The sequence below is a fragment of the Bubalus bubalis genome, chromosome 12, assembly GCF_019923935.1.
Source record: "Bubalus bubalis isolate 160015118507 breed Murrah chromosome 12, NDDB_SH_1, whole genome shotgun sequence".
Lineage (NCBI taxonomy): Eukaryota > Metazoa > Chordata > Mammalia > Artiodactyla > Bovidae > Bubalus > Bubalus bubalis.
In genome coordinates, this window is record NC_059168.1 from 93,006,407 (window position 1) to 93,078,495 (window position 72,089).

The window sequence follows — 72,089 nt, forward strand, 5'->3', positions numbered from 1 at the left end:
GGATTTGATCCCACTTCTACCTGGCTTCAAAAATCATATTCTTCCCACTGTATTACATCCCTTCATTAACTATATCCTCAGATAAGACAGTACTTGCTGTCTAAGAACATTCATTAATACCGGGAAGTAAATCAGGAAGTTTGAGGATGGGTGGAAGATTTGTGGTTTCAAGATAAGTGCCTAGATGATCATGTCAACGATACTGATAATAAAATTATAATAACAATCATCTTTTAGCCACATATCTATATAAATATAGATCTTATATTTATAAAAATAATCATCTTATAGCCACATATCTATGTAAATAACATGGACCAGCTGCTGTGATGTACTTTATATCATATCATATCTAAAAGGACCACAAAAAGGCATCATTCTCACTTAACAGTTGGAAAGTTGAACTTACAAGTGTAAATAATTTGCCATAAATCATTCAGCAAGAAAATGATGGACAGATCATTCGGTTCCATATTTATCTGATTTCAAGCACGTGTTCCCAGTCACCATGCTACAATGACTCCAGAAAAGTCAACTGACAGAAAGGAAACATCTGGATACATATTCCTCAGTAAAGAGAAAAATGTGAGATCTGTTATTTCCCCCGAAGCTTTTGAGTGGATATACTGCATCAGTCCTTAAATAAATAATCAGAAGTGAATAGAGAGACTAGAAGACCAGCTACTGAATTTGTAAAGACAACTGCTTATAAAATGAATTTCTCAGGGTCCCAGTACAAAAGCAGATCAAATTCTGATCAGTATTTTTCATAGACTACCTGATTTCTATCAATAAGTCAAAGGTTAAGACAATTATGGTAAACATCTATTGGAAGTAACATCCTGTAGCCAATAAAATGAATTCGTTAAACTTATAATATGATTTTTGAAGGAACTTAACAGAAAGCTTCCCAGGTGGCACAGTGGTAAAGAATTCATCTGCCAGTGCAGGAGACACAGGACACTTGGGTTCGATTCCTGGGTTGGGAAGATCCCCTGGAGTAGGAAATGATAACCCACTCCAGTATTCTTGCCTGGAAAATTCCATGGACAGAGGAGTCTGGCAGGGTACAGTCCATGGGGTCACAAAGAGTCAGACATGACCGAGTGAGCACACACACATGTTTACTACTATTTGCAAAAAAAAAAAATACTGATTATATTATTATTATTAAACCTGTAAGGTTGTGCTCTCAGCTTGCATGCATGCCAGATATCCATTGTGAAAAAGAGAACAATTTATTAAAGGGGAAGGTATAAATGCCAAGGAATTATGGTTGTTATGTCTAACTAAGTTATTGAGATGACACAACAAAATTATAAAGTGCTAAGCACAGTATAATCATCTTCCAGATTTTGTACCAGACCATTCATTCATTCACACACACACACGCGGGCGCGCGCGCACACACACACACACACACACACACACACTACTGAGTGAAATCTACAAATACCACCCTTACCTAACTCAGGAGTGATGAATTCAGCTACTCTGAGCTCAAAGGTATGACATGACTGAAGTGACTTAGCATGCAGCATGCAAGGGTATGAACTAATTTTTCATTTTCTGTCCAAAATACTTTGATCTGGAAAAAGGAAAAAGTCACGCACTCAGTCTTGAAGTGGGAGGAGGTACATTCTTCTTTTCACCAGATCCAAGGCAATGACAAAGGTATCCATTTTTAGCAGCTAGGTTGGGACCCAGGAGAACAAAGGTGCCAATTTCTCGCAAGGAACAATTTGGGAGTAATAAATGCACTTCCCTTAACCATTCCCAGTAGATGTATCTTCTCCAGATACTACAGATAGTCGATTCCTTTGGGTATACAAATGAGGACTCATTATTTCAGATTCATTTTAAGAATGTTTGCATCTAGGAATTCATTTAACCCTCTCAATCATTTTTGAGGTAGATAGTAGCTTTCCCATTTTATTGCAATGCATACGTTCTTGGTCGCTCAGTCATTTCTGACTCTGTGTGGCCCCCTGGGCTGTAGTCCACCAGGCTTCTCTGTCCATGAGATTTTCCAGACAAGAATACTGGAGTGGGTTTCCATTTCCTCCTCTAAGGGATCTTTCCGACCCAGGGATCAAACCTGCATCTCTTACGTCTCCTGCATTGGCAGGCGGATTCTTTACCACTGAGCCACATGGGTAGCCCTTTATTGAAATGAGAGTGGCTCAAAAGAAAATGGTCAAATGAGGATTCAAACACAAACAAGCTAACTTCACATCTAAAGCCCTGTTCCATTGCACCATAATGCCTCTCTTCTCACAGTGGGCTCTGAATAGTGTGAATTTCTTCCTTCCACATTCAGTCTGAAACTGGGAGGAAAGTTGCTATTAATATTTGTCTCTGAGGAATAAAGACATTTAACAAAGAATCATTCGTTTCTTCTCAGAAATATAATTTTTCCTTCTTATAGAAATAATTGTACACCCGTGGAGGATTCATGTTGATGTATGGCAAAACCAATACAATATTGTAAAGTAATTAGCCTCCAATTAAAATAAATAAATTTAAATTTTAAAAAAGGTATAAATTATAGACTCTTGACTCTTTTAGAAGAGTCAAGTTCACAGGAGAAGCTGCAACAAGATGTAATGATGGTTCTCAGGGGCTGAGGTTCAAGTGAAACGAGAAGACATAAATCAATAGACATAAAATTTCAGTTAAGCAACATGAATAAGTTGTAGAGATCTGCTATAAAATATTGTATCTGTACAACAATATTATACTGTATATGTTAAAACACGTTAAGAGAATAAGTCTCATGCTAACTGTTCTTATCACAATAAAATAAACATTAAAAATTAAAAAAAGAAAAAGAAATAATTGACTCCATACAGGGATTTTTGGGTGGTCAGTTGTGACAAATAACAGTAGTTGGCACATAATTAGGGCTTAAAATATATTCTTTAGCCATAAGTATTAGTGTGAGAAGCCATCAGTGTCAGAATCTACTCCATTCAGACTGGCAAAAATAAAAAAAAGAAAAAGAGATACAGAATCAAGTGGAAGAGATAGCATTTTACTCAATATTTTCCAACAGTGTTTGTTTACTCATTGATAAAAATATCGTATAACTACTATGTGTCAAGGGTTTTGTGAGGGACTCTGAATAAAGATTTGAAAACACATTTCTTTTCTCTAAAAGAGCTCCCGATCTAGTGAGCAGGAGAGACAAAATAGTGCGTGTCAAGTGTTGTAACAAAAGCAAGTGATGAGAGTTATGGGAGCACAGAGGAAGAGTGCCAAATCCAAATTCAAGAAGTTAAGTAAGGTAAGTTTTAGGAAGTTACAGATAAGCAGAGACCTAAGACAAAAAACAAGCAAAAGATGACATGAAAGTGTGAAGACAGAGCACTTGAGAGAGAGAAAAATAGAGGAACAGGAAAAGGCATGGAAAAGAGAAAAGGCAAGAAATTCAGAAAACTATTCAGGAAAATTGAAAGGCTGAAATGTACACCTCATCAGGGGAAGAAGTTCAGGATGTGGCAAGAGAAATTAGCAGGAATGAATGGTGCAGAACCTTGGAAGTCATGTTGAATTATTTGCACTTTTCTACTCTTTGCCCTGTACTGAAAAAAGCTTTCCTTAGGATTATAATTAGGAAAATGTCGAATTGTGGTATAGTTTTATAAGATAATAAGTAGTTATAGCTTAGTTTCTGTCAACAAGTGAGGGGTAAAAGTCACTGTGGTATACTCCCATTGGAATATTATGTAACTGTTAAACTGATGTTTATGAAAATTTTATATGTCATTTTTGAAATAACATAATAGAAAATTTGTATATAGGCATATTTACAACTATTTGCAAAGATGCAGATTATTATCTTCTTAAAACCTAGAATCATTGTGCTCCTAAATGTTAAATAAAGTATTTTGTTGTTGAGAGCAGAGACATAAATGTATTTAAAAAATACTTCTGGCCATAATATTTATATAACCCTGCCTTTCCTTTATAAGTATTACAAGTATTAGTTTTGTGAACTGTTGCTGAGTCATGGGAAAGGGAGAGTCCAGGAAGAAAAATCCATGGGTTGAGAAACTTTAAGAAGCAGATAGGGACTTCCCTGGTGGTCCAGTGGTTAAGAATCTACCTGCCAATACAGGGGACACAGGTTCAATCCCCTGGTCCAGGAAGACTTAACATGCCACGGGGCCATTAAGTCTGAGAGTCACAACTACTGAAGCCCAAGGGCTCTAGAGCCCATGCTCTGCAACAAGAGAAGCCGCTGCAATGAGAAGCCCAAGCACTGCAACTAGAGAGTAGCCCTTGCTCACCACAACTAGAGAAAGCCCATATGCAGCAGTGAGGACCCAGAAGGGCCAAAATTAAATAAATAAAAAATTTAAAAAAAAAAGAAGAGAAATACAGGTTGAATAAAAGGCTGTCAAAGATCATCTCAAGCTGTAAACACCACTTTGTCCTGTGTACCTCACTCCTAGCGATCACTAGTGGCACAACAAACGATCATCTTCTTCAAAAAGTCAATTTTAAAGAATCTGAAGCTGTTCAATTTTGAGTCAACTTTTCTGGGTCGTGTGTGTCAACATCCTTTCCCATTTCCAAGTTTGTTTCCTTTGTGGGTTATTTTTCATCTATTTTCTTTCCTTCTTCCCCTCCTTCCTTCTTTTTTTCCTTCCTTGAGAAGTGTTTTTATTTGATGTAACCAAACCTAAGTTTGTCAAGAAAGCAACAAAACCTCTAAAGAAAAAACTGCCTCTTGCCAGTTTGCATTGCATGATGACCACCAGAGAGATAAAACACAAAATCATTTCCTTTGGGTTACCTGGTGGGTATAGCCCAATAAAAGCCTTTTGAGTGGGATAGAGTTCTAAATTCTCAGACACCACTTGGTCATTTGGCTACCTGGACCTCACTGGAACCAGTAATTTTTTAAAAATAACTCTCTAGAGTTTATCTTACACCAAAATGTGAATAAAGCTGGGAAATAGAACCTGAAACAGAAAGAAGACTGAGGGTGCCTGAGATTCTTCCTCCATTGGTTCATTCTATAAGATTCCAACACAAACATCCTTCCCATTGGACAGATTTCCTAGAGAAACCAAGGGGGAAATTGGGCAATTAACCCAAGTCTGATGGACATCTTTAAACTGTAAACTACAAGTTCATTTCCCCATCCCCTAGGGTTCCTTCCTTGGCTAGTTATACTCCTCAGTTCATTGATGTGGGGCTGGTAGACAGGAGTGAGAGTCTGAACTTGTAGCTTTTCTTTTTGATGCTCAAGAAATGTTGATGACTTTGGAAGCTGATATTCAGGTCCCCTAAAGACAATCTCAGGACATATTTATCCACCTCACACTGGGTCACAAATGCACTTAAGGTCAGTATTGGGGACAGAATGGATATTTTTTTTTTCTTAGCAATATGTAAGTTAAAATATGGGTATGGATGAGGAAAAATCAGAAAGCTGATTTGGGCATGGAAAAGAGAAAGAGAAAATAAGAGAGAGTATGGAGAAGGAATAGAGACTTGGAGTGTCAAGGAATGAAGATGCAGAGGCAGAGAGAGTAAGAACTGAGAGAGAATGTAGAAGAAAATGAAAGAAAAATAAAGTGAAGGTGGGAACAGGAAGAGAGAAAAAAGCAAAAGGAGAAAAGTGAATCAAGAGATAGAACAGAGATTCAGAGAAGCAGAGTCTTTCAGGAGGAATTCTACTTGCTTTGGGTCCTGACAGAGTCCAGTTGCTGAATGCAGGAGAAGGGATGTTTTTGAGTCGCCATTGTGACCAATGGCAAATGCTTCCAATGAGATAGTAACCTCATGCCCTTACATACTAGGTGGGAGTTTGTTCTGTGAAGCTATTGTTTTTTGTGGTATACAAGGTGAAAGTTAGGGAAGGACTCAGGGATTTTGTTTCACTTTGGTACCCAAATAACCAAAGTATTTGAGTATGTTTGAAATCCTCCCATTATTGGTATAACTGTTTCTTATTTCCACTCTAAGAAATTGCCACAAATTTAGTAACTTAATTTAGTAACTTATTTATTGTCTTACAGCTCTGAAGGTCTTTGACTTGTTGGCATTTCTCCTGAAGACTCTAAAGGAGAATTGTCTCCATGCCTTTTCCAGCTTCCAGAAGACACTTGCCTTCGTTGCTTGTAGCCCCTTCCTCCATCTTCTATGCCAGGAGCATAATGTCTTTAAATCTCTCTCTGACAAACTTCTGCTTTCCACTTCTACATTTAAAGACACCTGTGGGCCCACAAGATAATCCAGGGTAATCTTGTATTAAATCAGATGATTAGCAGCCTCAATTCCACCTGTAGCTTAATTCCTCTCTTGCCATATCCACAGGTTCTGGGTATTAGAACATGGACATCTTTGCAGGTTACTATTTCTGCTTACAATCACCAACTAGAAAGTGTATTAAAAGGCAGGGCCATCTAATAAGGAGATGAAAGTTTAGGATACAGCTAAAATTTCACTTATTTTGGCATCTTTTGATAATAGTCCTTATTTTTTAATGAGATGTTATTATGTTGCATAGAAAGGAAAGGGAATGTATTAAAAATGATATACTTTGTATATATAGGGCTTCCCTTATAGCTCAGTTGGTAAATAATCCACCTGCAATGCAGGAGACCCCGTTCAATTCCTGGGTTGGGAAGATCTTCTGGAGAAGGGATAGGCTACGCACTCCAGTATTTTTGGGCTTCCCTTGTCTGCCTGAAATGCGGGGGACCTGGGTTTGATCCCTGGGTTGGGGAGGTCCCCTGGAGAAGGGAAAGGCTACCCACTCCAGTTTTCTGGCCTGGAGAATTCCATGGACTGTACTTTGTATACTTTGTATATATGATGTTACACCATCCCTTAGCCTTCTATCTAGAAAATAAACCATAAATAAATTTGCATTAAATATTAGCTGGGAGTCCGATTGGTCTTTGATTTCTTAACATAACATAGGATCCCAGAGAACATACAACCACCAAAGGGGAGGAAGTCTAAAAGACATAAAATGGAAATCTGTCTTTCCAGGAAAGATGGAACAGAGATGTCAGCAAGGTTGAGGATGATGGGGATGAGGAAGAAGAGATTGGAAATGTAGGAGACACACACAGATTTCTTAGGGTCTCTAAACCATATTAAGGTTGTTTCACTTCATCTTAAGATCCATGGGAATCGTTTGAGAATTTTTAAACAGGGGAAGTCATTTAGGTTTTCAAAAAAGGAACATAAGTTTTTAAAAGAATCTCTCTTTGACTGCAGGAGGGAGAATGGATTAACATAATCCAGAGTTTCTTAAGGACCCTCTCTGAATTGAAAAAAATACAAAATATGTGTATATGATGAGTGCTGTTTAGCAAATACAATATTTTTTTTATCCTTTCATATGAAAAGTATAACTCCCATACAAAATTTAACAGTGGTTGTTGAAGTCAACTCTTCTAAAGGTTGCTGTGCAATGGTTGATGATCCTCACCACAGAGCACTCATGGGGCAGTAAAATGGCTGTGTCATCATGTACTCACCCTCAGTGACACAGATACACGAATGCTATTTTGCTAGTGAATCAAGAAAAGATGGCTCTCTTTAACGTCCCTCGCTGATAATTTTTTCTAATTCCCTTATGTGTCAACATATAGGGAGTATATAAGAAATACATTGTTTCCCACTTCCCAAAATCAGATACATATTTTTTACAAGACTGATAAAACTATTTCAGAGACCTTCATATTCTCAACCATTCTTCATCCGCAGCAGACAGGAGAGGAGCATGAGGAGGGAGAACCAGAGCAGCGCGTCCGAGTTCCTCCTCCTGGGGCTCCCCATCCGGCCAGAGCAGCAGGGCGTGTTCTTCGCCCTGTTCCTGGGCGTGTACCTGACCACGGTGCTGGGCAACCTGCTCATCCTCCTGCTCATCAGGCTGGACCCTCGCCTCCACACCCCCATGTACTTCTTCCTCAGCCACTTGGCCCTCACTGACGTCTCCTTCTCATCTGTCACCGTCCCTAACATGCTAATGAGCATGCAAACCCAGGATCAATCTATCCCCTATGCAGGGTGCATAGCACAGATGTATTTTTTCATATTTTTTACTGATCTGGACAGCTTCCTTATTACCTCCATGGCATATGACCGCTATGTTGCTGTATGTCGCCCCCTTCACTACACCACCATCATGAGGCAGGAGCTGTGTGCCTTCCTAGTGGCCGGATCCTGGATCCTGTCTGGTGCCAGCTCCCTTTCTCACACTCTCCTCCTGACCCAATTATCCTTCTGTGCTGACAACACCATCCCCCATTTCTTCTGTGACCTTGGTGCTCTGCTCAAATTGTCCTGCTCAGACATCTTCCTCAATGAGTTGGTCATGTTCACAGTAGGCGTGGTGGTCATTACTCTGCCATTCACATGTATCCTGGTATCTTATGGGTACATCGGGGCCACCGTCCTAAGGGTCCCTTCAACCAAGGGGATCTGCAAAGCATTGTCCACGTGTGGCTCCCATCTCTCTGTAGTGACTCTGTTCTATGGGTCAATATTTGGGCAGTACCTCTTCCCAACACTGAGTGATTTCATTGACAAGGACATCATTGTGGCTCTCATGTACACGGTGGTCACACCCATGTTGAACCCCTTTATCTACAGCCTTAGGAACAAGGACATAAAAGGGGCCCTGGGGAAACTCTGCAGTAGAGCAATGTTTTTCTTACAGTGACACCCAACTTTTATTTAAATCAGAACCTCATTTTGATTCATCTCTTGTATTTGATTTTTCCATTTGAATATAATTCAAAGCTTTAATGTCGCCAAACCCTAAGAAAAATGATGGCATGTTGTATTTACTTGACAAATGTTCATTGACCAGAATTCCATTCCCTTATTAGCAGTACTCTTCTGGTGTGGAGAAAAAGGAAACCTCTGCACTGTTGGTAGAAATGTAAGTTGGTTCAGTAACTATGGCAAACAGGATGGAGGTTTCCCAGAATTTCCATATGATTTAGCAATCCAACTCCTGGGCATATATCCAAACAAAACTGTAATTCAAAAAGATATATGCACCCCTATTATGTTCATAGCAACACTATTCACAATAGCCAAGACATAGAAACAATCTAAATGTCCACCAATGTTTAGATGAAGGGATAAAGAAGATATGGTATATATATATATACACACAATGGAGTACTACTCAGCCCTAAAAAAGAATGAAATAACACCAGTAACAGCAACATGGATGGACCTAGAGATTATCAATTGTACTTACATGAAGTAACTCAGAAAAAGAAAGACAAATACATATGCTACCTCTTATACATGGAATCTAAAATATAATACAAATGAACTTATTTATGAAACAGAAACAGACTCACGGACATAGAGAACAGACTTTTGGTTGCCAAGGAGAAGAGAAATGGGGGGAGGGATGGACCGGAGGGTTAGCAGATGTAAACTACTATATATAGAATGGATAAACAGCCATGTCCTATTATATAGCACAGAGAACTATGTTCAGTACCCTACGATAAATCATATAGTAAAGAATATTTTTTAAATGTGTACCTATGCATAACTGAATTACTTTGCTGTACAGCAGGGATTAACATGACATTGTAAATCAACTATACTTCAATAAAAAAATTAAAAAAAAACCCAGTGCTCTCCTTTGGAAACAACTTTTGATCAGAAAATGCTATATTAATTTTATTACTTATTTCTACAACTTGGGGACATTAACAATACAAAAATATACAGGTCATTTAGTTATCTTTTATTTGAGGAGAATTTTGGAAACCGATATATTTTAGGCCCATAGTCTCAGGCTTTCACACCCCGAGAATCTAAAGAATTACCTATATTATTATACCGCACTCTTATGGAGACAATGCAGGATTTTCTTTTTGTCTTTATGGGTCTATTAAATCATAGAATCCAAACTGTCACTTAAATAAAAGGAAATGCATAACTTTCTGCATGTGGTATAAAATGTTACAAAAACAACTCTGAGGATAGGAGAACCTGGAGGAGATCCAGACTGGCCAGGAAGTTCCCCTTTGCCAGCACAGTGTGGTTGACATTGATTAGCCCCCAAACACAGTCAGCAATGAAAGCATACTTAGTGCTGGCCTCCTTTGTATACATAATGAAATGCACTAGATTATTCCAATGCATAATCTCTGAAAACGTCATTCATTTTTGTTAATATCACTGCAGATTCAGCACTCTCTATCCTTCCTGGACTTCTTGCTTTCCCAAATAAAGAATGAAAGCAAGTCTTTTCAAACTTTAACATGCCTAAGAGTTCCTGGAAAGCTTGTTAAAACAGAGATTCCTGAACTATCTCCATGAATTCCAATCCTGTAGTTGTGGGACGAGATCCAAGAATTTGCATTTCTAACAAGCCCCCACACGATGTGGACACTGCAGATTTATGAACAACGATTTGAAGATCAGTGAAAAACTGAACTAGGGAAGTGGTGGGATGCAGGCTTATAACACCTTCCAAGAATTCTTTTTTTTTTTAATTTAATTTAATTTTATTTTATTTGGGTAGAGTGAAACAAGAGAACACTTGGATTATTTGGGGAATAGAGGAATCAGTGGTTCATGGTGATATTTTCAGATTAATTCTAGCTACAGTAAATTCCTTTTTCAATTTCTAATAGAAGAGGATCTTTCCTGAGCTATCAGATTCTCTTCTCTCTTTCACACTCACTACAGACATATCAGACACTGCTGACTGTATATTCAATGAAAAAAACCCAAAGCTTTGAAAAAAACTGCATCCTGTGTTCATTGGTAGCTTCTTGTTTACATTAAGCTACGTGAAATTTCAGTGTGACTTGCAACTTTGCTAATGTCACTCAAAAACATTTTAATATTTTATTTTTTAATTTATTTTTCATTTGGAGGAAAACTGCTTTACAAGGTTGTATTGGTTTCTGCTGTACAACAATGCTAATCAGCCATAATTATACATGTATCCCTTCCCTCTCCCCCATTTTACTATTTTAAACTAACAGTTATTTCACATATGCTGCCAAAAACTGTACATCTGTTATAAAGAATTAGTTGATTTCAGAGCATCTGTACCTCCACAAAGGGACCTTTGAGTTCTTTTTTAATAATTAATTATTTTTGGCTATGCTGGGTCTTCATCGCTTTGCATGGGCTTTCTCTGGTTGCAGCAATCAGGGGCTATGCTGTAGTTGTGGTGTGCAGGTTTCTCATTGCGGTAACTTCTCTTGTTGCAAAGTACAGGCTCTACGCACATGGGCTTCAGCAGTTGTGGCTCAGGTGCTTAGTGTCTCAGGAGCTTAGTTGCTCCAGGGCAGGTGGAATCTTCCCGGACTAGGGATCAAACCAGTGTCTCCTGTACTGGCAGGCAGATTCTTATCCACTGGACCACCAGGGAAGTCCCATTTGAGTTCTTGACAGGACACTAAAAATGTTTTGTTGTATAATGCTATTCATGTTTAAAGGCCCTCATCTACCTTGCCATGTTTCTTGACACAGCACAAAGGATAGGACTTGTCTTGAATCCAATATTACAGGCATTGAGGCTACTTTACCCATCTTTTCCCTTTCTCTTTGTGTGTATGTGTCTGCCCTATGTAAAATGCAATATGTTTATCCAATTTTGTACATAAATATAAGACTAATTAGTATGCAACCAGCATCTGGAGTGACATTTAAGGCTAAGGTGATGTCCCCAACTCTAGTCTGTTTTGAGGTGTGAAGATGGAAGTCAGAAATTTTGGTAAAAGCTTAATATTTGATACACATGTAGTATATTTTGATAGCAACTTTCTTTTATTATTCATTTATTTCATTTTTTAAGCTCTGATTTAGGTAATCCCTTAGGTAAATGAGGCTTCCCTGGTGGCTCAGAGGTTAAAGTGTCTGCCTGCAATGCGGGAGACCTGGGTTCGATCCCTGGGTTGGGAAGATCCCATGGAGAAGGAAATGGCAACCCACTCCAGTATTCTTGCCTGGAGAATCCTATGGACGGAGGAGCCTGGTGGGCTATAGTCCACGGGGTCACAGAGTCGGACACGACTGAGCGACTTCACTTTCACTTTTAGGTGAATTAAGACAATCTGGCTTTGTTGTCTCTCTTTCCATGGGGTTCAACCTAGACTTCCATTCTTCATGTATTTTTATGAATATTTTCTTTTTTTTTTTTAATTTAAATTTATTTATTTTAATTAGAGGCTAATTACTTTACAATATTGTATTGGTTTTGCCATACATCAACATGAATCTGCCACGGGTGTACACGTGTTCCCAATCCTGAACCCCGCCTCCCACCTCCCTCCCCATACCATCCCTCTGGGTCACCCCAGTGCAGCAGCCCCAAGCTTCCTGTATCCTGCATTGAACCTGGACTGGCGATTCATTTCTTATATGGATATTTTCAAAGTTCATGCTTCTCTTTTCAAAGGAGTAAGCCACAGGCACTGGGGAACTAAGACAATGGAGCTCTTTAAAATAGATGCTTTGGAGATATGAAAGTAACCTTGATCAGACAACTGACACAAGACATTTCAAGTGTAATATAATTGTTAATAAAGTTTCACAATGAATCACTGTGTTAATTCAATAAGAGATAAACTAAAACTTAAAAATTTTAAGTGGATTGATGTACTGATGCTGTGTACATTCTATGTATTGATATGTATAGAGGCAGAAATGTAGATATTACAATACAATAAAGCTAAATTATTATAGAAAAGGAAAGCTATAAAATACCATGTAAAATAAGTCCCATTTATGTAAACATAAAACTTTATGAATAAAAACCATTTTAGAAGGATAAAAAATGAATAACAGAAGTGTGAAGTACTTTGTATCCTTTGTTTTCATGTCTGTGTTACTATATTTGGATTTCCATCATAAAGCAGATTTAATTTTAAAAGCAGCAAATCAAAAAAGAATTTCCACTTAGGAGAAAAATCCCTCTTCACTTCCCAAGCTGTGACTTAAATAGGAGAAGCAGTAAGCTGGAATAAATACTCAGAAAATATATGATGGCTTGAATTGCATTTGTTTCTAGTTATTCTCTTGTCCTAGTGATTCTTTACATAAATAGTGAATTCTAGTTATTATTAATGATAGCTCTTGTGTATTAAATTGAGCAATTAACATCACTAGTAGAACTTAAGTTTCTAGTCTTATTTCCTGAGAAACTATTAGTTCTTTTTTAAACAGCTTTATTGAGGTATATTTGACATATAAACATTGTATGTATTTAAAATGTACAGCTTGATATTTTGGTAGGTGTATGTTGGAAATCATCACCATAGTCAAGTTAATTAATGTATTTGTCACCTCCATATAATGGCCATTTTATTTTTGTATGTTTGGTGAGAAGACTTAATTCAAGAGCCACCTTAATAGTACATGACAAGCACACAATACAGTGTCATTCACTATAGTCGTCTTGCCGAATATTTGATCTCAAAAAACTCATTTATCTTGCATAACTGGAACTTTGTACATTATGCTAGGTGAAATAAGTCAGACACAGAAAGACAAATACTGTATGAGTTCACTTACTTGTGGCATCTAACACGGTCAAATCATAGAAGCAGAGAATAGAATGGTGGTTGCCAGAGGCCCAGTGAAAGAATGGAAATGCCTTCTTTGTTAAACACCTAATTTTTTAATGTCTTGATAACTTTCCCTTAAATCAGTCTGAAAATAGTGGAGTCATTCAAATGATGGAGTTCAGTTCAGTTCAGTCACTCAGTCGTGTCCAACTCTTTGCGACCCCATGAATCGCAGCACGCCAGGCCTCCCTGTCCATCACCAACTCCCGGAGTTCACTCAGACTCACGTCCATCGAGTCAGTGATAACATCCAGCCATCTTATCCTCTGTTGTCTCCTTCTCCTCTTGCCCCCAATCCCTCCCAGCATCAGAGTCTTTTCCAATGAGTCAACTCTTCGCATGAGGTGGCCAAAGGACTGGAGTTTCAGCTTTAGCATCATTCCTTCCAAAGAAATCCCAGGGCTGATCTCCTTCAGAACGGACTGGTTGGATCTCCTTGCAGTCCAAGGGACTCTCAAGAGTCTTTTCCAACACCACAGTTCAAAAGCATCAACTCTTCCGCGCTCAGCCTTCTTCACAGTCCAACTCTCACATCCATACATGACCACAGGAAAAACCATAGCCTTGACTAGATGGACCTTTGTTGGCAAAGTAATGTCTCTGCTTTTGAATATGCTATCTAGGTTGGTCATAACTTTCCTTCCAAGGAGTAAGCGTCTTTTAATTTCATAGCTGCAGTCACCATCTGCAGTGATTTTGGAGCCCAGAAAAATAAAGTCTGACACTGTTTCCACTGTTTCCACTGTTTCCCCATATATTTCCCATTGAGAGAGTCATTTCCTAGGCAGGTTGATAGAAAATCTAGGGGTCCCCAAGGAGAGAGGGGTCTCCAAATGGAGGAAATAGCCTGCAAGTATCAGACATTTTTATCTCTCTTAAGCGGCAGGAGGAAACAAACTAACAATATTTTTTTCCTTCTCTACACAAATTTAAAGGGAGGTTTCTCTTAAAATACTGTGTTGCCATAATGACACCAGGTTTCGCCTGAAGTTAGCTATTCTTGAGCCTAGAGATAACCAATGCCTTTTTCTTATGGAAATGTTTGTCTTGAGCTATGCTAATGTACTATGCCTTTACCCCAAACTCTGTCTCCAAGTCGGTTCGCCTCTTGGCCCAGAACCTACTTGACAAACCAATATGTTATACTCAGATATTGTTCCCCTAATCTATGTAGATGAAACTATTTGTATGGTGGTCTGCCCTTCTTTAAGATTCAAGTTAATCATTTTATGGCCCAGGATAAACCATTTGGTGCCAAGATTATCCCAAAATACACCTTATGGGCGAGGGGCCTGGTGCTATTCTGAATTTTAAGACATTCCTTTCTTTCATTAACAGACTGCTAGTGACTATATAACATCCAGCTAAAGACTAGCAGGGGGGTACTCTTTCTGCCCCCTTCTGATGCCTATGTCAGAAGCTTTCTCTATCTCCTTTATACTTTAATAAAACTTTATTACACAAAAGCTCTGAGCGATCAAGCCTCGTCTCTGGCCCCAGATTGAATTCTTCTCCTCCGGGGGCCAAGAATCCCAGTGTATTCACGTGATTCAACAACAACCTTTCACCATGAAGTGATGGAGATGCTGCTGCTGCTGCTGCTAAGTCGCTTCAGTCGTGTCTGACTCTGTGCGACCCCATAGACGGCAGCCCACAAGGCTCCCCCGTCCCTGGGATTCTCCAGGCAAGAACACTGGAGTGGGTTGCCATTTCCTTCTCCAGAAGTGATGGAGAGCAGGGGTTAATTCAGATACCAGGATTGGCCATCACTGTCATGGTAAAAAGATGGTTTTCCCACTGCCAAAGAGTTTACTCAAAGCCTCATTCATATCTTTATTCCTCAAGCTGTATATGAAAGGGTTCAGCATGGGAATAATCACCATATAGAGAATGGCAGCCCTGCTCTCCCTCTCTGCAGAGTGAGTTGATGGAGGAAGTAAATACACACCCATAAGAGACCCATAGAAGAGCAGGACCACTGTGAGGTGAGAACCACATGTCGAGAAGGCCTTCCACCGCCCTCCAGGAGATGAGATGCCAAACACGGCCCAGGAAATGCGGACATAGGAGAGGACAATCAGCAGGAGGGGAGCAGTGAGGAACATCAGGCCCATGGTGATGATCATCAGCTCGTTAATGCGGGTATCTGAGCAGGCAAGCTTCAGGAGAGCACTGGGATCACAGTAGAAGTGGGGAATGGCCTTGTGGGCACAGAAGGCCACACGGGTCAGCAATAGTGTGTGTGTCAGTGCAGGACAGTTGGTTAGCGCCCAGCATATGCTCAACATTAATGCACAGAGTTGGGGACTCATAGCTGTGCTGTAATGAAGTGGCTGACAGATGGCCACATAGCGGTCATATGCCATCACTGCCAGAAGTAAGTTGTCAAGGCCACCAAACACGAGGAGAAAATACAGCTGTGCAAAGCACCCAGAATAGGAGATGCTCTGACTCTGAGTATGCATGTTGACCAGCATTTTGGGGATGGAGGCAGAAGTGAAGCAGGCGTCTGTTATTGATAGGTTGGCCAGAAAGAAGTACATGGGAGTATGGAGGTGAGGGTCAGAGGTGATGGCCAGGATGATGAGCAGGTTTCCCATCACAGTGACCAGGTACATGCCCAGGAAGATGACGAACAGGAGAGTTTGCTCCTCTGGCTGCTCAGAGATCCCTAGAAGGAGGAAGTCTGAAAGGGTGGTTTGATTCACTCTGCTTGGTTTTCCCATCCTTTGTAGTTTTGCTATCTGTGCAGATAAAACACTTCCACGTGTCAATATTTAAGTATTAGATCAATTCACAGATAATATCTGTGTAGCCCAAACTGTTCCAGGAAAAAAAGAAGAAGTGGTCCTTGCCCATGAGAATCTCTGGATGCCATTATGATGTGAGAGAAAACACACATGGGACTTTAGAGAACAGGCAAACCAATACCCATGCAAACTATACCATGCCTTCATAGCTGTATATAATAGGGTCCTTAGGAAAGTGATCAGTTTGACCAGAGAAGTCCATGTTGGAAATTGGAGGAGATAAGAATTGAGCATATCCTTAAAGGCAAGATTGGAAAAGTCACTTTTGCTCACCAAGTAAAAAGGAAATGCATGATCTTCCTTGCTGCCCCTCCCCCAACACCCACCCCTTGACATACACCATAGACAAGATAGTCTATTTCTACTTGCCTCCTCAATCCCTAGAACTTGACCTCGCCTATTTAGCTCCACTCCCTGTACTCTTACCTTACTGGAAGCACGGATATATGGGCTGAGGCCAGGGAGTGTCTGTGATGTTCCATTCTCTGTATCCACAATAGACAAACAGGACAGGGCTGCCAACCCTTGATCCTCATCACTCTCTCTCCTTTTTCCCTGAACTCTTCCCCTATTGCACATCTAGACATTTGAAAACTGGTATTTCTCTCCCCCTAGTCTCTTGGACATGAACATGATCAGTACCTGTTTGTAGATGCTTGCTATGTTCCAGAGAAATTGATGGCACTGTTTTGTTCTTTCAAGTCTGGTAGGTATTATTCTCCTTCACGATTCTGCAAATGGTGCGATTGAGTCTTAGAAATATTTGATGTACTCAAGATCAGAAAGCTAATGAATGTGATTCAACAGCAGGTGTGTCTGACTCCAGTGTCTGTGCCTTCCATCGACACTTGTACTCTAACTCTCTGATGTTTCTTTTCAGCAAAGGGAAGGTAGAAGGAATCAGTGTCTGGTTCTCTGGGCTTGAAAATGGCCACTCTGATCTTCAGTTCTCCTAGGACTTAGAGCAAGCTTGTATAAGATGTCATTTCACGTCCTCCCTAACCTTATTAGATTTTGCCACTGTATTAGTACTCCATTTGTTCTTGGTTTATAGAGAGGCTTCTAATCTTAGGCAGACATTTAGATCAGCCACCCTACAAACTTTTGCCTGGTCCTTGGGCTGGGAAGAGAGGTGTTTGTACAAGTGTGTGTGTTTGTCCCCTACCCTTCCAGATTCTCTCACCTATCAGAACATGGATTGGTTTCAAGCATATTCAGATTCTTCAGTTCCCTCTTGTGGGTGGGAAGTTCACAATAAGGAACTCCTTGAGACCTTTCTGACCTTGTAAATCTGGGGTCTATTGAGTCCAGGGGTCATCAGGAATACCTGGAGTGTATAATGCATTTTTCAGACCTGGCAAGACAGGAGCCTTTCTTAGGGTTTTAAAGATCCCTAGAACATCATCCCCAAAGTGCTCATTAGAGCCAACCTCAGTGTTCCTTTTCAGCCTATTCTCTAGCCATCTCTGCTGGGGTCCTGGGAGAATAGAGGGCATCTCTTTCACAGGGGTTAAGCTCTCAGATGGGGAACTTGGGGGTGAGATTCTGAGGCCTTTAGCTGCGATGCTATGCACTCCAGCTTGACCAGCAGTCCTCCTGGGAACTCTTGCCTCTGCCCTGGACCATTTAATGCCTGTTCCAGGTTCTAGGTTAAACTGGATTGAGGGAGACATTAAGAGCTTAAAATATAATGATCCTGCTGGTGATTTCTCTAAATGGACTGTAGCCTGCCAGGCTCCTTTGACCATGGGATTATCCAGGCAAGAACACTGTAGTGGGTTGCCATGCCCTCCTCCAGGGGATCTTCCTGACCCAGGGATGGAACCCACATCTCTTATGTCTCCTGCATTGGGAGGCGGGTTCTTTACCACTAATGATACCTAGGTATTACCTCTCTAAACAGAGTAATGTTAAGAAGCAACTCCCCCAAGTCCTAACCTTTCAGTTACATAAGGCAGCCTATGTAGAACACATAAGTCATAATATCTGATACATAACCACAGCAAAAATGTAACTTCTTCAGTATTGTCATTAATACTAGTAGTACTGGGACTTCCCTGGTGATTCAGTGGTTAAAACTTCACCTTCCAGTGCAGAAGGCATGGGTTTCTCCCTGGATGGGGAGTTAAAATCCCACAAGCCTCGGGGTCAAAAAACCGAAGCATGAAACAGAAACAATATTGTAAAAAAATTCTATAAAGATTTTAAAAATGGTCCATATAAAATATCTTTTAAAAAATACTGTAGTCCTTACTGCACACTTTCATTAAATGATCTCAAGTAATACAAGTTTATTAGGATAAAGAAACTATAGTCATCCCTATTTTACAAATGAAAAAACTGAGGCCCAGTGAAGATAATGACTTGACCAACTAAATGGAGAGGATGGAATTCCAATCTAGGTCTCCATAACTCTAGAGCCCACTTTTTTTTTTTTTTTTTTTGAGACAGATAGCGCAGGGTGTAGTGTTGGCAGACTGGAAAGGAGAGAGAAGTAGAAAATCAGAACTTGGATGGAGACCTAGAGATGGAGAGTATACACAGGAAAAGGAAAGAAGGAAGAAAGGATGGAGTGGCTTCAGTCCATGCTCTTAACCGCCATAGTTTGTCCCAGTATCATTGTTGATTTTAATCATTAGCAATATCATTGGTACAGAATAATCTCATTTTCTATGTGAAAATCTCATTTTCTCTGTGTATGCCTTTGGTTACTAGCAAGATCAACTATTTTTTTTATTTGATTTTTAACCATAGTAATTATTCTTCAAATTATCCTGTTAATATATTTGTCTTTTTCCTACTGGGGTGTTTGTGCTTTTAAAATGGATATTAAATGCAATAAAACAAAATTAAAACATTTTATTTGGGGTGTTTCTTATGTCCTTGCCATTGAATATTTATAGAAGTTTTTAAAAATTAATTAATTTATTTTAATTGGAGGCTAATTACTTTACAATATTGTGGTGGTTTTTGCCATACATTGACATTAATCAGCCATGGGTGTACATGTGTCCCCCATCCTGAACTCCCCTCCCAGCTCCCTCCCCATCCTATACCTCTGGGTTGGCCCAGTTTCATGCATCAAACTTGGATTGTTCATCTATTTTTACAGAAGGTTTTAAAATTATTTTTTAGTCAAAATTGACAGATATTTAGCTTTGTATTTTTCCCCATTACTTTTATACTAAAAAGTCCTTTCCATCCTGTAGATCAAGGAAATTCCATTTAGTTCTTTCTTCTAGTTTTAAACACTATACTAAGTTTTTCATTTACTTGCAATTTATGTTGCTGTGGGGTGAGAAAAAAGTATCTAGCTTTACTTTTAATTTTTCACATGTAGCTAGTCTGATTGAGGGCATGAGAAGCAGGTGACAGAGGATGAGATTGGATGGCATCATCGATTCAATGGACATTAGTTTGAGCAAACTCAGGCTGCAGTTTATGGGGTCACAAAGAGTCAGCAGACATGACTGACTGACTAACAGCAGCAACAGTTTTATCAGTACCACTTTTTAGTAACTCACACATTCTCCATTTGTTTGTTAGGTCTGAACACACACACACACACACACATGTATATATATATGGCCTTTCCAGATATGTATGGCCTTTCCATATATATCTAGGCTACTCACAGCACAGCAGTGGGCTTCAGAAGTGGGGCATTTTGAGAGCAAACCATCTAAGAAGTCATGATGGAAGCTGCAAGGTCTTCGTAAAACCTAGCTTTGGAAATCTGAGAATCTTGCTTTCACTGTCTTCTATAGAGCAATCAATCACTAAGGCCAGCCCAGTGACTAAGGGAAAGAAGTTAAGCTCCATCCCTCCATAGGAAGAATAGGAAAGAATTTGGGACCCTCTTTCACTTAGCACAGCCTGCTCTCTTGACTCAAATTATTTATATTCTTTCCAGATTCAGAATAGACTTGTTCCTTCCAAAAAGCCTCAGAATCCACATGGACTACAGACTTGTCTAACTCAATGAAACTATGAGCCATGCAGTATAGGGCCACCCATGATGGACAGCCACCCAAGACGGATGGTCATGGTGGAGAGTTCTGACAAAACATGGCCCACAGGAGAAGGGAATGGAAAGACACTTCAGTATTCTTGCCTTGAGAATCCCATGAACAGAAAGAAAAGGCAAAAAGATAGGAACTGAAAGATGAACTCCCCAGGCTGGTAGATGCCCAATATGCTACTGGAGAACAGGGGAGAAATAACTCCGGAAGGAATGAAGAGATGGAGCCAAAGCAAAAACAATGCCTTGTTTCACATATGACTGGTGATGGAAGTAAAGTCCTATGCTGTAAACAACAATATTGCATAGGAACCTAGAATGTTAGATCCATGAATCAAGGTAAACTGGAAGTGGTCAAGCAGGAGATGGCAAGAGTGAACATTGACATTTAGTAAAGTGAACTAAATCAACTGGAAAGGGTGAATTTAATTCAGATAACCACTATATCTACTACTGTGGGAAAGAATCCTTTAGAATAAATGGAGTAGCCCTCATAGTCAACAAAAGAGTCCAAAATACAGTAGTTGGGTGTAACCTCAAAAACGACAGAATGATCTCTGTTCATTTCCAAGGCAAACCATTCAATATCACAGTAATCCACACCTATGACCCAACCAGTAATGCTGAAGAAGCTGAGGTTGAACAGTTCTATGAAGACCTACAAGACCTTCTAGAACTAACACACAAAAAAGATGTCCTTTTCATCATAGTGGACTGGAATGCAAAAATAGGAAGTCAAGAGATATCTGGAGTAACAGGCAAATTTGGCCTTGAGTACAAAAGGAAGCAGGGCAAAGGTTAACAGAGTGTTGCCAAGAGAATGCACTGGTCATAGCAAACACCCTCTTCCTACACACAAGAGAAGACTCTACACATGGACATCACCAGATGGTCAATATTGAAATCAGATTGATTACATTCTCTGCAGCCATAGATGGAGAAGCTCTACACAGTCAGTAAAAACAAGATCGGGAGATGACTGTGGCTCAGATCATGAACTCCTTATGCCAAATTCAGACTTAAATTGAAGAAAGGGGGGAAAATCACTAGACCATTCAGGTATGACCTAAATCAAATCCCTTATGACTATACAGTAGAAGTGAGAAATAGATTCAAGGGATTAGATCTGATAGACAGAGTGCCTGAAGAACTGTGGACAGAGGTTCATGACATTGTACAGGAGGCAGTGATCAAGACCATTCCCAAGAAAAAGAAATGCAAAAAGCCAAAATGGTTGTCTGAGGAGGCCTTACAAATAGCTGAGAAAAGAAGAGAAGTGAAAAGCAAAGGAGAAAAGGAAAGATATACCCATTTGAATGCAGAGTTCCAAAGAATAGCAAGGACAGATAAGAAAGCCTTCCTCAGGGATCAGTGTAAAGAAGTAGAGGAAAACAATAGAATGGGAAAGTTTAGAGATATCTTCAAGAAAATTAGAGATACCAAGGGAACATTTCATGCAAAGATGGGCACAATAAAGGACAGAAATAGTATGGACCTAACAAAAGCAGAAGACATTAAGAAGAGGTAGCAAGAATACACAGAAGAACTATACAAAAAAGATCTTCATGACTGTGATAACCACAATGGTGTGATCACTCACCTATAGCCAGATGTCCTGGAATGCAAAGTCAAGTGGGCCTTAGGAAGCATTCCTATGAACAAAGCTAGTGGAAGTGATGGAATTCCAGTTGAGTGATTTCAAATCCTAAAAAATGATGCTGTGAAAGTGCTGGACTCAATATGCCAGAAAATTTGGAAAATTCAGCAGTGGCCACAGGACTGGAAAAGGTCAGTTTTCATTCCAATCCCAAAGAAAGGCAATGCCAAAGAACGCTCAGACTACTGCACAATTGCACGCATCTCACACATTAGCAAAGAAATACTCAAAATTTTCCAAGCCAGACTTCAACAGTACGTGAACCATGAACTTCCAGATGTACAAGCTGGTTTTAGAAAAGGCAGAGGAACCAGAGATCAGATTGCCAACATCTGTTGGATCATGGAAAAAGCAAGAGAATTCCAGAAAAACATCTACTTCTGCTTTATTGACTATGCCAAAGACTTTGACTATGTGGATCACAACAAACTGTGGAAAATTCTTCAAGAGATGGGAATACCAGACCATCTCATCTGCCTTCTGAGAAATCTGTATGCAAAGCAAGAAGCCACAGTGAGAACTGGACATGGAACAACAGACTGGCTCCAAATCAGGAAAGGAATACATCAAGGCTATATACTGTCACCCTGCTTATTTAACTTATATGCAGAGCATATCATGAGAAATGCCAAATGGATGAAGCACAAGCTGGAATCAAGATTTCTGGGAGAAATATCAATAACCTAAGATATGCAGATGACACCACCCTTATGGCAGAAAGCAAAGAAGAACTAAAGAGCCTCTTCATGAAAGTGGAAGAGGAGAGGGAAAAAGTTGGCTTAAAACTCAACATTCATAAAATGAATCTCATAGCATCCAGACACATCACTTCATGGCAAATAGGTGGGGAAACAATGGAAACAGTGAGAGACTATTTTCTTGGGTTCCATAATCACTGCAGATGGTGACTGCAGCTATGAAATTAAAAGATGCTTGTTCCTTGGAAGAAAAGCTATGACCAACCTAGACAGCATATTAAAAATCAGAGACATTACTTTGCCAACAAAGACCCATCTAGTCAAAGCTATGGTTTTTCTAGTAATCATGTATGGATCTGAGAGTTGGACTATAAAGAAAGCTGACACCAAAGAATTGACGCTTTTGAACTGTGGTGTTGGAGGAGACTCTTGAGAGTCCCTTGGACTGCAAGGGGATCAAACCAGTCAATCCTAAAGGAAATCAGTTCTGAATATTCATTGGAAGGACTGATGCTGAAGCTGAAACTCCAATACTTTGGCCATCTGATGTGAAGAACGGACTCATTGGAAAAGACCCTGATGCTGGGAAAGATTGAAGGCAGGAGGAGAAGGGGACAACAGGGCTGAGATGGTTGGATGGCATCACTGACTCTATGGACATGAGTTTGGACAAGCTTCAGGAGTTGGTGATGGACATGAACACCTGGCGTGCTGCAATCCATGGGGTCGCAAAAAGTCAGACATGACTGAGCAACTGAACTGAACCGAAAAAGCCTCAGAATCTCATTCCATTGCAACATGAGGTCAAGGTCCAAGATCTTGTCATCTAAATGAGGTCCAAGCGGAAAAATGTCTCCTTAGATGCACCCCTCTATGTATTGTTCCTTTTAGTCTGAAGACCTTGGATTTTATTTCCTCTACACATATACCCAGTACAAGAGTGATGCAGACATGGCATAACTACAATGGAAATCATCTGGAAGTGGGAGAGTAGACAGGGAAGCAAGCAGGAAACTCAAACCTGTGTTTCATTCATTCTCATTGCTGCTGACATTCATTCATGGAAATTACCATAATTCACCTAGTCTATTGTTGATAGCTATTTAGGTGATTTTCAGTTTGGTATTTTATAAATAGTGATGGTACAAACATTTTTATCCAGACCTCTTGAGGAATGTGTATACATATTTTGGCTGGATATATGTTTAATAGTAGAATTTGGGAATCCTAGGTTTTGCATGGTTCAGCTTTAGTTTTTCAGAGTGATTGTTCTATGGTGTTGACAGTAGTTATGAGATTCTGGTTGCTCCAGTCTCACTAACTTTTGGTACAGTCTTTTTCATTTTATTCTGATAAATGTGTAGTAGTAACACATTGTAGGTTAAATTTAAGCTGTCCTGATGACTAATGAGGTTGAAAATATTTTCATGTGTTTTAAAAAATATTTGATATTACATTCTGATATATTTTTAAATGTATTTTGTAGTTTCTTTCTGTTTGTTGATTTGAAAAGAGTCTTATATATATACTGGTATACAATATTTTGTGAAATGCATGCATGACACATGTCTCCTTCTTGCTTGTGTGTTGACTTTTCACTCTCTTACTGGTGCCTTTTGAAAAATAGAAGTTCTTTATTTTATTTTAATTTTTTTAGAAGTTCTTAATTTTAATATGGTCCCACTTATTTATTTACTTTCAGTTAGTCTGTTTGTGTCCTATTTAAGAGATAGCTGCATACTTCTTGATTAGGAAGATATTTGTGTTTTCATCTAAAATTTTGTTGTTTTGTCTTTTATTTATATATGAATTTAGTTGGAACTGATTTTTTATACAACATGAGGTCAGGATCAAATTAATTTTTTCATTTGAATATCTTATTAACTGATAATTTTGTGAAAAGCATATAAAATTTAAGTGTTAACTACAATGAATTTTGTACTGGAACTGCCTGGAAGCCCTGTGTTTATAGAAGGAGCTGTCAATTTTGAGTTTCACTGTAGGATTATCTGGCTGGGAAAACTTTCGGGGGAAGGCCAATGCCATTATCCTTAGTTCTTTCCTGCTCAGCTACTTGAATGTCAAAGAAATTCTTACACTATTCTGTATTCACGATATAGGTCTTTAGGTTTCAGGATTCATCATTTGGTGTTATATAGACATTACTTTGCCAATAAAGTTCTGTCAGTCAAGGCTATGGTTTTTCCAGTGGTCATATACGGATGTGAGAGTTAGGACTGTGAAGAAAGCTGAGTGCCGAAGAACTGATGCTTTTGAACTGTGGTGTTGGAGAAGACTCTTGAGAGTCCCTTGGACTGCAAGGAGATCCAACCAGTCCATCCTAAAGGAGATCAGTCCTGGGTGTTCATTGGAAGGACTGATGTTGAAGCTGAAACTCCTGTACTTTGGCCACCTCATGTGAAGAGTTAACTCATTGGAAAAGACTCTGATACTGGAAGGGATTGGGGGCAGGAGGAGAAGGAGATGACAGAGGATGAGATGGCTGGATGGCATCACTGCCTCGATGGACGTGAGTCTGAGTGAACTCCGGGAGTTGGTGATGGACAGGGAGGCCTGGCGTGCTACAATTCATGGGGTCACAAAGAGTCAGACACGACTGAGCGACTGAACTGAACTGAACTGATAGTCATGCATATATTTTTCTGGGCTTTATTTTTCTGGGCTCCAAAATCACTGCAGATGGTGATTGCAGCCATGAAATTAAAAGACACTTACTCCTTGGAAGGAGCGTTATTAAAAAGCAGAGACATTACTTTGTCAACAAAGGTCCATCTAGTCAAGGCTATGACTTTTCCAGTGGTCATGTATGGATGTGAGAGTTGGACTATAAAGAAAGCTGAGCACCGAAAAACTGATGCTTTTTTTTTTTTTTTTTTTGGTTTACTGGTGAGAAAATTTATAAAATCTCCCTAAAAAAATTTTTTTTCTACTAATACAATTTTTTTTAATTTTTTTTAAATTTAATTTTATTTTTAAGCCTGAAACACTGTATTAGTTTTTTGAACTATGATGTTGGAGAAGACTCTTGAGAGTCCCTTGGACTGCAAGGAGATCCAACCAGTCCATCCTAAAGGAGATCAGTCCTGGGTGTTCATTGGAAGGACTGATATTGAAGCTGAAACTCCAGTACTTTGGCAATCTCATGTGAAGAGCTGACTCATTGGAAAAGACTCTGATGCTGGGAAAGATTGAGGGCAGGAGGAGAAGGGGACAACAGAGGATGAGATGGTTGGATGGTATCACCGACTCGATGGATATGGGTTTGGGTGGACTCCAAGAGTTGGTGATGGACAGGGAAGCCTGGCATGCTACAGTTCATGGGGTCGCAAAGAGTCAGACACACTGAGTGACTGAACTGAACTGATAGTCATGTAAGGGCTTCCCACGTGGTGCTAGTGGTAAAAAACCCACCTGCCAATGCAGGATAGGTGGGTTCACTCCCTGGATCAAGAAGATCATTTGGGGAAGGAAATGGCAACCCACTCCAGTATCCTTGCCTGGGGAATCCTATGGACAGAGGAGCCTGGCAGGCTATGTCTATAGGGTTGCAAAGAGTTGGTCACGACTGAAGGACTTAGCGCGCACGCACGTGTGCACACGTGCGCACACACACATATACACAGAGTCATGCAAAAGGCTTCCCTGGTGGTGTTAGTGGTAAAGAACCCATCTCCCAATGCCTGGTGCCTCAGACGGTAAAGAATCTGCCTGCAATGTGGGAGACCTGGGTTCGATTTCTGGGTTGGGAAGATCCCCTGGAGGTGGGCATGGCAACCCACTCCAGTATTCTTGCCTGAAAATCCCTATGGACAGAAGAGCCTAGTGGGCTGCAGTCCATGGGGTCACAAAGAGTAGGACACAACTTAGCAACTAAGCACAGCACAGCCAATGCAGGAGACACAAGAGAGTTAGGTTTATCCCTGGGTGAGGAAGATCCCCTGGAGGAGGGCATGGCAACTCACTCCAGATTCTTGCCTGGAGAATCCCCATGGACAGAGGAGCCTGGAGGGCTACAGTCCACAGGGTTGCACAGAGTTGGACATGACTGAACTTAGCACGCATGCACATAGTCATGTAATTCTCGTTTTTATATATTATTCACTAATTTGAATTTTATGTGACAACTCCTAGTCACAACTTCTCCAGAAAGTAAAACTACCAACTTCTGCTGGGATAGAAGACAGTATTCCAGTACTGAGGAGTGAAAACTAGAATCTAGAGATTCCATTTCTGAAATAGCTATTACCTCTGAGTTTATTTCATATACCCAGAGCTCCCAGTTTCTGTTTTTTTGTGGATTCTTCAGTATTGACAAAATTGATTATTTTATTTCATCTACCACCAGCTTAGTATCTAGCTTCTTCATGTCTGTTAACCCACTCACCACTGTCAAAGATAAATTACACATGTGGAGTTAAAGAAGCAAGGAAGACTTTATTCAAGAATACTGTAATTGGAGAGACAGACTGAAGTCAATTCTGCTGAAACAAAAGGAAAGGGGATTTATAAAAGCTGGGATTAGCTAGTGGAAAAGTATCAGAGGGTGTTGTAAAGAAAGTAGGTCAGAGATATAGGCCATCTATTAATATGTTTGCTAATTGGCATCTATTGAAGTTAGGTTCCTACCCTTTCAAAGAGACTGGGAGACAGGGGTGTTATCTTTATTGATAATTACATTTCAAAGGGATAGCTCCCAGAACCTTGAGAAAGACATTCCTAAGGTATAAGAACAGTATAACAGATAAGAGCCTGGGAGATTTACAGCCCAAAAGGGCAAAGAAAGAATTTTAAAACACAATTTTTCTAAAGTTAGATGTTCTAAAAAATGGGAGGTCAGCAGTCTATAGTCAGGAAAAAGCTGTCTAACATTTAGTCAAGTTGAGGAAAGAAAGAGCATTTTGATCACCACTCACTCATCCCTTTGCTTTCCAACTTCTGAAATTTTACTACTGTTTGCTTTCCACTCTTCTCTGCCTTCATGGGTTTTATGTCTTTTTTTAAAAAGTCACTTAATAACATATATGAAACAAGTTGCCAGTCCAGGTTTGATGCATGATACTGGATGCTTGGGGCTGGTGCACTGAGATGACCCAGAGGGATGGTACTGGGAGGGAAGAGGGAGGGGGTTTCAGGATGGGGAACACGTGTATACCTGTGGCGGATTCATGTTGATGTATGGCAAAACCAACACAATATGGTAAAGTAATTAACCTCCAATTAAAATAAATAAATTTATATTTAAAAAAAAATTTTTTTAAGTCACTTCACTTTTAGTGGGTTTGAGGGGACAGTAAAATTGAATGCATGGCTCTAATATAACATCTTTAACCAGAAGTTCAAGAATTCTTTAAGTATGTCATATGCCACTAAACTGCACATGTGAATACAGGCAGTTTCTGGATTTCTTTAAAGGAGGAGCTTAGGGGCAGGAATCTTGTTGCAAGGGGGCAGCTAGGAGACTTCTTTACATAGAAAGTGGCATTTTTGTCATGGACTGCGATTACAAATCAATGCAAATAACACCAATCCTTAATGCTACCATTTAACAAGAGAAAGCAGTAAAGCTTCCAAGTTGTTTTAATGAAGCCAACACTGTACTAATTTAATCTATTATATGAGATACAGAGGAGAAACTGGGCAATTATGACTGTTCTAACAAGGCTCTGGGGAACTCTTTCCCATGAAGCCCTGTCTACATATGGCCAATGTAGAGCCCTGTTCAGCCTCTTCTTGGTATAGTCTGATGCATCCTCTCCATTTCTGAGTCCCTTGTTCAGGTTTAAAAATATAAAATATTTCCAAATTTCTGTAGACCTGAGTGGGGTCAGTGTACCATGTGCCGCTGCTGCTGCTAAGTCACTTCAGTTGTGTCCAACTCTGTGTGACCCCATAGACAGCAGCCCACCAGGCTCCCTCGTCCCTGGGATTCTCCAGGCAAGAGTACTGGAGTGGGGTGCCATTGCCTTCTCCAGTACCATGTGCCCCAGACAGTCTTAAATACTCTTCATTCTGGGCTTCTCTGTTCCAGTTGGCAAAGGTGACTGTGATTGCTCTAAATTCCCCTTCACACCTAGCCATGGCTTGCCTTTGCAATCTTTTGCCGATTTCTTGGGCTCCTTACTGGGAATTCTGGTATTTCTTTCTCTCCCTTCCTCACCCTAAACTTGTTTATAACATCAGTTTAGCAATCTGACTTATGTTTCTGGATATTTGCCAATTGTATTTATTATTCTTGATCCTAAATTCTGATTCCACATAATCCCATCACGAAGGTTGTCAGAAAGAATCTGAGCTCTTTCCTCCTTCCTTCCAAATTAAAGATAACCACAGTGCCTTCTCGGAGAAGGCAATGGCAACCCACTCCAGTACTCTTGCCTGGAAAATCCCATGGATGGAGGAGCCTGGTAGGCTGCAGTCCATGGGGTCGCTAGGAGTCGGACACGACTGAGTGACTTCACTTTCACTTTTCACTTTCATGCATTGGAGAAGGAAATGGCAACCCACTCCAATTGCACAGAGTTGGACACGACTGAAGCGACTTAGCAGCAGCAGCATAGTGCCTTCTTCCTGGTAACTGGTATAGCAGTAAGAAGAGAAATGAGACAAACAGTTGCAGACTAGTAAGCCCTGCCTTTGGAAAAATCCTCTCCATCAAGGCAAAGCCATCTTTTACCTGTTGGCAGACACAGTAGGTGAAGAAGCAGTAGAAATAAGTAAAGGGGTGTCACTCTGGGGTGACAAAGCCAGAGGTTGGCCCAAGGATCTGGAGCTGCTCATTTTAGTCTCTAAGAGCAGTAGAGTTTTTTGAGGTTATAGTCAGGATGAAGACTGAGAAACTCTTTTAGGGAAAGAAGAACCAGAGAATAGGACAACAGAATCAAAGGATAAGGCCCTTGATAGAAAAAACAAAAAGACAAAGGTAAAAAACAGGGTTGACAATGGAGAGTTTTAGGCCCTTTGTTGAGGATTTTGAAATTTTTCTGATGTTAAATGGTCAGTGCTATTAATGAAGAGAGCACTAAGGGAATAACCTGATTCAGGCTTACACGCTGACAGATATAGTGAAACAAATGCAACTCCATCCTAAGATAACTTACAGTTCCCTTGAGAAGCTTTGTGGGGATGGGTAGACTTTCTCACTAAAGGCAAGGTCTGCAGTCAGGAAAGCATAAAACTGTCTAATCATTCAATCTGTATCACTCTCCTCTCAATGAGATACACCATCATTTGAGTCTTAAGAATCTGTCACTTTCCAGAACATGGTTATTAGAATGTGCCCAGTCAGGGGAGTCCAATCTTTGTGAGGCATTGTATTCTCCATGGAAAGACGGAGTAGGAAAAAAATAACTTAGTTTGTGGTTTTATGATATCTTGGGAAAGGTTATATAGTTCTGAGATACATTCCTAAATTAGTACAGGGCTCAGGAATAAATAAATATGCAATAGTGTTCAGATATTCTTCATGTTCATGAAGTATTAACTTCAAAATATGAATAATGTTTCAGTAAATCTTTTTGTCCATCTATAGGTAAGTTTTTCTTTAGTGTGGAGTTTGAATAGAAGTTAAGAATAGGAACATATTTAGATCTGCAAGATACTGATAACAAAAAAAAATAATTAAAAAGATAACTGGCTTAACAGAAAGGGCACTAGTCAGAGAGGCTGAATATCCTGGTTGTCATACCATGTCTTCCTCTAAAGCACAGTGTAAATTATTTCAATAACTTTATTTTTGAACTTTAGCCTATTCATGTGTGAATCAAATGGAGGAGTTAAGCAAAATTATTTATTCTTAGTGTCTGAAAAAGTGAAAGTGTTAATCACTCAGTTGTGTCCAACTTTTTGTGACCCATGGATTGTAGCCCGCCAGGCTCCTCTGTCCATGGAATTCTTCAGACAAGAATGCTGGAGTGGATTGTCCTTTCTTTCTCCAGTGGACCTTCTGGACCCTGGTATGGAACCCGGGTCTCTTGCATTGCAGGGAGATTCTTACCATCTGAGCCATGAGGGAAGCCCTTCTTAGTCTCTGATGAGCATTAAAATACTTGAGAATTTAGCTTTTGTTTTTAAATAATACCCAGTATTTAAACTGGGTAACCAGACTATATCCTAAAAATTTTAACTCATAAGTCTGAGGAGTCTGTATTTTTTAAAAGCGTCTCATCTGGTTATGATTGTGACCAATGTTTGGGGATCTCTAGACCATATGATCTTGTATGTGTGTGTGTGCTCAGTCACTCATTCATCTCCATCTCTTTGTGACCCCACAGACTGCAGCTCAGCAGGCTCCTCTGTCTATGGGACTTTCCTGACAAGAATACTGAATTGGAGACCATTTCCTCCTCCAGGGGATATTCTTGACCCAGGGATTGACTCTGCATCTCCTTTGACTCCTGTATTGGCAGGTGGATTCTCTACCACTGAATCACCCAGGAATGCCATATGATCCTGTAGGTTCTATCTAGTTCTTAAATTTCATTATTCTTCTATGAAAAATAAGTATATAAGATAGAAAAACTACAAGGTGAGGTTAAAGATTCTAAAATAAAAATACTTCTGGGTCATCCCAGTGCACCCATGGTGGATTCATGTTGATGTATGGCAAAACCAATACAATATTGTAAGGTAATTAGCCTCCAATTAAAATAAATAAATTTAAATTTAAAAATTAAAAAATAATAAAAAATAAAATAGAAATACTTAGAGATAAAATATAAATATAAAGTATAAAGATAAAATATAAAATAAAATATAAATAAAAAACCACTTTCTATCTATATTGATTTATTATTCAGTCTCTGGCATCTAGTGCATGGGTTTGAATTCTAGCTCCAATATTTGCAAATTGTTGGTGCAAATGATTCAAGTAATCTTAGCCTCAGTTTTCTTCAACACATGGCCTTAAGCATAACAATCTCTCCTTCCTTGTTTTGTTTAAGGGCTAAAGCAGACAGTCTGTATGAAGTGCTTAGTTGAGCACCTGACATGTAACAAGTGGACGCAAATGTTAGCTGCAGGATGACCCTATGCCAATGATGAAAACGGAAAGGCAGATGAAAAATGCACTCCATAGTTTCTATTTCAGAAGAAAAGATAAGAAAATAATGCCCTTCACTCTAAAATGAGATATTGTGAGGGCTTTAAGAACAATTTTTTTATGGAATTCAGGAGCTATCAACAGAGTATAAGATTTAGCTCACCGCCACCTACGCGTGTATCCACGTTACTAAAAATGATGACACTGATACAGGGCCGCAGAAGTAGACCAAAACTTTGTAAGACTGAAGCTGAATATGCCCAGAGACTCCCTAAAAGAATCATATCTGTATAAAAGATTGACCAGAGGGAAGAGAGAGGAAAGAAAAAAAGCTATGATATTCATAAGGAGGAAAGAAAGAAGTATGGTCAGATTGGAGGTGAAGTCCAGATTGGGGATGAAAATGAAATAAAAGGGAGATTTAGGAGTTGGAAAATTTGACAGACAGCACAGGCAGAGTTCTAGAAGAAATCTAGCATTCTAACTCTCCTTCCTACCTTCCAGGTGCAGCAGAGTCATGGAAAACCAAACCAGCATTTCTGAATTTTTCCTGCGAGGAATACCTGGCTCGCCAGAGCAACAGCAGTTATTCTTTGGAATTTTCCTGTGTATGTATCTTGTCACCTTGACGGGGAATGTGCTCATCATCCTGGCCATCAGCTCTGACCCACACCTCCACACCCCCATGTACTTCTTTTTGGCCAACCTGTCTTTTGTTGACATGGGTTTAACATCCTCCACAGTAACCAAGATGCTGGTAAATGTACAGACACAACTTCATACCATCTCCTATGTTGGCTGCCTCACACAGATGTACTTCTTTCTGATGTTCGGTGATCTGGACAGCTTCTTCCTGGCTGTGATGGCATATGATCGCTACGTGGCCATTTGCCGCCCTCTCCACTACTGCACGGTTATGAGTCTGCGAGTCTCTTCCCTGCTGCTTGCACTGTGTTGGATCCTCACCCACATTGTTGCCTTGACTCACACCCTCCTCATGGCTCGTCTGTCCTTCTGTGTTGTTGGGGAAATAGCTCACTTTTTCTGTGACATAATTCCCGTCCTGAAGCTGTCCTGTTCTGACACCCGCATCAATGAGTTGATGGTCTTTGCCTTAGGAGGCACTGTGCTCATGGTCCCCTTCATATGCATTGTCATCTCCTACATTCACATTGTATCTGCCGTTCTGAGGGTCCGAACGCCGGGTGGGGGTGGCAAGGCCTTTTCCACCTGCAGTTCCCATCTCTGTGTCATCTGTGTCTTCTATGGGACACTCTTCAGTGCCTATCTGTGTCCTCCATCCATTGCCTCTGAAGACAAGGACATTGCAGCAGCTGCAGTGTACACTCTAGTGACCCCCATGCTGAACCCCTTCATCTACAGCCTACGAAACAAGGACATGAAGGTGGCCCTTAAGAGGCTCCTCAGTCATAGGAGAATTACTGCTTCTTAGCTCTAGTGATAGTAACTTTCAGTGAAAAGACGTAGACTTGGAGTCAAACTTGGCTTCAGTTTTGATCTGCCACACAATAGTCATAAAAGTTACCTAACCTTGCTGAACCTTAGACTTCTCATCAATAAAATGGAAATGTAATCTCTATTTAATAATGTGACTTGGAGGATTAACTAAGATAAACTACAAAATGTGTGTAGTATACTGGCTCATAGTAGGATGTTTTTAATAAATGATGGCTATTATTATTAGCATCTTTCTCAATCTTCATCCCTCGTTCACTGAAAAGGTATAAAAATCTTTTCTTTGAGATCCATTCATTAAACAAATATACACCAGACACCTACTATGTGGGGGGAGGCTTAATAAGTTCTGGGAATAGAACCCTGAACAAGACATTGACCTTGCTTTCATGACATTTTCATTCCAGGTTGTTAATTTGTCAATCATAAAATTGGTGGTCATCTCTATGTTTATAGCACTAAGTGGAGGTTTGGACAAAAGAAATAAAGAGTAGAAGTCCATTCTAGGAGATGTAAAATAGGTAAAGACTTCCCTGACAGAAGACTGATATTTCAATGTTTAGGTTTCCATGATGGTTACTTTATATTCCATGGTTTGCCAAAATTTCAACCAGGAAAGATGATTGAGTTCCATGGGCTGCCTCTTCACCCTACTTAAGGGCCAAAATGTTCAATGCCAAGCATCTTTTGTGTGACCTGAAGGAGTGAACACTGCAAACTTTTCCTTATTTACTTTCAGGTTTGTTGTCAGATCTAAAAGGGGCACCAAAGCTTAAACAATTGCAGAGATAGGGAAAAAAAACCAACCTTTTTATGGGCACCTAAGTTTTCTTCTGCCTTTAAGAATCTTAAACACATTAAAAATATTATTGTTAAAAATAAAGACCATAAAATTTTGACTCCTCACATCCCCCCTGGTGTGACCAGGAGTCTACTGGCTACCTAAAACCCCTCCCCAAAGCAGTTTGTTTCTCATACTCAGTCTGTCTTAAAATGTCTCACAATACCTATATGTGTAAATTAATTTTCATTACTGAGCATCCTTCATGGAATTAAACTCTCCCAGCCTTCAGCAGTGGAAGGCACAAATGTGAATCATTTCAAGCAGCATGCCTCATCTTAGTACTTGACGATTCCATTTGTTTGCTGATTGGAGGTGGGGCTTCTGTTCCCTTGAGATCTCCTTTCTGGATAGTCTCTCTAGGGTCCTTGACTCGGTGAGAGGGGCTTTCTTTTTTTCCCTTTTTAGTAATGAAGCATGATTGCTCTACAATGTTGTGTTACTTTCTGCTATATAATGAAGTGTATCAGCTATATGTATACATATATTCCTTCCCTCTTGGACCTTCCTCCCACCCCTCTAGTTCATCACAGAGCACCAAGCTGAGCTCCCTGTGCTACACAGCCTGTTCTCACTAGCTACCTATTTTACACATGGTAGTGTATATATATGGGAGAAGGCAATGGCACCCCACTCCAGTACTCTTGCCCGGAAAATCCCATGGATGGAGGAACCTGGTAGGCTGCAGTCCGTGGGGTCGCTAAGAGTCAGACATGACTGAGCGACTTTACTTTCACTTTCCACTTTCATGCATTGGAGAAGGAAAAGACAACCCACTCCAGTGTTCTTGCCTGGAGAATCCCATGGACGGAGAAGCCTGGTAGGCTGCAGTCCATGGGGCCGCACAGAGTCAGACACGACCGAAGCGACTTGGCAGCAGTGTATATATGTCAATCCTAATCTCTGAATTCATTCATTGCAGCACAATTTACAATAGCCAGGATACAGAAACAACCTTAATGTTCAATGACAGGTTTATGGGTAAAGAAGATGTAGTACATATATACAATGGAATACTACTCAGCCATAAAATGGAACAAAATTGGTTCATTTGTAGAGATGCAGATGGACACAGTCTGTCATGTCATATGGAATGAAGTAAGTCAGAAAGAGAAAAACAAATTCATATATTAATGCATATTTGTGGAATCTAGAAAAATGGTATTTTCAGGTCAGGAACAGAAATGCAGACACAGAGGATGGATATGAAGAGGACCTTCTCAAATAATCAGATGTGGAGCTATTGAAGCCGCAGAGTCCTTCTGTTCCATCTTCTTATCGTTGACTCTCATTTCATTTTCTTGACATCTATTATTTTGCAGACTATGGGGAACTGATAGTCTAGTCTCACTGAACTATTAACCTCTAGTGTTCTTTCTGTCCTTCGAATTGGCAAGAAAATATCTTCGCCCCTCTTGATTGGCTCTTTTAGGAAAGGCATCTCTGGCAGGGTTCTAAAGCTCATGTTGACATATCACATGGACATGACAGGGGCTGGGATGTGAGATTACTGAACACAGTATCCAACCAACCTTGCCATCCAAGACCCTTTTGATACTCTGAACCTGTTGCTCACACTGGCCCCCATCAGTTCACCTTCTCTACTCATTCTGACCCTCAGGTAATCTTAATCCAGTAACGGTGCAGTGCACATAGGAACCCTGTTGGGTGGCTGGATTTACGTTTATCCTACAGGTCCCAAACAGACTAGATGAGACTGGGTTCCCCACAACCAGAATAGTTATCGCTGTATTTAAATTTCCAAACTTATTTATCTCCTGGTACATCCTATCATCCAGACCCCAATCTCTAAATTCAACCTTCAATCATTTTAGGTCCCCAATTCAAATAAAGTTAATGTGATATTGACATTAAAACAATTCACATTGGATTACAAGTCACTTCTAACTCTGATTTTGGTAGTGTCATCTGAGAAAGAAGTGCTTTTGATTGGGATCTGTTCATGGCTGGGTGATGAAGAGTTTCTGGTCACCCCTTCACTATTCAAGGTACTTGCCTTCCTCTTGCTTGGAGCCCTTTTATAAAAAAGCAGATAGTCAGAAACTTATTCTCTCTCCCACTTAAGACCATTACAGTGTAGACAGCCCTGGCATGGCTGAGGGAAAATGCTTCAAACAAAGTTCATACTTTCAAAGAGATTTTCAGAAATTTTATATACATAACCAAATCAATATGGTGCATACCAGATTGCTTTGGACTGTTCACAACCAAGGAAGGCCAATCTAGCATAGCAGGTGGTGATAAAACTCTTCCCAACAAGCAAGTGCCTTTGACATTTTTTGAGAAAAATCCACTAAGAGCACTGTCACCCACCCATGACCAAAAATGTGAAGAACAGCAATGACCTCTTTAGGGAATGAGCCAGAGACAACCAGGTAGATGATCAGGGATCCAAAATAGAACTCTAGTGCCAACAGGGATGCTGAGCCAGGCACTCATGTGTGTGTCCAGGCCAAATATGCTGTGTGTCCACAGCATATTTTCTCTAGGACAGCACAAAAGGCTTCAGCTCTGTTCAGGTTTGGGTTCTGGAACTGGAGGATACTAAACCTGCAGACACAGTAACTCCATGTCTGCAGCTTAATTGTTCAGGGTTGGGGTAGGGGACAATTTTGTCTTTCCACAAAGTCAACTGGGATGTTGAATAACAGCTTCATCAACTCCAGGGGCTTCCCTAATGCCTCAGCTGGGAAAGAATCTGCCTGAAATTCAGGAGATACAGGAGATGCAGGTCCAATTCCTGGGTTGGAAAGACCCCCTGGAGAAGGAAATGGCAACCCACTCCAGTATTCTTGCCTGAAAAGTCCCATGGACAGAGGAGCCTGGTGGGCTACAGTCCATAGGCTACTCACAAAGAGTCAGACATGACTGAACATGAGCACATCAGCTCCAGGTCAAGGATCATTCTCTGAGTGAACATTAAACAAGTAGAGAGTAAGATACTCTTCTGATCTCTTTCCTCATCTACTCAGCCACCAACTTATCCATTGCTTCTTAGTCATTTGGTTCTAGCCTCATCAGCCGAGATGTGTAACTGTGTCCTTAGGAGTGCAGATTACCTTTGTATTGGGAATATAATCTCTATTCCATGATTCCAAGTCGGCATAATTCAGGAATATTTATGCAAATTTTCCTCCAAAATTCACCTCTGATGAATCAGTAGGGAAAGCTAATATTGATTATTTTTGGTCAATTGTAATGCTGACCAAATTTAGTATTTAATTTTTTAATCAAAAATACATTAAATGTTTTATAATATTTTAATTTACACAAGAGAAATTGATATTTAGAGGAGTTAAGTGAGTTGTCTGAGGCCGTACCCTATGGCAGATACAACTTACATGAGCTCTGTCTTTCCCAAATGCTCTTCTCTTACAGCTATGTGGTGCTGAGCCTCAGAAGCAGATTTGATCATGGTTGTCCTCAAATGACTGCAGCCTGAACAAAGAAAACTATGTGATCCTTCACTGGATGTCAAAGAAAATAGATTACTTGGCTTATACCACAAACCTAGGTTCACTAAACTGAGTACAAATGAGTTTCTGGGAGACATATTTTGACATTGAATGTGACATGCTCCAAATTCAGTGTGGGCAACAGAAGACTCCAGTCCCAGTCTGGACTGAGCAGGTGTCTTCCTGAAACTCACACATGCAGTCAGAAAAATCCATAGACTTAGTTTCAGTGTTTCTAAATCAAGAACAAGCTTTGAGTCCTAAAGTGGAGGGCCTGAACTCATATCTGTAGATTGTTTCCTGGAGCAATAAAGGCTACTATACAGTTTCTTCTCCTGATCCACCATTATTACCACCACCAAGAAAAACTGAAAAGAACACTGAAGGGAAAGTGAGGAAATGAAAGGAAATACATTACAAATCCCAAGCTTTCTACGCTGTGGGAGCCTTGTTAGACAGTGTCTTCCAGCAGGCTATAAGAACCCCATTTCTTTCCATCCTCTAGGAACCACCATTCTGGTCTCTGCTTCTATGAATTTTACTATTTTAGATTCCATATACAAATGAGATCATGAAATATTGGTCTCTTTTTGAATTTGACTTATTTCACTTGGCGTAAAGTACAAAGTTCCAGTTATGCAGATGTATAAGTTCTTGGGAGGTCCAAAGTGTGGCATGAGGACTATAGTTAAACATACTATATTGTATGGCTTTTCTGGTGACTCAGATGGTAAAGAATCTGCGTTCAATGCAGGAGACCTGGGTTTGACCCTTGGGTTGGGGAGATCCCCTGGAGAAGAGAATGACAACCCACTCCAGTATTGTTGCCTGAGAATTTCATGGACAGAGGAACCTGATGGGCTACAGCCCATGGGGTCACAAAGAGTTGGACATGACTGTTTAACTAACACACACATACTGTATGCTTGACATTTACTAGTAGAGTGGATAATAAATTACATCTTCTCAACAAACACACACACAAATGGATTAAACTGATAACTTAATGAATGATGATGAATATGTGAACTTGATTGTAGTGGTTATTTCACAATGTATATACATCAAAATATCAAATATAAACATTAAATATTTACAATGTGTATATGAAAATTTTAGCTCAACAGATATGTTTTTGAAAGAACTAATAAATTCCTGAGAAATAAGACTAGAGACATAAGTATTACCAGCTGTGTAATTTCTCAATCTAATACACAAGATCAAAAATCAAGAATATCTACTCAGAATCCATAATTTATACTAATAAATTGTAAGGGAACAATAACAGTAAAAGAATGCAATCAAGTGGTTATTCACTGAGTATTCATTTCTTGCCAGGCTCAAATGTAGCGATGTAGGCTCTGGGGTTTGTGTGAACACCTGTGGCTGTTACAAAGATGAGCAAACACCGAGACAAGACTTTCACCCTGTGCAAGAGTCTCTCCAGGGCCCCCTTCATGTCCCTGTTCCTTAGGCTATGAATGAAGGGGTTCAGCAGTGGAGTGACCACTGTGTACATCACAGAGGCAATGGTGATCTTGTCCCTGGAGGTGCTAGATGAGGGGAAAATACACAGCCCCAAAATTGTTCCATAATACGGAGACACCACAGAGAAGTGAGAGCCACATGTGGACAATGCTTTGCAGATCCCCTTTGTGGAGGGGACCTTCAGGATGGTGGCCCCGATGCATCCATAAGAGATCAGGATGCATACTAGTGGGAGGACAATGACGGCCACTCCTACTGTGAAAATGGCCAGCTCATTGAGGGATGTGTCTGAGCAGGAGAGCTTCAGCAGGGCACCAAGGTCACAGAAGAAATGGGGGATGCTGTGGTCAGCACAAAGGGAGAGCCGGTCAGGAGGAGGGTGTGACACAGGGCATTGGCACAGGAGAGAATCCAGGACACAGTTACTAGTAAGGTGCACAGCCCCTGTCCCATGACAGTGCTGTAGTGGAGAGGGTGGCAGATGGCCACGTACCGATCACAGGCCATCGAGGTGAGCAGGAAATCATCCAGACCAGTAAAAAATAGGAAAAAATACATCTGTGTTACACATCCAGCATAGGGGATGGATTGATCCTGAGTCTGCATGTTCATGAGCATCTTAGGGATGGTGACAGATGAGAAGGAGATGTCAGTGAGAGCCAAGTGGCTGAGGAAGAAGTACATGGGGGTGTGGAGGCAAGGGTCCAGCCTGATGAGCAGAAGGATGAGCAGGTTGCCCAGCACCGTGGTCAGCACGTGCCCAGGAACAGGGCGAAGAACACGCCCTGATGCTCTGGCTGGAGGGGGAGCCCCAGAAGGAGGAACTCAGACATGCTGCTCTGGTTCTCCCTCGTCATGCTCCTCTCCTGTCTGCTGGGAATGAAAGGACAGTGAAAGAAGCACGTTTTGATTGCAGCAGGCACATATAAATGAGTCCTTTCTCTTGGTTAATATGTTAGTGTCTGTCTGCATTGCCTTGTCCCTGCAGAAACCCCTAAGATGAATGGTATTACCATGTATAATGAGGGAATTTACCAACCAACAAGAGTTTGATACAAAGGAGATACTGGCCCAGTGGCATTTTTCCATCACCCCAGTAAACAGAAAGTGTCACACTGTCTTAGAAGAGAAATAGTAAGTTAAAGACCTCCCTAATTTCTCTTCTATTTCTGTACATATAATCATAGGGTTTAGACCTTCAGGCTGTGACATATTGACGTATTGAAATCTGACTTCAAAGTCCTTTCATATGTCAAGTATAAGGAGGATGTTTCATCAATGAATTCTCAAAGGAAAGTGGGTCAAAAATACACAGCCAAGGAATTTCCTGGCAGTCCAGCGCTTAAGACTTCACCTTGCAAGTCAGGGCGTGTGGGTTCAATCCCCGGTCCATGTATAAAGATATCACATGCCTTATGACTAAAAACCAAAACATGAAACAAAACGATGTGGTAACAAATTCAGCAAAGAATTTAAAAGATGATCCACAGGAAAAAAATTTTTTTAAATAAATAAGTAAATATAGTCAGTTCCATTATGTATAAAGGTTGAAGAAAGAAGCTTAACTGTCGACTGAGCTCAGAGTATCTTAGAGCTCAATCTTGCAATATCACTGCTCTATGAAGTAAAAATATTACTGGCAGTTACAGTACTTTATAGCAGTTTCACTTCAGTTCAGTTCAGTTGCTCAGTAGTGTCTGACTCTTTGCAACCCCATGAACCGCAACACGCCAGGCCTCCCTGACTATCACGAACTCCTGGAGTCCACCCAAACTCATGTCCATTGAGTCAGTGATGCCATCCAACCATCTATCCTCTGTCGTCCCCTTCTCTTCCTGCCCTCTATCTTTCCCAGCATTAGGGTCTTTTCAAATGAGTCAACTCTTCGCATCAGGTGGCCAAAGTATTGGCGTTTCAGCTTCAACATGAGTCCTTCTTGTGAACACCCAGGATCTCCTTTAGGATGGACTGGCTGGATCGCCTTGCAGGCCAACGGACTCTCAAGAGTCTTCTCCAACACCACAGTTCAAAAGCATCAATTCTTCTGTGCTCAGCTTTCTTTACAGTCCAACTCTCACACCCATACATGACTACTGGAAAAACCATAGCCTTGACTAGACAGACCTTTGTTGACAAAGTAATGTCTTTGCTTTTTAATATGCTGTCTAAGTTGGTCATAACTTTCCTTCCAAGGAATAAGCGTCCTTTAATTTCATGGCTGAAATCACCATCTGCAGTGATTTTGGAGCCCCCCCCACAAAAAATAAAGTCGGCCACTGTTTCCCCATCTATTTGCCATGAAGTGATGGGACCGGATGCCATGATCTTAGTTCTCTGAATTTTAAGTTTTAAGCCAACTTTTTCACTCTTCTCTTTCACTTTGATACTAATACTCAAATTTATCATCCTCCAATATCCTCCTGATTCAACAAAATCCTCTTGTTGAAGAGTTCCCTAATCCAAAATAAAAACAGTTGTTGCCAAGAGGTGTCAAAGAGATATGCCCTGATATGCTTTCTCCCTTCATCTTTAAGAACTAGTGATAAAGGTATCATAAGCAAAAGCACAGAGAAGTGCTGAGCACCTGTATACACACACACACACACACACACAAATACACACCTGCTATTGGTGTAGGAGACCCAGTTCTTCTCTGAACTTTATGCTCAAGTAATTGAGCTACCTTGGGTAAGAACTGGTTTCGCAGACTCTTTGTAGGACACCTGGAGACCAGATTTATCCACTTCTGTGGTCCTGAACCACTCACCAGCATCAGAGAAAAAAGAGCTAGACCCTCAATTCACCAACATCAGAAATGGAGATATAAAGACTGCTCTGTCCACCAGGGAGGGGACCCAACTGGACAGGGCTCAAAGCTCTACGTTAGAGACATGCATTAAACATGTATTTATTGCTCAGTTTTCTTGTTTCTCCCTCCAGGACACATGCCCTAGGGCAGTGGTTCCTAAACTTTGATGTTCCCTAGAATGTGCTGAGGAGCTTATTAAAGATGCAGATCCCAGTGCCATCTCCAGTTACACTCATTCTTGAACTCTATGGCCAGGGAATTCTGACACACATTGTCCTAAGGACCGACACTGAGAAAGCAGTGTCCTTAGGAAGAACGTCATGATGATGCCCTGTGGGTGTGAGCCCAAAGGAGATGTGGAAAGATCCCCTTATTGACCCTTCTTACAAGCTTAAAGTTTCCGCTAGTTAAGTCAAAGCTTGGGATGTGAGGATGGAGTTTTCTCCCAAGCCACGATGCCTTCTTAGTTTGTTGCCTTCTAAGTAAATCTCCTTCATGGTAGAGATCCAAATACAATATGAGAAAGTCAAAGTATTTCCCTTGCCTTTTTATTCATTTTTTAAACTTCTAAAATGGTTTTTATTCATAAAACTTTATATTTACATTTGTTGTTGTTCTATCAAAGTGTTAGTTGCTCAGTCATGTCTGACTCTTGGCAACCCCATGGACAGTAGCCCACCAGGCTCCTCTGTCAGTGGAATTCTCCAGGCAAGAATATTGGAGTTGTTGTTCAACTCCATTTGTTGTTTTCAGTTGCTAAGCTCTGTCCACCTCTTGCAACCCCATGAACTTCACCATGCCAGGCTTCCCTGTTTTTTGCTATCTTCCAGAGTTTGCTAATACTCATGTTCATTGAGTCAGTAATGCCATCCAACCATCTCATCCTCTGTCATCCCCTTCTTTTCCTGCCCTCAATCTTTCCCAGCATCAGGGTCTGTTCCAGTGAGTTGACTCTTCATATCAGGTGGCCAAAGTATTGGAGTTCAGCTTCAGCATCAGTCCTTCCAATGAATATTCAGGGTTGATTTCCTTTAGGATTGACAGGAGCAATCTCCTTGCAGTCCAAGGGCCTCCCAGGAGTCTTCTCCAGCCCCACATTTTGAAAGTATCAATATTCGGAACTCAGTCTTCTTTATGGCCCAATGCTCACATCCATCCATTACCACTGGAAAACCAATGCTTTGACTAAATTACATTTTTTAGAATAGTGATGTCTCTGTTTTTTAATGTTCTATGTAGATTTGTCATAGCTGTTCTTCCAAAGTCAAGTGTCTTTAATTTTCATGACTACAGTCACCAAATGAAGTGATTTTTGAACCTAAGTAAATAAAATCTGGCACTGTTTCCACTTTTCCCCCATCTATTTGTCATGAGCAATGGGACAGGATGCCATGATCTTTGTTTTGTGAATGTTGCATTTTAAGCCAGCTTTTTCATTCTCCTTTTCTACCCTCATCAAGAGGCTCTTTAGTTCCTCTTTGCTTTCTGCCATTAAAGTGATGGCATCTGCATATGTGAGGTTGTTGATATTTCTCCCAGCAATCTTGATTCCAGCTGGTGATTCATCCAGTCTGGCATTTTATATGATGCATTCTGTATATAAATTAAATAAGCAGGGTGACAATATACAGCCTTTATGTACTCCTTTCCCAATTTGGAAACCATCAGTTCTTCTATGTCCCATGCTAACTTTTGCTTCTTGACCTGCACACAGGTTTCTCAGGAGACAGGTAAGGTGTTCTGGTATTTCCTTCTCTTGAAGAATTTCCCACAGTTTGTTGTGATCTACATAGTCAAAGTCTTTAGCATACTCAGTGAAAGAGAAGATGTTTTTCTGTAATTCTCTTGATGTTTCTATTATCCAACAGATGTTGGTGATTTGATCTCTGGTTCCTCTGACTTTTCTAAATCTAGCTTGGACTTCTGGAAGTTCTTGGTTCACATACTGCTGAAGCCTAGTTTGAATGGCTCCGAGTATAATCTTGCTAGCATGTGAAATGAGTGCAGCTGTACTATAGTTTTAACATTCTTTGGCCTTGCCCTTCTTTGGGATTGAAATGAAAACTTCCATTTTTTAGTCCTGGGGCCACTGGCGATTTTTCCAAATTTGCTGGCATACTGAATGCAGCAGTTTAAAAGCATCATCTTTTAGGACATATTTACATAAATGCAATTTATTTTGCATGGTATCTTAGAGCTTTCTTTTCCTAAAATATATTTATTGCAATAATATTTGCAAGTCTACTTCTATGCTTATCAGTGCATAGGATATATATAACATCAATACATTAATCTTATAAATTTTCAAATTTTTAGTTCTCTCTTGCTGAATTAACTGAGTGATTTTTAACAAAGGTTCTCTAATTCTTCAATAAGGTAAAACTTTTAAAAATATTATAGTACACCCTGAAGTCTTCTCCTGTGTCAGTTGTCTGATCAAGATTACTTTATTATCTCCAAAGCATCCATTTTAACAGGCTGCATTGTCTTAGTTCCCCCATGCCTGTGGCTTGCTCCTTTGAAGAGAGAACAACCGAACTTTGAAAATGTCCCTGAAAATACATGAAAAATGGAAGTCTAGGTGGAAGCCCATGGAAAGAGAGACAATAAAGCCAGGCTCTTTTCATCCACCTAAGGAATCATCTAAATCAGAGCTTATGGAATGAAATAAATAATAATGAGGAAAGTTGCATCATAATATTTTATACATGTATCAAATATCCAAGTCTTTCAAAATATTGTGACCCATCTTTACACCCCAAACAGACTAGAGTTGTGGACATCACCACAGCCTTGCATGTCACTCCAGCTACTGGTACATACTAATTAGTCTTCTGTTTCTGTATAACGTTGGTAAACATATTACATCTTGCATAGTGCAGTCACACACACACAAAGGGACAAGATGAAAAAACAGGGGTAAAAATCTGACCCCAAAAAAGGACATATATGTAGTATGTCGATAAGAGAGATAAAATGAATAGTATAAACTAATCTAAAAGAAGGCCAAAAAGAGGGAAAAGAAAGCAAAAAATCTTTCTCCAAATCTATTTGTACTAAGTGAGCTTTGCAAGGTAGCAGGATTACAAAGTTGATGAATAAAGAACAAAAATCAATGATACTTTATATCCTAGCAGTGAGCACTGACAATTGAAGTTTTAATATACTAACTAAAACAGTTTAAAAAGCAAAATATGCTTATGGATGAATTTACCAAAATACTTGTATGTTAAAAACCACAAACTCATTCATGGTAAATTTAAAGAGGATGCAAATGAATACAGATACACTTTACACATAGACTGGATAACTCAATATCATTATGGAGCCAGGTCTCTCCTCCAATTGATATAGGGTCAGTGCAATCAAAGGCAGTATATCAGTAGCCTGTTTGCAGAAACTGATTCTTAATATTACACGGAAGCAAAAGGGAAGACAAGAAAATCTTAACATGAAAAGGAAACTGTCATACTTAGTTTACCTAATTTCAAATTTTTTATGCCCCATAGCAAGCAAAATAAAAATAATTGCATGAGAATAGGAATACTGATGAATAAAACAGTGAATATTTTGAAATAGATCAATACACAAAAGGTCAATTAATAGTTTTCAATGCACCAAGGCAATTTAATGTGGCAAGCATAGTGTTTAAAGAAATGGTTCCAGCATGCTTCAGTATCAATATGTCTTAAGTGCACATGGACTCTTGTGCTGCTCTGCATACAAAACATAACTGAAAATGGGTCAAATGTGTAAAAAATATAACTATAAAACTATTTTGAAGAAAACTTTGGACAAAATTTTGGTAAATGTAGGGTAGGCAGTATATTCTTAAATAGGACGCAAAAGTCATGAACACTAAAAGGAAAAGAGCATAATCTTGATTTCAAAAAAACAAAATGCATTTGCTGTTCCAAATAATGGATTCATTTTGATATTTGGCAAAACTAATACAATTATGTAAAGTTTAAAAATAAAATAAAATAAAATAAAACTTTTTAATAAAAATTTATTGGGCTACAGTTGCATAATAATGCTGTGTTATTTTCTGACCTCAAAAAAATGAATCTGCCATATGTATGTATATCTATAGCCCTGTTTTTTTAATTCCCTTCCCCTTTAGGCCACCACAGAGCTTTGAGCAGAGTTCCCTGTGCTGTACAGTAGATTCTCATTAGTATTTATTTTATGCACAGTAGTAAATGTCCATTGACAGAGGAATAGATACAGAAGAGGTGGCACATATATACAATGGAATATTATACAGTCAAAAATGTAACAAAATTGTGCCATATGCCGGGATGTGGGTGGGTCTACAAGTGTCTGGGTCTGACATACAGAGTAAAGAGAAAATTAAATATTGTATGTTAATGTCTATACATGGAATCTAGAAAACTGGTAATGAGGAACTGATTAGACAGGCAAGAATAGAGATGCAGACATAGAGAATGAATTTCTGGACACAGTTGAAGGAGGAGTTGCTGTTATTCAGTCACATGTCTGACTTTCTGCAAGGCCATGGACTGCAGGATACCAGACTCCCCTCTCCTTCACATGGTATGCTCACAGGGAAGGAGAGGGTGGAAAAAACTGATAGTACCACTGACATATGTACACAACCATGTGTAATTAGATTGCTAATGAGAAACTGCTACATAGCACGGGAAAGTCAGTGTGGTACTCTGTGATGACAGAGAGGGCTGCAAAACATGGGGAGGGTAGGGAGAGAGGATCAAGAGGGAGAGAATATATGTGCTTATACCTGTTTCACGCTATGGTATAGCAAAAAAAAGTATTGCAGAGCAATTATCCTCCAAAAAAAAAAAATAACAAATTAAATAAATTTTTAAAAAAGAAATAAATTCCCAGGATATAAGGGGAGAGACTAAGTACTACCAGCTATATATTCTCAGCCTTATAGACAAGATCAAAAATCAAGAACATAAACTCAAAATTCACAGTTTATGCTAATGAACTGTTAGGAAATAGACAATAATTGTAAAGGAATGCAATTCAACTATCAAACATTTACTGAATATTTATTCAATGCTGGGATCAAATCTAGGGATATAGGATCTGAGGTTCTATGAACACACGTGTCTGTTACAAAGACAAGCAAACATCATTGAGACAAGACTTTCACCCTGTGCAAGAGTCTCTCCAGGGCCCCCTTCATGTCCCTGTTCCTTAGGCTATAAATGAAGGGGTTCAGCAGTGGAGTGACCACTGTATACATCACAGAGGCAATGGTGCTCTCGTCCCTGGAGGTGCTAGATGAGGGAAAAATATACAGCCCAATAATTGTTCCATAATACAGAGACACCACAGAGAGGTGGGAGCCACATGTGGACAATGCTTTGCAGATCCCCTTGGTGGAGGGGACCTTCAGAATGGTGGCCCTGATGCATCCATAAGAGATCAGGATGCATACTAGTGGGAGGATGATGTCGGCCACTCCTGCTATGAAAATGGCCAGCTCATTGAGGGATGTGTCTGAGCAGGAGAGCTTCAGCAGGGCACCAAGATCACAGAAGAAATGGGGGATGCTGAGGTCAGCACAAAAGGACAGCTGGGTCAGGAGGAGGGTGTGACACAGGGCATTGGCACAGGAGAGAATCCAGGACACAGTTACTAGTAAGGTGCACAGCTCCTGTCCCATGACAGGAGGGTGGAGAGGGTAGCAGATGGCCACGTACCGATCATAGGCCATCGAGGTGAGCAGGAAATCATCCAGACCAGTAAAAAATAGGAAAAAATACGTCTGCATTATACACTCTGCATAGGGGATGGATTGATCCTGAGTTTGCATGTTTATCAGCATCTTAGGGACAGTGACAGATGAAAAGGAGACGTCAGTGAGGGCCAAGTGGCTGAGGAAGAAGTACATGGGGGTGTGCAGGCGAGGGTCCAGCCTGATGAGCAGGAGGATGAGCAGGTTGCCCAGCACTGTGGTCAGGTACACGCCCAGGAACAGGGCGAAGAACATGCCCTGCTGCTCTGGCCGGATGGGGAGTCCCAGGAGGAGGAACTCTGACACGCTGCTCTGATTCTCCCTCGTCATGCTCCTCTCCTGTCTGCTAGGAATGAAAGGACAGTGAAAGAAGCACGTTTTGATTGCAGCAGGCACATATAAATGAGTCCTTTCTCTTGGTTAATATGTTAGTGTCTGTCTGCATTGCCATGTCCCTGCAAAAAGCCCTAAGATGAATGGTATTACCATGTATAATGAGGGAATTTACCAATCAAGAAGACAGTTTGATACAGAAAAGAAACTGGCTCAGTGGCATTTTTCCATCATCTCAATAAAGAGAAATTATCACAATGTCTTAGCAGAGAAACAGTTAGTTTAAAACCTCCCTAATTTCTCTTCTGTTTCTGTACATAAAATCATAAGGCTGAACCTTCAGGTTGTGACATATTGACCTACAGAAATCTGACTTCAAAGTCCTCTCATATGTAAAGTATAAGGAGGACGTTTCAACAATGTGTATGTTTCAACAGAGTATAAGGAGGATGTTTCCTTCGAATTCTCGAAGGAAAGTGGAACAAAAATGCACAACCAAGGAATTTTCTGGCAATCCACTGCTTAGACTTCAGCTTCCAAGTCAGGGGGTGTGGGTTCAATCCCTGTTCCAGGTATAAAGATATCACATGCCATACGGCTAAAAACCAAAACAGGAAACAAAACAATATGGTAACAAATTCACCAAAGAATTTTAAAAATGATCCACATAAAAAAATTATTTAAAAATAAATAAGCAAATAAATAGCCAGTTCAATTATGTATAAAGGTTGAAGAAAAAGAAGACACTTACCCATCAACAGAACTCAGAGTATCTTAGAGTTCAATTTTGCAATATCACTGCTCTACAAACTAAAAAATATTACCAGCATTTGTATGTATTTTTACTGGTACTCATATTTAATCATTCTCCAATAGCCTCCTGATTCAACAAAATCCTCTTGTTGAAGAGGTCTCTAACCCAAAATAAAAACAGTTGCTGCCAAGATGTGTCAAAGAGATATGCCCTGATATGCCTTCTCCCTTGTCTTTAAGAACTAGTAATAAAATGTATCATAAGCAAGAGCACAGAGAAGTGCTGAACACCAGTATACAGACACACACACACCTGCTACTGGTGTAGGAGACCCAGTTCTCTGGCTTTAAGCTCAAATGATCTAGCTGCCTTGAGTAAGAACTGGATTCTCAGAATTCTGTAGGACAACTGGAGACCAGATTTATCCACTTCTGTGGTCATGAATCACTCACCAGCACCAGAGAAAAAATAGCTTGATCCTCAATTCACCAATGTCAGTAATGAAGACAAGTCTGCTCTGTCCACCAGGGAGAGGATGCAAGAGAACAGGGCTCCAAGCTCTTGGTTAGAGACATGCATGAAACATGTATTAATCGTTCAGTTTTCTTGTTTCTCCCTCCAGGACACATGCCTTAGAGCAGTGGTTCCTAACTTTAATGCCCCCTAGAATCCCCTGGGGAGCTTATTAAAGATGCAGATCCCAGCTTCAGCTCCAGTGACATTCATTCTTGAACTATGTGGCCAGGGAATTCTGACGCATGTGGTGCTAAGGGCCGACGGTGAGAAAACAGTGTCCTTAGGAAGAATGTCATGATGATGCCCAGTAGCTGTGAGCCCAAAGGAGATGAGGAAAGAACTCCTTACTGACCCTTCCTACTAGTTTAAAGTTTCCCCTAGTTAAGTCAAAGCCTGGGATGTGATGATGGAGTTTTCTCCCAAGCCGAGATGCCTTCTTAGTTTGTTGCCTTTCAATAAATTAAAGTTCAACATTCAGAAAACTAAGATCATGGCATCCAGTCCCATCACTTCATGGCAAATAGATGGGGAAACAGAGGAAACAGCAGCTGACTTCATTATTCCAGGCTCCAAAATCACTATAGACAGTGATTGCAGCCATGAAATTCAAAGATGCTTACTCCTTGGAAGGAAAGTTATGACCAACCTAGACAGCATATTAAAAAGCAGAGACATTACTTTGTCAACAAAGATCTGTCTAGTCAAGGCTATGGTTTTTCCAGTAGTCATGTATGGGTGTGAGAGTTGGACTGTAAAGACAGCTGAGCACAGAAGAATTAATGCTTTTGAACTGTGGTGTTGGAGAAGACTCTTGAGAGTCCCCTGGACTGCAAGGAAATCCAACCAGCCCATCCTAAAGGAAATCAGTCCTGGGTGTTCATTGGAAGGACTGATGTTGAAGCTGAAACTTCAATCCTTTGGCCACCTGATGCAAAGAGCTGACTCATTTGAAAAGACCCTGATGCTGGGAAAGATTGAGGGCATGAGGAGAAGGGGACGACAGAGGATGAGATGGTTGGATGGCATCACTGACTCAATGGACATGGGTTTGGGTGGACTCTGGGAGTTGGTGATGGACAGGGAAGCCTGGCATTCTGTGGTTCATGGGGTCTCAGAGTCAGACACGACTGAGCGACTGAACTGAACTGAACAGTTTGATCAGACTCACGTTCACTGAATTAGTAATGCCATCCAGCCATCTTATCCTATGTCATCCCATTCTTTTCCTGCCCTCAATCTTTCCCAGTATCAGGGTCTTTTCTAATGAGTTGGCTCTTTGCATCAGGTGGCCATAGTATTGGGGTTTCAGGATCAGTCCTTCCAATGAATATTCAGGGTTGAGTTCCTTTAGGATTAACTGATGAGACACATTGCTGTCCAAGGGACTCTCAAGAGTCTTCTCCAGCACCACATTTGGAAAGTATCTATTTTTGGCACTCAATCTTTTTTACAGTCCACCTCTAGCAGACGTACATGACTACAGGAAAACCACAGCATTGACTAGATTACCTTTGTTGGAAAAGTAATGTCTCTGCTTTTTAATATGCTATGTAGATTTGTTATAGCTGTTCTTCCAAGGTCAAGCGTCTTTAATTTTCATGACTTCAGTCAAGGAATGAAGTGATTTTGAACCCAAGAAAATAAAGTCTGTCACTGTTTTCAATTTTCCCCCATCTATTTGCCATGAGGCAATGAGGCAGGATGCAAGGATCTTTATTTGTCCATGTTGAGTTTTAAGCCAGCTTTTTCATTCTCCTCTTCCACCCTCAACAAGACACTTTAGTTCCTCTTCACTTTCTGCCATTAAAGTGGTGTCATCTCTATATGTGAGGTTGTTGATGTTTCTCCCAGCAATCTTGATTCCAGCTAGTGATTCACCCAGTCTGGCATTTCGCATGATGCATTCTGTATATAAATTAAATAAGCAGGGTGACAATATACAGCTTTATGTACTCCTTTCCCAATTGGAATCAGTCCGTTGTTCCATGTCCCATGCTAACTATTGCTTCTTGACCTGCACACAGGTTTCTCAGGAGGCAGGTAAGGCAGTCTGGTATTCCCATCTCTTGAAGAATTTTCCAGTTTGTTGTGATCTACACAAAGGCTTTAGCATAGTCAATGAAAGAGACGTAGATAATTTTCTGTAATTCTCTTCATTTCTATTATCCAACAGATGTTGGCAATTTGATCTCTGGTTCCTCTGACTTTTCTAAATCTAGCTTGGACTTCTGGAAGTTCTTGGTTCACAAACTGCTGAAGCCTAGTTTGAATGGCTTTGAGTATAATCTTGCTAGCATGTGAAATGAGTGCAGTTGTACTATAGTTTTAACATTCTTTGGCCTTCCTTTCTTTGGGATTGAAATAAAAACTGCCCTTTTCTAGTCCTGGGGCCACTGGGGAGTTTTCCAAATTTGCTGGCATACTGAGTGCAGCAGTTTAAGAGTATTATCTTTTAGGATATATTTACATAAATGGGATTTATTTTGCATGGTATCTTAGAGCTTTCTTTTCCTAAAATATATTTATTGCATTAATACTTGCAAGTCTACATCTATGCTTATCAGTTCATAGAATATATATAACATCAATACATTAATCTTTTTAAATTTTTAGTTGCTCTCTTGTTGAATTAACTGAGTGATCCATTAACACAGAATCTCTAATTCTTCAATAAGGTAAAACTTTTAAAAATATTATAGTACACCCTGAAGTTTTCTCCTGTGTCATTTGTCTGATCAAGATCACGTTATGATCTACAAAGCATTAATTTTAACAGGCTGCATTGTCTTAGTTCCCCCTTGCCTGTGGCTTTCTCCTTTGAAGAGAGAACAACTGAACTTTGAAAATGTCCATGAAAATACATGAAAAGTGGAAGTCTAGGTGGAAGCCCATGGAAAGAGAGGCAATAAAGCCAGGCTCTTCATTCACCTAAGGAATGATCTAAGTCAGAGCTTATGGAATGAAATAAATGAATAATGAGGAAAGTTACATCATACTATTTTATACATGTATCAAATATCAAACTCCTTCAAAATATTGTGATTTCCAACTTTACACCCCAAACAGACTAGAGTTGTGGACATCACCACAGCCTTGCATGTCACTCCAGCTACTGATTACATACTAATTACTCTTATGTTTCTGCATAACTTTGGTAAACATATTACATCTTGCATAGTGCAGGCACACACACACACACAAAGGGGCAAGATGAAAAAACAGGGTAAAAACTAGATGCACAAGAAAATACATATATGTAATAAGTCAATAAGTAGATGAAATAAATAGTATAAACTAATCTAAAAGAAGACCAAAAAAGAGGGCAAGAAAAACAAAAAATCCTTCTCTAAATATATTTTTACTAAGTGAATTTTGCAAGGTAGCAGCATTACAAAGTTGGTCAAAAAAGAACAAAAATCAGTGATATTTTATATCCTAGTAGTGAGTACTGAGAATTGAAAATTTTAATATACCTTTCATAACAGTTTAAAAAGTAAAATATGCATATGAATGAATTTACCAAAATACCAGTAAGTTAAAAACTACAGACTAATTCATGGTTAATTTAAAGAGAATGCAAATGAATAGAGATACACTTTGCCCATAGACTGGATAACTCAATCATCATGGAGCCAGATCTCTCCTCCATTTGATCTATAGGGTCAGTGCAATCAAAGGCAGTGTCCCTCACTGTGAAGAAACTTTTCATCCTTAACCTAGATGTTTTATCATCACTGCTGTATAGATGGAGAAGTCTTGAGGCTACTGTAAGAATAAGACTGAAAACCAGAGGCAGGAGGCTTAAGTCCAAATCCTGAGAACACCAGAGAAATCCTGACTCCAGGGAACATTAATCAACAAGAGCTCATCCAAAAGCCTCCATATCTACACTGAAACCAACCTCCACACAAGGGTCAACAAGCTCCAGGGCAAAACATACCAAACAGATTCTCCAGCAATGCAGGAACATATCCCTGAACTTCAATTAACAGGCTACCCAGTCACTCCAAACCCACTGACACCTCATAACTCATTATTGGACACTTCATTGAACTCCAGAGAGAAGAAATCCAGCTCCACCCACCAGAACACCAACACAAGCTTCCCTAACCAGGAAACCTTGACAAGCCACCTGTCCAACCCCACCCACAGTGAGGAAACTCCACAACAAAGAGAACTCCACAAACTGCCAGAATACAGAAAGGCCACCACAAACACAGCAATATAAACAAGATGAAGAGGCAGATAAATACCCAGCAGGTAAAGGAACAGGATAAACACCCACCAAACCAAACAAAAGAGGAAGAGATAGGGAATCTACTTGATAAAGAATTCAGAATAATGATAGTGAAAATGATCCAAGATCTTGAAAACAAAATGGAGTTACAGATAAATAGCCTGGAGACAAGGGTTGAGAAGATGCAAGAAAGAGGGTCGGACATGACTGAGCAACATCACTTTCACTTTTCACTTTCACGCACTGGAGAAGGAAATGGCAACCCACTCCAGTGTTCTTGCCTGGGGAATCCCAGGGATGGGGGAGCCTGGTGGGCTGCCATCTCTGGGGTCGCACAGAGTCGGACACGACTGAAGTGACTTAGCAGCAGCAGAAGAAATAAAAAAGAGTCAATATATAATGAATAATGCAATAAATGAGATCAAAAACACTCTGGAGGGAACCAACAGTAGAATAACAGAGGCAGAAGATAGGATAAGTGAGGTAGAAGATAGAATGGTAGAAATAAATGAATCAGGGAGGAAAAAAGAAAAACGAATTAAAAGAAATGAGGACAATCTCAGAGACCTCTGGGACAATGATAAATGCCCCAACATTCGAATCATAGGAGTTACTGGAGAAGAAGACAAAAAGAAAGACCATGAGAAAATACTTGAGAAGATAATAGTTGAAAACTTCCCTAAAATGGGGAAGGAAATAATCACCCAAGTCCAAGAAACCCAGAAAGTCCCAAACAGGATAAACCTAAGGTGAAACACCCTAAGGCATGTATTAATCAAATTAACAAAGATCAAACACAAAGAACAAATATTAAAAGCAGCAAGGGGAAAACAACAAATAACACACAAGGCGATTCCCATAAGGATAACAGCTGATCTTTCAATAGAAACTCTTTAGGCGAGGAGGGAATGGCAGGACATACTTAAAGTGATGAGAGAAAATAACCTGCAGCACCAGATTATTGTACCCAACAAGGATCTCATTCAAATATGAAGGAGAAATCAAAAGCTTTACAGACAAGCAAAAGCTGAGAGAATTCAGCACCACCAAACCAGCTCTCCAACAAATACTAAAGGATCTTCTGTAGACAGGAAACACAGAAAGGATGTATAAACCCGAACCCAAAACAATAAAGTAAATGGCAACGGGATCATACTTATCAATAATTACCTTAATGTAAATGGGTTGAATGCCCCAACCAAAAGACAAAGACTGGCTGAATGAATCCAAAAACAAGACCCCTACATATGTTGTCTACAAGAGACCCACCTCAAAACAAGGGACACATACAGATTGAAAGTGAAGGGCTGGAAAAAGATATTCCACGCAAATAGAGACCAAAAGAAAGCAGGAGTAGCAATACTCGTATAGATAAAATAGACTTTAAAACAAAGGCTGTATAAAGAGACAAAGAAGGACACTACATAATGATCAAAGGATCAATCCAAGAAGAAGATATAACGATTATAAATAAATATGCACCCAACAGAGGAGCACCACAATATGTAAGACAAATGCTAACAAGTATGAAAGGGGAAATTAACAATAACACAATAATAGTGGGAGACTTTAATACCCCACTCATACCTATGGATAGATCAACTAAACAGAAAATTAACAAGGAAACACAAACTTTAAATGATACAATAGACAAATTAGACCTAATTGATGTCCATAGGACATTTCACCCCAAAACAATGAATTTCACCTTTTTCTCAAGAGCACATGGAACATTCTCCAGGATAGATCACATCCTGGGCCATAAAGCTAGCCTTGGTAAATTCAAAAAAAATGAAATCATTCCAAGCATATTTTCTAACCACAATGCAGTAAGATTAGATCTCAATTACAGGATAAAAACTATTAAAAATTCCAACATATGGAGGCTGAACAACACGCTGCTGAATAACCAACAAATCACAGAAGAAATCAGAAAAGAAATCAAAATATGCATAGAAATGAATGAAAATGAAAACATAACAACCCAAAACCTGTGGGACACTGTAAAAGCAGTGATAAGGGGAAGGTTCATAGCAATACAGGCATACCTCAAGAAACAAGAAAAAAGTCAAATCAATAACCTAACTCTATACCTAAAGCAACTAGAAAAGGAAGAAATGAAGAAACCCAGGGTTAGTAGAAGGAAAGAAATCTTAAAAATTAGGGCAGAAATAAATGCAAAAGAAACAAAAGAGACCATAGCAAAAATCACAAAGCCAAAAGCTGGTTCTTTGAGAGGATAAATAAAATTGACAAACCATTAGCCAGACTCACCAAGAAACAAAGGGAGGAAAATCAAAGCAACAAAATTAGAAATGAAAATGGAAAGATCACAACAGACAACACAGAAATACAAAGGTTCATAAGAGACTACTATCAGCAATTATATGCCAATAAAATGGACAACTTGGAAGAAATGGACAAATTCTTAGAAAAGTACAACTTTCCAAAACTCGACCAGGAAGAAATAGAAAATCTTAACAGACCCATCACAAGCACAGAAATTGAAACTGTAATCAGAAATCTTCCAGCAAACAAAAGCCCAGGTCCAGACGGCTTCACAGCTGAATTCTACCAAAAGTTTAGAGAAGAGCTAACACCTATCCTACTCAAACTCTTCCAGAAAATTGCAGAGGAAGGTAAACTTCCAAACTCATTCTATGAGGCCACCATCACCCTAATACCAAAACCTGACAAAGATGCCACAGAAAAAGAAAACTACAGGCCAATATCACTGATGAACATAGATGCAAAAATCCTTAACAAAATTCTGGCAATCAGAATCCAACAACACATTAAAAAGATCATACATCATGACCAAGTGGGCTTTATTCCAGGGATGCAAGGATTCTTCAATATCTGCATATCAATCAGTGTAATACACCACATTAACAAATTGAAAAATAAAAGCCATATGATTATCTCAATAGATGCAGAGAAAGCCTTTGACAAAATTCAACATCCATTTATGATAAAAAAAAAAAAAACCTCCAGAAAGCAGGAATAGAAGGAACATATACCTCAACATAATAAAAGCTATATAAACCCACAGCAAATATTATCCTCAATGGTGAAAAATTTAAAGCATTTCCCATAAAGTCAGGAACAAGACAAGGGTGCCCACTTTCACCACTACTATTCAACATAGTTTTGGAAGTTTTGTCCACAGCTATCAGAGCAGAAAAAGAAATAAAAGGAATCCAAATTGGAAAAGAAGAAGTAAAACCCTCAGTGTTTGCAGATAACATGATCCTCCACACAGAAAACCCTAAAGACTCCACCAGAAAATTACTAGAACTAATCAATGACTATAGTAAAGTTGCAGGATATAAAATCAACACACAGAAATCCCTTGCATTCCTATACACTAATAATGAGAAAACAGAAAGAGAAATTAAGGAAACAATTCCATTCACCATTGCAAAGAAAAGGATAAAATACTTAGGAATATATCTACCTAAAGAAACTAAAGACCTATATATAGAAAACTATAAAACACTGGTGAAAGAAATCAAAGAGGACACTAACAGATGGAGAAATATACCATGTTCATGGATCGGGAGAATCAATATAGTGAAAATGAGTATACTACCCAAAGCAATCTATAGATTCAATGCAATCTATATTGCATTGAAATACAAAAAACCTCGAATAGCCAAAGCAATCTTGAGAAAGAAGAATGGAACTGGAGGAATCAACCTACCTGACTTCAGGCTCTACTACAAAGCCACAGTCATCAAGACAGTATGGTACTGGCACAAAGACAGAAATATAGATCAATGGAACAAAATAGAAAGCCCAGAGATAAATCCACACACCTATGGACACCATATCTTTGACAAAGGAGGTAAAAATATACAATGGAGAAATGACAATCTCTTTAACAAGTGGTGCTGGGAAAACTGGTCAACCACTTGTAAAAGAATGAAACTAGAACACTTTCTAACACCATACACAAAAATAAACTCAAAATGGATTAAAGATCTAAACATAAGACCAAAAACTATAAAACTCCTAGAGGAGAACATAGGCAAAACACTCTCTGACATAAATCAGAGCAGGATCCTCTATGACCCACCTCCCCTAATATTGGAAATAAAAGCAAAAATAAACAAATGGGGCCTAATTAAACTTAAAAGCTTCTGCACAACAAAGGAAACTATAAGCAAGGTGAAAAGACAGTCTTCAGAATGGGAGAAAATAATAACGAAGCAACTGACAAAGAATTAGTCTAAAAATATACAAGCAGCTCCTGCAGCTCAAGTCCAGAAAAATAAACGACTCAAAAAAAAAAAAAAAAAAATGGGCCAAAGAACTAAACAGACATTTCTCCAAAGAAGATATACAGATGGCAAACAAACACATGAAAAGATGCTCAACATCACTCATTATCAGAGAAATGCAAATCAAAACCACAATGAGGTACCATTTCACGCCAGTCAGAATGGCTGCTGTCTAAAAGTCTACAAGAAATAAATGCTGGAGAGGATGTGGAGAAAAGGGAATGCTCTTACACTGTTGGTGAGAATGCAAACTAGTACAGCCACTATGGAGAACAGTGTGGAGATTCCTTAAAAAACTGGAAATAGAACTGCCATATGTCCCAGCAATCTCACTTCTGGGCATACGCACTGAGGAAACCAGAATTGAAAGAGACATGTGTACCCCAATGTTCATCGCAGCACTGTTTATAATAGCCAGGACATGGAAGCAACCTAGATGTCCATCAGCAGATGATGGATAAGAAAGCTGTGGTACATATACACAATGGAGTATTACTCAGCCATTAAAAAGAATACATTTGAATTGGTTCTAATGAAGTGAATGAAACTGGAGCCTATTATACAGAGTGAAGTAAGCCAGAAAGAAACACACCTACACAGTATGCTGCTCCTACTGCTGCTATGTCGCTTCAGTCATGTCCGACTCTGTGCGACCCCAGAGATGGCAGCCCACTGGGCTTCCCCATCCCTGGGATTCTCCAGGCAAGAACACTGGAGTGGGTTGCCATTTCCTTCTCCAATGCATGAAAGTGAAAAATGAAAGTGAAGTCGCTCAGTCGTGTCTGACTCTTAGCAACCCTATGGACTACAGCCTACTAGGCTCCTCCGTCCATGAGATTTTCCAGGCAAAAGTACTGGAGTGGGGTACTATTGCCTTCTCCGCCAATACAGTATACTAACGCACATATATGGAATTTAGAAAGATGGTAATGATAACCCTGTATGCGAGACAACAAAAGAGATACAGAGGTATAGAACAGTCTTTTGGACTCTGTGGGAGGGGGCGAGGGTGGGATGATTTGGGAGAATGGCATTGAAGCATGTATAATATCATATGTGAAACGAATCGCCAGTTCAGGTTCAATGCATGATACAGGATGCTCGGGGCTGGTGCACTGGGGTGACCCAGAGGGATAGTATGGGGAAGGAGGTGGAAGGGGGGTTCAGGATTGGGAACACGTGTACACCCGTGGTGGATTCATGTTGATGTATGGCGAAACCAATACAATATTGTAAAGTAAAAAAAAAAAAAAAAAAAGATTGAAGGTGGGAGGATAAGGGGATGACAGAGGATGAGATGGTTGGGTGGCATCATCGTCTCAATGAGCATGAGTTTGATTAAACTCTGGGAGTTGGTGATGGACAGGGAGGCCTGGTGTGCTACAGTACATGGGGTCACAAACAGTCAGACACAATTGAGTGACTGAACCGAACTGAACTGAAAAGGGAAGACAAAAAATGTTAAAATGAAAAGCAAAATGCCATACTTAATTTATCTAATTTCAAAACTGTTTTATAATCCAAAGCAAGGAAAATAAAAGTAAATACCTGAGAATAGGAATATAAATCAATAAAACAATGAATAATTTTGAAATACATCAATACATATAAGGTCAATTAAAAGTTTACAAATGCACCAAGGCAATTTAACATGGCAAGGATAGTGTTTCAATAAATGGTACCACCGTTCAGTATCAATATGTCTTAAGTGAACATGGACGCTGCTGCTACACCACATGCAAAACATAATTCAAAGTGGATCAATTGTTTAAGATCTATAACTACAACACTATCTTCAAGAAAAACTTGGACAAATCTTGGTAAAGGTGGGGTAGGCAATATTTTCTTAAATAGGACACAAAAGTCATGAACACTAAAAGGAAAAGAGTAGAATCTTGATTTCATAAAAATAAAAAGCATTTGCTCTTCCAATGAAACTTTTTTTTTTAAGTTATTGGACTATAGTTGATTAACAATGTTGTGTTATTTTCTCTTTTCAGAAAACTGAATCTGCCATGCATATATATATATACCCCCATCCTTTTTTTAAAATTTCCTTCCCCTTTAGGCCACCATAGAGCTTTGAATAGAGTTCCCTGTGCTATACAGTAGATTCTCATTAGTTATTTCTTTTATGTACAGTAGTAAATGTCCAATGACAGAGAAATAGATACAGAAGAGGTGGCACATATATACAATGGAATATTATACAGCCACAAAACATAACAAAAGTGTGCCATTGCCAGGATGTGATGGGTCTACGTATTATCTGGGTCTGACATACATAATAAAGAGAAAAATAAATATTGTTTGTTAATGTCTATATATGAAGTCTAGAAAAATGGTAGTGATGAACCAATTTGACAGGCAAGAATACAGAGGCAGACATAGAGAATGAATTTCTAGACACAGTTGGAGGTGGAGTTGTTGTTATTCAGTCACTAGGTCTTGTCTGACTTTTTACAAGCCCGTGGACTGCAGCATACAAGGCTCCCCTGTCCTTCACAGAGTTTGCTCAGGGAGAAGGAGAGGGTGGGACAAACTGAGAGAGTACCATTGTCATATATACACTTCAGTTCAGTTCAGTTGCTCAGTCATGTCCGACTCTTTGCAATCCCATGCATCGCAGCACGCCAGGCCTCTCTGTCCATCACCAACTCCCGGAGTTTATCCAAACTCATGTCCATCAAGTCGGTGATGCCATCCAGCCATCTCATCCTCTGTCGTCCCCTTCTCCTCCTGCCCCCAATCTCTCCCAGCATCAGGGTCTTTTCCAATGAGTCAACTCTTCATGAGGTGGCCAAAGTACTGGAGTTTCAGCCTCAACATCAGTCCTTCCAATGAACACCCAGGACTGATTTCCTTTAGGATGGACTGGCTGGATCTCCTTGCACTCCTAGGGACTCTCAAGAGTCTTCTCCAACACCACAGTTCAAAAGCATCAATTCTTTGGTGCTCAGCTTTCTTCACAGTCCAACTCTCACATCCATACATGACTACTGGAAAAACGATAGCCTTGACTAGACGGATCTTTGTTGGCAAAGTAATGTCTCTGCTTTTGAATATGCTATCTAGGTTGGTCATAACTTTCATTCCAAAGAGTAAGCATCTTTTAATTTCATGACTGCAATCACCATCTGCAGCGATTTTGGAGCCCCAAAAAATAAAGTCTAACACTGTTTCCCCATCTATTTCCCATATATACACTACCATGTGTAAATTAGATTGCTAATGAGAAACTGAATCATAGCACAGGAAACTCAATGTAGTACTCTGTGATGACCTAGAGGGCTGCAAAGCATGGGGAGCGTAGGGAGGGAGGATCAAGAGAGAGAGAATATATGTATACTTAGAGCTGATTCACATTGTTATAAAGCAAAAACCAACAAAATATTGTAAAGCAATTATCCTCCAATAAAAAGTAAATAAAAAATTAAATACATTTTTAGAAAGAAATAAATTCTTAGGAAATAAGAGGAGAGATGAAGTACTACCAGCTATATAAATGCTCAGCCTTATAGACAAGATCAGAAATCAAGAACATGAACTCAAAATTCATAATTTATGCCAACTAACTTTTAGGAAATAGACAATAATTGTAAAGGAATGCAATTCAATTATCAAACATTTACTGAGTATTTATTCCATGCTGGGCTCAAATCTAGGGATGTAGGATCTGAGGTTTTGTGAACACTCATAGCTGCTATAAAGACTAGCAAATGTCATTGAGACAAGACTTTTGCCCTGTGCAAGAGTCTCTCCAGAGCCTCCTTCATGTCCCTGTTCCTTAGGCTATAAATGAAGGGGTTCAGCAGCGGAGTGACCACTGTGTACATCACAGAGGCAATGGTGATCTTGTCTCTGGAGGTGCTGGATGAGGGGAAAAAATACAGTCCGATAATTGTTCCATAATATAGAGACACAACAGAGAGGTGAGAGCCACATGTGGACAATGCTTTGCAGATCCCCTTGGTGGAGGGGACCTTCAGAATGGTGGCCCCGATGCGTCCATAAGAGATCAGGATGCATATTAATGGGAGGACGATGACAGCCACTCCTGCTGTGAAAATGGCCAGCTCATTGAGGGATGTGTCTGAGCAAGAGAGCTTCAGCAGGGCATCAAGGTCACAGAAAAAATGGGGGATGCTGAGGTCAACACAAAAGGACAGCCGGGTCAGGAGGAGGGTGTGACACAGGGCATTGGCACAGGAGAGAATCCAGGACACAGTTACTAGTAAGGTGCACAGCCCCTGTCCCATGACGATGGTGTAGTGGAGAGGGTGGCAGATGGCCACGTACCGATCATAGGCCATTGAGGTGAGCAGGAAATCATCCAGACCAGTAAAAAATAGGAAAAAATACATCTGTGTTACGCACCCTGCATAGGGGATGGATTGACCCTGAGTCTGCATGTTTATCAGCATCTTAGGGACAGTGACAGATGAAAAGGAGATGTCAGTGAGGGCCAAGTGGCTGAGGAAGAAGTACATGGGGGTGTGCAGGCGAGGGTCCAGCCTGATGAGCAGGAGGATGAGCAGGTTGCCCAGCACTGTGGTCAGGTACACGCCCAGGAAGAGGGCGAAGAACACGCCCTGCTGCTCTGGCCGGATGGGGAGCCCCAGGAGGAGGAATTTGGACATGCTGCTCTGGTTCTCCCTCGTCATGCTCCTCTCCTGTCTTCTGGGAATGAAAGGACAGTGAAAGAAGCATATTTTGATTGCAGCAGGCGTATATAAATGAGTCCTTTCTCTTCGTGAATATGTTAGTGTCTGTCTGCATTGCCCTGCAAAAACCCCGAAGATGAATGGTATTACCATGTATAGTGAGGGAATTACCAACCAAGAATTGAGTTTGATACAGAAGAGAAACTGGCTCAGTGGCATTTTTCCATCACCTCAGTAAAGAGAAAGTATCACACTTTCTTAGCAGAGAAATAGTAAGTTAAAGACCTCCCTAATTTCTCTTCTGTTTCTGGACATATAATCATAAGGTTTGACCTGCAAGTTGTGACATATTGACCTATGGAAATCTGACTTCAAAGTCCTTTCATATGTTAAGTATAAGGAGGACTGTTTAACAACGAATTCTTGAAGTAAAGTGGGTCAAAAATACACAGCCAATAACAAACACATGAAAAGATGCTCAACATCACTCATTATCAGAGAAATGCAAATCAAAACCACTATGAGGTACCATTTCATGCCAGTCAGAATGGCTGTGATCCAAAAGTCTACAAGTAATAAATGCTGGAGAGGGTGTGGAGAAAAGGGAACCCTCTTACACTGTTGGTGGGAATGCAAACTAGTACAGCCACTATGGAGAACAGTGTGGAGATTCCTTAAAAAACTGGAAATAGAACTGCCTTACGATCCAGCAATCCCACTGCTGGGCATACACACTGAGGAAACCAGAAGGGAAAGAGACACGTGTACCCCAATGTTCATCGCAGCACTGTTTATAATAGCCAGGACATGGAAGCAACCTAGATGTCCATCAGCAGATGAATGGATAAGAAAGCTGTGGTACATATACACAATGGAGTATTACTCAGCTATTAAAAAGAATACATTTGAATCAGTTCTAATGAGGTGGATGAAACTGGAGCCTATTATACAGAGTGAAGTAAGCCAGAAAGAAAAACACCAATACAGTATACTAATGCATATATATGGAATTTAGAAAGATGGTAACAATAACCCTGTGTATGAGACAGCAAAAGAGACACTGATGTATAGAAGAGTCTTTTGGACTCTGTGGGAGAGGGAGAGGGTGGGAGGATTTGGGAGAATGGCATTGAAACATGTATAATATCATGTATGAAACGAGTTGCCAGTCCAGGTTCGATGCACGATACTGGATGCTTGGGGCTGGTGCACTGGGATGACCCAGAGGGATGGTATGGGGAGGGAGGAGGTAGGAGGGTTCAGGACGGGGAACACATGTATACCTGTGGCGGATTCATTTTGATATTTGGCAAAACTAATACAATTTTGTAAAGTTTAAAAATAAAATTAAAAAAAAGAAAAAAAAAAAACACAGCCAAGGAATTTCCAGGCAGTCCTGTGGTTAATACTTCACGTTGCAAATCAGGAGTTGTGGATTCAATCTTTGTTCCATGTATAAAGAAATCACATGCCTTATAGCTAAAAACTGAAACATGAAACAAAAATATATGGTAATAAATTCAGAGAAGGATTTTTTAAATGGTCCACATCAAAAAAATTTTTTTAAATAAATAAGCAACTAAATAGCCAGATTCCATTATGTATAAAAGTTGAAGAAAAATAAAGGAAGCTTACGTTTCAACTGAATTCAGAATTTCTAAGAGCTCAATCTTGTAATATCATGCTCTATGAAGTAAAAATATTACTGGCAGTTATGTATATATTTTTACTAACACTCATATTAATCATTCACCAATATCCTCCTGATTCAACAAAATCCTCTTATTGAAGAGTTCCCTAATCCAAAATAAAAACAGTTGCTGCCAAGAGGTGTCAAAGAGATATACCCTAATATGCCTTCTCTGCTCATCTTTAAGAACTAGTTTAGAAAAGTATCATAGCCAGAGCACAGGGAAATGCTGAACACCTGTATACAGACACACACACACACACATACAAATACACATCTGCTATTGCCGTAGGATATCCAGTTCTTTTCTGAACTTTATGCTTGATTGATCTAGTTGCCTTGAGTAAGAACTGGTTTTGCAGCTTCTCTGTAGGACACCTGGAGACAAGACTTATCCACTTCTGTGGTCCTGAACCACTCACCAGCATCAGAGAAAAAAGAGCTTTATCTTCAATTCACCAACTTCAGACATGAAGATGTGAAGACTGCTCTGTCCACCAGAGAGTGGATCCAAGGGGACAGGGCTCCAAGCTCTTGGTTAGAGACATGCATTAAACATGTATTAATTGCTCAGTTTTCTTGTTTCTCCCTCTAGGACACATGCCCTAGGGCAGTGGTTCCTAAACTTTGATGTTCCCTGGAATACCCTGGAGAGTTTATTAATGATGCAGATCCCAGCTCCAACTCCACTGATGCTCATTCTTGAACTCTGCAGCAAGAGAATTCTGATGTACATGGTCCTAAGGGCTGACACTGAGAAAACAATGTTCTTAGGAAGAACATTATGATGACGCCCCATGGGTGTGAGCCTGAAGGAGATGTGGAAAAACCTCCTCACTGACCCTTCCTACAAGCTTCAAGTTTCCCCTAGTTAAGTCAAAGCTTGGGATGTGAGGATGGAGTTTTCTCCCAAGCCGAGATGCCTTCTTAGTTTGTTGCCTTTTAAATATATCTGCTTCATGGTAGAAATCCAAATACAATATGAGAAAGTCAAAGTATTTCCCCTGTCTTTTATTCATTTTTTATACTTCTAAAATGGCATTTATTCATAAAACCCTACATTTGTTGTTGTTCTATCAAAAGGTTAGTTGCTCAGTCATGTCGGACTCTTCGCAACCCCACGGACTGTAGCCCACCAGGCTCCTCTGTCAGTGGAATTCTCCAGGCAAGAATATTGGAGCTATTGTTCGACTCCAGTGTTGTTCAACTCCAGTTGTTGTTGTTCAGTGTCTAAGCCATATCTGACTCTTTGCAACCCCATGAATTGCAACATGCCAGGCTTTGCTGTTTTTTGCTATTTTCCAGAGTTTGCTCAAACTCAAGTTCATTAAGTCAATAATGCCATCCAACCATCTCATCCTCTGTCATCACCTTTATATCCTTTCCTCAATCTTTCCCAGCATCAGGGTCTTTTCCAGTGAGTTGATTCTTCACATCAGATGGCTAAATTATTGGAGTTTCATCTTCAACATCAGTCCTTCCAATGAATATTCAGGGTTGATTTCCTTTAGGATTGACTGGTGTGATCTCCTTGCTGTTCAAGGGACTCTCAAGAGTCTTCTCCAGTACCACATTTGGAAAGTATCAATTCTGCCACTCAATCTTCTTTCTGGTCCAACTCACATCCATACATGACCACAGGAAAACCACAGCTTTGACTAAATTACCTTTGTTGGAAAAGTGATGTTTCTGCTTTTTAATAGGTTGTGTAGAAATGTCATAGCTGTTCTTCCAAGGTCAAGTGCCTTTTATTTTCATGACTGCAATTACCAAATGAAGTAATTTTGAACCCAAGAAAATAAAATCTGTCACTGTTTCCACTTTGCCCCCCATCTATTTGCCATGAGCAACAGAACAGAATGCCATGATCTTTGTTTTGTGAATGTCGCATTTTAAGCCAGGTTTTCATTCTCCTCTTCCACCCTCATCAAGTGGGTCTTTAGTTCCTCTTCACTTTCTGCCATTAAAATGGTGTCATCTGCTTATGTGAGGTTGTTGATATTTCTCCCAGCAATCTTGACTCCAGCTGGTGATTCATCCAGTCTGGCATTTCGCATGATGCATTCTGTATATAAATAAATAAGCATGGTGACAATATACAGCCTTTATGTACTCCTTTGCCAATTTGGAACCAGTCAATTGTTCCATGTCCCATGCTAACTATTGCTTCTTGACTTGCACACAGGTTTTTCAGGAGGCAGGTAAGGTGCTCTGGTATTTCCATCTCTTGAAGAATTTCCCACAGTTTGTTGTAATCTACACAGTCAAAGGTTTTAGCATACTCAGTGAAAGAGGAGTAGATGTTTTTCTGTAATTCTCTTGATGTTTCTATTATCCAACAGATATTAGCGATTTGATCTCTGCTTCCTCTGCCTTTTCGAAATCTAGCTTGGACTTCTGGAAGTTCTTGGTTCACATACTACTGAAGCCTAGTTTGAATGGCTTTGGGTATAATCTTGCTAGCATGTGAAATGAGTGCAGTTGTACTGTAGTTTTAACACTCTTTGGCCTTGCCTTTCTTTGGGATTGAAATAAAAACTGCCTTTTTCTAGTCCTGGCACCACTGGTGAGATTTCCAAATTTGCTGACATATTGAGTGCAGCTGTTTAACAGCAACATCTTTTAGGATATATTTACATAATTGCATGATATCTTAGAGCTTTATTTTCCTAAATTTATTGCAATAATACTTGCAAGTCTACTTCTATGCTTATCAGTGCATAAAATATATATAACATCAATATATTAATCTTCTCAAATTTTTAGTTGCTCTCTTGTTTTATTAACTGAATGATTCTTTAACAAAGAATCTTTAAATCTTCAATAAGGTAAAATTTTGTTAAATATTATAGTACACTCTGAAATCTCCTGTGTCAGTTGTCTGATCAAGGTTACTTTATTATCGCCAAAGCATCCATTTTAACAGGCTGCATTGTGTTAGTTCCCCCATGCCTGTGGCTTGCTCCTTTGAAAAGAGAACAATCGAACTTTGGAAATGTCCATGAAAATAGATGAAGAATGGAAGTCTAGGTTGAACCCCATGGAAAGGGAGGCAATAAAGCCAGACTGTGTTCATTCACCTAAGGACTCATCTAAGTCAGAGCTTATGGAATGAAAGAAATGAATAATAAAGGAAAGTTGCATCATGATACTTTATACATGTATCAAATATCAAACTCCTTCAAAATATTGTGATTTCCAACTTTACACCTCAAACAGACTAGAGTTATGACATTACCACAGCCTTCCATGTCACTCCAGCTGCTGGTTACATACTAATTAGTTTAATTAGTGTTTATGTATAATCTTGGTAAATATACTACATTTGCATAGTGCAGGCACACACACACAAAAGGACAAGATGGAAAAAAGGGGTAAAAACCTGATGCTCAAAAAGAGGCATTTCTATGTTGATAAGAGAGATCAAATGAATAATACAAACTAACCTAAAAAAGGCCAATAAAGAGGGAAAAGTAAAGAAACAATCTTTGTCCAAATCCATTTGCAGTAAGTGAGTTTTTCAAGGTAGCAGCATTACAAAGTTGGTCAACAAAGAACAAAAATCAATGATACTTTATATCTTAACAGTGAGCACTGAGAATTGAAAATTTTAATATACTATTTATAATAGTTTAAAAAGCAAAATATACATAATACAAAATACCAATACATTAAAAACTACAAACTCATTCATGGTAAATTTAAAGAGAATGAAAATGAATAGAGATACACTTTGCACATAGACTGGATAGCTCAATATTGTTATGGAGCCAAGTCTCTCCTCCAATTGATCTATAGGGTCAGTGCAATCAAAGGCAATGTATCAGTAGCCTACTTGTAGAAGGTGATTCTTAATATTATATGGAAGTCAAAGGGAAGACAAAAAAATCTTAAAATGAAAAGCAAAATGCCATAATTTACCTAATTTCAAAACATTTTTATAATCCATCAAAAGGAAAATAAAAATAATTGCATGAGAATAGGAATATAGATCAATAGAACAGCGAATAATTTTTAAGTAGATCAATACAAATAAAGTCAATTAATAGTTTACAGTGGACCAAGGCAATTTAATGTGGCAAGCATAGTGTTTCAATAAATGGTGCCAGCATGGTTCAGTATCAATATGGCTGAAGTGAACATGGACTCTTAAGCCACACAACATGCAAAACATAACTCAAAATGGGTCAAATGTGTAAGAACTATAGCTATAAGACTATTTTGAATAAAACATTGAACAAAATCTTGGTAAAAGTGAGGTAGGTAATATTTTCTTAAATAGGACACAAAAGTCATAAACATTAAAAGGAAAAGATAGAATCTTGATTTCATAAAAATAAAATGCATTTGCTCTTCCAAAAAAACTTTCTTTAAAAAAGTTATTGGACTATAGTTGCTTAACAATGTTTTGTTATTTTCTGATCTCAGTAAAATGAATTTGCCATACGTCAAGGCTATGGTTTTTCCAATGGTCATGTATGGATGTGAGAGCTGGACTGTGAAAGAAAGCTGAGCACTGAAGAATTGATGCTTTTGAACTGTGGTGTTGGAGAAGACTCTTGAGAGTCCCTTGGCCTCCAGGGAGATCCAACCAGTCCATCCTAAAGGTGATCAGTCCTGGGTGTTCATTGGAAGGACTGATGCTGAAGCTGAAACCCCAATACTTTGGCCACCTCATGCGAAAAGCTGACTCATTGGAAAAGACCCTGGTGCTGGGAGGGATTGGGGGCAGGAGGAGAAGGGGACGCCAGAGGATGAGATGGCTGGATGGCATCACCGACTCTATGGACATGAGTTTGGGTGAACTCCAGGAGTTGGTGATGGACAGGGAGGCCTGGCATGCTGCAATTCATGGGGTTTCAAAGAGTCAGACATGACTGAGTGACTGAACTGAACTGAACTGAACTGTATACCCCTCTTTTTAAAATTTCCTTCCCATTTAGGTCACCACAGAACTTTGAGTAGAGTTCCCTGTGCTATACAGTATATTCTCATTAATTATCTATTTTATACACAGTAGTAAAAGTCCACTGACAGAGGAACAGATAAAGAAGATGTGGCACATGTATACAATGGAATACTATACAGCCACAAACAAACAAAACTGTGCCATTGCTGGGACGTGGATGGGTCTACATAGTGTCTGGGTCTGACATATAGAGTGAAAAAAGTCAGAAAGAGAAAACTAAATATTTTATGTTAATGTCTACACATGGAATAGAGAAAAAATGGTAGTGATGAACTCATTTCACAGGCAAGAATAGAGAAGCAGACATAGAGAATGAATTTCTGGACACAGTTGGAGGAGGAGTTGTTGTTACAGTTGCTAAGTCTTGTCTGACTCTTTCCAAGACCGTGGACTACAGCATAGCATTCTCCCCTGTCCTTCACAGAGTTTGCTCAGGGGGAAGGAGAGGGTGGGAAAAACTGAGAGAGTACCACTGACATGCATACACTACCATGTGTAAATTAGATTGCCAGTGAGAAACTGCTCCATAGCACAGGACACTCAGTGTGGTACTCTGTGATGACCTAGAGGGCTGCAAAGCATGGGGAGAGTTGGAGGGAGGATAAAAAGAGAGAGAATATACATATACTTAGAGCTTATTCATGTTGCTGTATAGCAAAAACCAACAAAATATTGTAAAGCAATTATCCTCCAATTAAAAAAAATAAATGAATAATTAAATGCATTTAAAAAAAGAAATAAATTCCCAGGAAATACTAGGAGAGACATAAGTACTAAGAGCTATAAATTCTCAGCCTAATAGACAAGATCAAAAATCAAGAACCTAAACTCAAAATTCCAAATTTATGATAATGAACTGTTAGGAAATAGACATAATTGTAAAGGAATGCAATTCAACTATCAAACATTTACTGAGGATTTATTCCATGCTGGGCTCAAATCTAGGGATATAGGATCTGAGGTTTTGTGAACACACATGGCTGTTATAAAGATGAGCAAACATCATTGAGACAAGACTTTCACCCTGTGCAAGAGTCTCTCCAGGGCCCCCTTCATGTCCCTGTTCCTTAGGCTATAAATGAAGGGGTTCAGCAGTGGAGTGACCACTGTGTACATCACAGAGGCAATGGTGCTCTTGTCCCTGGAGGTGCTAGATGAGGGGAAAAAATACAGCCCAATAATTGTTCCATAATACAGAGACACCACAGAGAGGTGGGAGCCACATGTGGACAATGCTTTGCAGATCCCCTTGGTGGAGGGGACTTTCAGGATGGTGGCCCCAATGTGTCCATAAGAGGTCAGGATGCATATTAATGGCAGGATGATGACGACCACTCCTGCTGTGAAAATGGCCAGCTCATTGAGGGATGTGTCTGAGCAAGAGAGCTTCAGCAGGGCATCAAGGTCACAGAAGAAATGGGGGATGCTGTGGTCAGCACAAAAGGACAGCCAGGTCAGGAGGAGGGTGTGACACAGGGCATTGAAACAGGAGAGAATCCAAGACACAGTTACTAGTAAGGTGCACAGCCCCTGTCCCATGACGGTGCTGTAGTGGAGAGGGTGGCAGATGGCCACGTACCGATCATAGGCCATTGAGGTGAGCAGGAAATTATCCAGATCAGTAAAAAAGAGGAAGAAATACATCTGTGTTACGCACCCTGCATAGGGGATGGATTGATCCCGAGTAAGCATGTTTATCAGCATTTTAGGGATGGTGACAGATGAAAAGGAGACGTCAGTGAGGGCCAAGTGGCTGAGGAAGAAGTACATGGGGGTGTGGAGGCGAGCGTCCAGCCTGATGAGCAGGAGGATGAGCAGGTTGCCCAGCACCGTGGTCAGGTACACGCCCAGGAAGAGGGCGAAGAACACGCCCTGCTGCTCTGGCCGGATGGGGAGCCCCAGGAGGAGGAACTCTGATACGCTGCTATTTTTCTCCCTCTTCATGCTCCTTTCCTGTCTGTTGTGAACAAAAGGATAGTAAATTTTCACTACAGAGGCAGATAATAATGAGTCCTTTCTGCTGGTGAATGTCAGTGTCTTCCTGCTTTGCCATGTCCCTGCAAAACCCTAAAATGTATGGCATTACCACGTAAAACAGGGAATTTACCAACCAAGAAGAGGTTTGATACAAAACAGAAACTGGCTCAGTGGCATTTTTCCATCTTCTAGGAGAGAGACCACCTTTAAGTCATAATTTGCAGCTGTGTCTTTTCAGCAAAGAGAAAATGTCACCGCATCTGAGTAGAGGGATAGATAGTAAGTTAAAATCTCCCTAATTTCTATTCTGTTTCTGTACATTTAAGAACAATCCTATGGTTTGACCTTCAGATTGTGACATAATGATTTTTTGAAATCTGACTTCAAAATCCCTTCCTAAGTAAAGTATAGGGAGGAAGTTTCAACAACAAATTCTCACAGGGAAGTGGATGAAAAATACATTGCCAAAGTTTACATTATGTATAAAGGCTGAACAGAAAAGAATCATATCTCTTGATTGAACTCAGAGGGTCTTAGATCTCAGCCTTGCAATATCACTGCTTTACAAAGTAAAAATATTACTGTCAGTCACATATTTTTTTTTACTAGTACTCATATTTATCATTATCTAATCTTCTCTTGATCCAACAAACTCTCCTGACCCCATGAATAGGCACACCCATAATAAAGAGTTGTTATCAAGAGTCAAACTGATAAGCCATGATATGCCTTCTCCCCTTGTCTTTAGGTACTAGCATGAGAACTGACATAAATAAGAACACCTGTGTACATACACACACACAAACACTCGCACAAATACACACCTGCTATAGGGAAAGGAAACCAGTTCTGCTCTGAACTTTATGCTAATGTGATCTGGCTGCTGAGAGTAAGGACTGGTTTCTCAGTTTCTCCTTAGGACACCTGGAGACTAGATGTGGCCAATTCTGTGGTCCTGAACCCCTTACCAGCATCAGAGAGAAAAAATCCATAAGCCTTGGAGTTCGTCTCCAAG

General features: G+C 39.9%; 5 protein-coding genes and 1 pseudogene across 5 annotated transcripts; 1 reads left to right on the top strand and 5 right to left on the bottom strand.

The window, feature by feature from the left end:
• The first annotated feature begins 7,725 nt into the window (after positions 1-7,725).
• On the top strand, positions 7,726-33,283 carry LOC102394994 (olfactory receptor 1N1). Its single transcript, XM_006057733.4, has 2 exons — positions 7,726-8,255; positions 32,346-33,283. Exons 1-2 carry the CDS (start codon positions 7,751-7,753, stop codon positions 33,281-33,283), a joined length of 1,443 nt encoding a protein of 480 aa, XP_006057795.3. The 5' UTR covers positions 7,726-7,750.
• On the bottom strand, positions 15,359-16,924 carry LOC102395295 (olfactory receptor 1N2). Its single transcript, XM_006057734.4, has one exon. The coding sequence runs from the start codon at positions 16,310-16,312 to the stop codon at positions 15,359-15,361; it is 954 nt and encodes a 317-aa protein (XP_006057796.1). The 5' UTR covers positions 16,313-16,924.
• Positions 33,284-38,947: 5,664 nt separating the features above from the next.
• Positions 38,948-39,968, bottom strand: LOC123328755 (annotated as a pseudogene).
• A 7,074-nt stretch (positions 39,969-47,042) lies between these two features.
• LOC102394668 (olfactory receptor 1J4-like) lies at positions 47,043-47,981 on the bottom strand. The gene has a single exon (XM_006057732.4). The coding sequence runs from the start codon at positions 47,979-47,981 to the stop codon at positions 47,043-47,045; it is 939 nt and encodes a 312-aa protein (XP_006057794.4).
• Positions 47,982-61,496: 13,515 nt separating this feature from the next.
• On the bottom strand, positions 61,497-62,438 carry LOC123464806 (olfactory receptor 1J4-like). The gene has a single exon (XM_045162425.1). The coding sequence runs from the start codon at positions 62,436-62,438 to the stop codon at positions 61,497-61,499; it is 942 nt and encodes a 313-aa protein (XP_045018360.1).
• A 7,661-nt stretch (positions 62,439-70,099) lies between these two features.
• On the bottom strand, positions 70,100-71,041 carry LOC112578212 (olfactory receptor 1J4-like). Its single transcript, XM_025262446.3, has one exon. It carries the CDS (start codon positions 71,039-71,041, stop codon positions 70,100-70,102), a length of 942 nt encoding a protein of 313 aa, XP_025118231.3.
• Positions 71,042-72,089: the final 1,048 nt, after the last annotated feature.

What these genes read in the sequence shown, in the direction of transcription:
- LOC102394994 (XM_006057733.4), top strand. Translation starts at nt 7,751, where the DNA reads ATGAGGAGGGAGAACCAGAGCAGCGCGTCCGAGTTCCTCCTCCTGGGG. An exon ending in CCTGACCCAATTATCCTTCT is followed by an intron (nt 8,256 to 32,345) that starts GTGCTGACAACA and finishes GGTGCAGCAGAG; the next exon opens with TCATGGAAAACCAAACCAGC.
- LOC102395295 (XM_006057734.4), bottom strand. Translation starts at nt 16,312, where the DNA reads ATGGGAAAACCAAGCAGAGTGAATCAAACCACCCTTTCAGACTTCCTC.
- LOC102394668 (XM_006057732.4), bottom strand. Translation starts at nt 47,981, where the DNA reads ATGACGAGGGAGAATCAGAGCAGCGTGTCAGAGTTCCTCCTCCTGGGA.
- LOC123464806 (XM_045162425.1), bottom strand. Translation starts at nt 62,438, where the DNA reads ATGACGAGGGAGAACCAGAGCAGCATGTCCAAATTCCTCCTCCTGGGG.
- LOC112578212 (XM_025262446.3), bottom strand. Translation starts at nt 71,041, where the DNA reads ATGAAGAGGGAGAAAAATAGCAGCGTATCAGAGTTCCTCCTCCTGGGG.